The sequence below is a fragment of the Tiliqua scincoides genome, chromosome 3 (assembly GCF_035046505.1).
Source record: "Tiliqua scincoides isolate rTilSci1 chromosome 3, rTilSci1.hap2, whole genome shotgun sequence".
Lineage (NCBI taxonomy): Eukaryota > Metazoa > Chordata > Lepidosauria > Squamata > Scincidae > Tiliqua > Tiliqua scincoides.
Window position 1 is genome coordinate 131127979 of NC_089823.1, and position 68439 is coordinate 131196417.

At 45.2% G+C, this 68439-nt stretch overlaps 4 protein-coding genes and 1 long non-coding RNA gene across 5 annotated transcripts; 2 read left to right on the top strand and 3 right to left on the bottom strand.

The window, feature by feature from the left end:
* Positions 1-21531: 21531 nt before the first annotated feature.
* On the bottom strand, positions 21532-31632 carry TMEM72 (transmembrane protein 72). Its single transcript, XM_066618741.1, has 5 exons — positions 31563-31632; positions 29023-29089; positions 24557-24628; positions 24237-24376; positions 21532-21932 (listed from the first exon to the last, which is right to left on the bottom strand). The coding sequence occupies exons 1-5, from the start codon at positions 31630-31632 to the stop codon at positions 21532-21534; spliced, it is 750 nt and encodes a 249-aa protein (XP_066474838.1).
* Positions 31633-34204: 2572 nt separating this feature from the next.
* Positions 34205-41557, top strand: PAOX (polyamine oxidase). Its single transcript, XM_066620085.1, has 7 exons — positions 34205-34440; positions 35657-36146; positions 37096-37295; positions 38077-38329; positions 39331-39443; positions 40284-40441; positions 41166-41557. The coding sequence occupies exons 1-7, from the start codon at positions 34254-34256 to the stop codon at positions 41310-41312; spliced, it is 1548 nt and encodes a 515-aa protein (XP_066476182.1). The 5' UTR covers positions 34205-34253; the 3' UTR covers positions 41313-41557.
* Positions 41558-43617: 2060 nt separating this feature from the next.
* LOC136645432 (uncharacterized) lies at positions 43618-47074 on the bottom strand. The gene is made up of 2 exons (XR_010794134.1): positions 46583-47074; positions 43618-44821 (listed from the first exon to the last, which is right to left on the bottom strand). It is a non-coding gene; the product is annotated as an uncharacterized lncRNA (long non-coding RNA).
* MTG1 (mitochondrial ribosome associated GTPase 1) lies at positions 46879-56625 on the top strand. The gene is made up of 11 exons (XM_066621669.1): positions 46879-47062; positions 47418-47481; positions 48604-48709; positions 50174-50254; positions 51170-51226; positions 51689-51779; positions 52746-52807; positions 53908-54004; positions 54555-54636; positions 54736-54848; positions 55159-56625. The coding sequence occupies exons 1-11, from the start codon at positions 46957-46959 to the stop codon at positions 55275-55277; spliced, it is 978 nt and encodes a 325-aa protein (XP_066477766.1). The 5' UTR covers positions 46879-46956; the 3' UTR covers positions 55278-56625.
* Positions 56626-59330: 2705 nt separating this feature from the next.
* SPRN (shadow of prion protein) lies at positions 59331-59744 on the bottom strand. Its single transcript, XM_066619060.1, has one exon. The coding sequence runs from the start codon at positions 59736-59738 to the stop codon at positions 59331-59333; it is 408 nt and encodes a 135-aa protein (XP_066475157.1). The 5' UTR covers positions 59739-59744.
* Between the last annotated feature and the right edge of the window lie 8695 nt (positions 59745-68439).

The following is a 68439-nucleotide window of genomic DNA, read 5'->3' on the forward strand; positions in this document are numbered from 1 at the left end:
CGAAGCAGCTACTTTGCATGAACTTTGGGGGGAGGATAATTTTCAGTGGAAAAAAGGCACAGGAGAATGGGTTAAATCCCCCCTGCCTCTATGCTGTATTCCTGATCAAGATCCACCACACTTCTGGTGCTACTTTAAAGGAAAAAACACACAACACAGATGTTGGAATGTTTTCATCCTTCCTGGGGAAACAGATTAGAAATGTATTTATTTAATTTCTTCCATATTTTTATACCACCCTTCCTCCAACATGCTCAGGGTGGTATACATGGTTCCCTCCCTCCTTTTTGTCCTCAGTAAGTTAGGCTGAGAGATAATGACTGGCCCAGGCAACATCATGGCTGAACAGGAATTTGAACTTTGATCTTCCGGGTCTAACACCAGAAACACTACACCACCCTGATGTGATAAATGCATTTATCAAGAATAAAGAAAACTCCACAAAAGTTGCATTTTCCCCATGAATAATAAACTCAAGACATTCAGATGTTAGCAATTCAGAAATAAATGCAATATCGATCCATATCACTTTCAGGGCAATCTACTGTGCACATCTACTCAAAAGCAAGACCCATTGTGTTAAATTGGTTTCAGTTGCAAGAAAGTGTGCATAGAACTGCAGCCTAAAATTCCAACAACACCACCCTGCTGCCTTGGACATGAAATATGAACATGCAAGGGCAATACAATAATGACTTCATTATTAGGATCTTGATGGTTTGCCTCCCTAATTTATATTCGCTCAAGGCTGCATAAGGATAATTGTCTAAACAGAGTGAATTCCTACCATAGCTCTAACCCTCATCAAACATCTGTAGCTTGATAAGTTTACAAAAATTATGCTGGGGTGTGGAGGTGTGGGAGGAATAAGATTGTGTAGGAGCAAAGCATAATGTTCTATAGGGCAATGGACCTATTGCTATCCTTAACCCTTCAGCCATTTGAAAAATGGCAGTAAGAGCAGAAAGGATAATTGAGGGTAGACGACGCATTTGAAATCACATTTTAAAATGTGATGAAAAATATAGCCCCTCCCCTCTCTAATCAAAATGTTTTTTCTTCTCCTGTCTTTCCACTGGTGCTTCCACATCTAAATGAAGAATTAGCTGTGGAAGAAATAATATTTTGGAAAAGAAAAGTGAGTGGGGTGGGGGTTGGGTTACAACACATATTTAAATAAGATTTTTATTATTGGCAATAAGCCAGTCCAACTTGAAATTGACAAGTGTGCTTAATGACAGCAACCGTCAAATCTGTATTTCCCTCCAATTGCCGTTTTAAACTCAGCGCTGCTCTAAAAGGCAGGAATGAGAAACAGATTTTGCAAAACCAAGTTGCAGTCTGACCTGACCTGACAGCCACTAAATAATATTTTATTGGCGTAGCCTGGACTCTGTTCGCTGCTGGCTATCCTTATCAGATTACCCACAGCAGTATCTGGTACCCAGTGATGCTTTGCAGATTGCGGGCATGTGCCCAGCTATTGCTAATGAGCCTCTGTGTTCGGTGCCAGTGTTTGGACTGGCTGTCCAGCTACTGCAACAGGAATGATCTGACACTATCAAAGGCCTGACAATAGCAGTGTTCACTCCCCCACCCCACACCCCACCCCACAATTTTTTTATATTTATTATATTGAAAAGTTTTGGCTTTCTTTGTTACATAACACAACAACACAGTATAGGGATGGCTGGGTAGGACATTTCCCAATCAGAGTACTTGTCCTGAATGATAAGAACTGTCTCCTTCCATGTTCTAAGCTTTGTATAATTGCAGAAAGGAATTATATGCAGAGGCATCACTAGGGTTTTTGTCACCTGGTATGAGAGCTCAGTGTGTCACCCTCATGATGAACCTCCTTCTGTATCAGGGCATACAGAATAAATTACAATATAGTACGCACAGCCTAAGTGTAATGGCATTGCTAGGGTAGGTTTAACTTTATTTAAACCCCATTAACTTTATTTGTTTGTTTTAATATATAACAATTCAGGTCCCCCAACAAATCAGTAACCAACCAAAAAAAAACAAGTGGCCAACATGAGGGCATTCACACAACTGGATAAGAGTCCTAGTATTAGTTCTGATACATGGAAATAAGAGTTGACTTATACCAACACCTCATTGGTTTCCTGCTGTGCCAAAATAACATGTCATTGGCTCTCAGAACAATCAGTCTCATTGGTCAGTTTTGAGTTAAAAAATCCACTTTATGTTACATAAGGTGGTTGTGTTTTCCTTTTCTAGTTATTTGTCCATAATTTTTGATAGAAATAAGATATTTAAACACAGATTGTTTCATTGCATTCTGCATGAAATTCACATCTAATGATATATAGCATGATGGTATTATTCTAAAATACCAAGATTTCACAGTTTTGGGTAGTAGTGGTGTCACTAGTCTGAGTGCGTCACCTGTTGCGGTTCGCATCCCCCCCCCCAGCCTGGGCAGTGACATTACTGCCCAGATACCATTATAAGAGTCCTCTCAATGTGTCTGTTAAAATATACATACTCTGTTCAAAGACCCACCAAGTTGAGTAAGTCCATGATTCATTGTTACGCCACTGGGTTGAATTTCTCCATCACGCCTTTTGTTAAACCAAAATTAATTCAAAAGGATCAAATCCAAAGGGATCTTGTTCCCCTGTGTAAAAAACCAGCTACATAGCGGAAGCCCAAGTTGGTTGGCTGGCAACCTTCAGTCTTGAAAGACTATGGTATAAGCCTACAGCACCCGGTATTCACAGGCGGTCTCCCATCCAAGTACTAACCAGGGCTGACCCTGCTTAGCTTCCGGAGATCAGACGAGATCGGGCATGTGCAGGCTAAAGTTGATCCACTACTCAAAACAGTGGCACATCCACTGACCACCCCCCCAATTTATCCCCCAGCCAGTGCAGTGTGCAGTCATTCCACTATCACCTTATGGTGCAGATGGTTCTTTTTGTGGTTTCTTCTGTTTTTGGATAATGCAATCTGGAAAAGAGACATTTTTAAGCCCAAATTTTTTTTAAAAAAAAAAATCCTGATGCAGCAGCTGTACCAGACCTACCAGCATGTGCTGACATTCTCCTCCGGCAACTTGGGTTCTGTACCTAATTGTAGAAATGATTAAGCCCCCAGAAAAGCTTCAGGTGTTAACAAGTCCCCCCAGCTTTATTGATATGCTGAGTGTTCACAGGGCACTGGTGGCCATCCTGCTGGAGCCATAGGATTAAGCTGCCCATTACAGGGCAATAGGCTTAAAGATTAATCCATTTTCCAAAAGGCCTGAGGTAGGGAGAAGGCAGCAGCAGGAGTTTCCCCTCTGGCGGCAGGGCACCCCCTCCACTCGCCCAACCCAGGGCTCTTTCAAGGCAGACGCTGAAGGAGGGAGGGCAAGGACTTCTTTCCCAGCTCCATTTTCCTGAGTTCGACGAACCCCTTCAGTCACTGATTTGGAGTCAAATTAGATGTGTCTAGAAGCACCTTTCAGAGGTATCCTTACCACTGGAAATAGCCTAAAAACAGGCACAGGGCCCCAATCCTGACTGGGTCCACAGTATGCAAGGAAGGGGAGGTGAGTTCTTTCTCCCTGTGCCATTTTCCTACTGAAGATCTCTTCTCAATCAGCTATTTCAGCCATTCTTCCCAGGGCTTAAAGCAGCTTAGGGGAAGGATTTTTTTGTTAGGAAACATTGCAACACAAGGGTCAAGCCCTGCTCCCTGCCCATAGTGATCCTTATCCTAATTCTATATTTTCTTCCAATTGGGGGTCACCTTGGGACCCAGAAGAATCCATCAACTCCTTATCTAGCTACCTAAACCTCTTTGTTTGCCAACATTGTTGTTGTTGAAGAAAAGTAGCATATAAATATTCTAAATAATAATGATCACCTGCTTATACCTACAGATCAAGCTGCTATTAAATGCACAGGAGCTTTCCTAGTAAAAGAAGTTTGCAAGCCTAATTCCATTCCAGTGGACTGTAATAGGTGTCAATATGTCTGGTGTCTAGGTTTCCTATGAGATGGTTCATCTAGAGCAGTCATTTTCAACCACTGTGCTGTGGCACACTGGTGTGCCGCGAATGGTCCCCAGGTGTGCCACGAGAGTTTGGCAGAGGGTCATTTTTTAATAGGACCGTTGGGGGATATGAGCCCTCCACCAACAGCATGGTGTATCTTGTCAGTTGTCCAAAAACTGATGGTGTGCCTTGAGATAAAAAAAGGTTGAAAATCACTGATCTAGAGCAGTGGCAGTGCCAGCTTCCAGGGGGCCTAGGCCAGAGCCCTACACTGAGTGCCCAGCACTCCTTGCCTTCCCTGTGATGATGTACTGCTGTCACCACCATTGCCATGATTTCTGGAAGTTCAAGGGCCCAGCCAAGTAGTACCTCTGAGGTTCATGGGGTCTTGGCCAGCTCCCAACCTGGCCAACCCCTTGTACCATCCCTGATGTAGGAAGTCTAGAAGGATACACGAGTATCCCACCCTATCACTACCATTACATCTTGCTCCTTTCTGTTTTTATGGCCACACATGCAACGCTATACTATGTTCCCATTTCAGGTGTATAACGATGCCAGCACACTATGTTACATTAAGTGCTGGGCCAGCTTGTGATAGCAGAGCTAAAGAATATCTTGCTAAACAAGGGGCAAAAAAAGATAAAAGAAAAAAAAGAGATTGTAAGTATTGCGAACATGATGTGAGCATTTATTCCCTGCCTTGAAAAGAAGTGCCTTGAAACACAGCCACCACACTTTAGAATCTATGTCTGTCCTTGTTTGCTGAGATAGTAAGTTACAAGATCATTGAAGAAACTTACAAGATCATTAACGTTTATTACAGATTTTGATGAAACATTAAAAAGATCTGATCAAAACAGATTTTGATTACGGATTAAACTTCTGGTTTAAAACTTTTTCCAGTTGAGAACCCAAGTAATACCACAATCGTTATATCTAAATAGCAATATTAATTGCTAATACCACTTCATGCTGTCTTCTGTTACGTTCTAGAAGGGTGTTCGGTCTTCTGAGCACAGTTAGACAACCAATCCAAAGTGCTGCTGAAACCACAAAATGCTCAGAAATCTTTGGTGTGCAACTTCAAAGCAGGGCAAGTCTTTTTGAGTTGGCCCTGCTGTCAAATCACAACTGAAATTCCACTCTGGGGGTCTTGGAGTTCAGGACAAAGTTGAGTCCCTCTCATATAAAACACAGGGGAAAAAGAGTCAAGGAAGGGGGAACAGGCCATATATTTCTTATGAAGAATTCCTGAATGCCTCAAATCATGTCACACGCACACCCCCAATAAGGTCTTCCTGATTTGTGTATGTGTTTTCTTCTTTTTTGGATTCCAAAACTATCTCTTCATGATTTGTTTTTTGTGTAAAAGAAACACAATGGATAGCCATTTGGAGCCTTCTGGATTCCTCTTGCTGTATCCTTGGCCTCTTCTGGCAATTTTTGTCTCTGGCTGACCAGACAGAAGAATGTGACGTGAGTGAAGAAAGTGCTGTAAAAGAGAAATACTGCTTGGTAGTAAATTCTCCGCAACAACAGCAAGAAATTTCAAAACAAGCATTGTGGCAGAAGCCCCAGGTGACACTACATAGCCATGCATATTAATCACTGGCTTGGATTGGGGGAGCTGTGGTGAAAGATGCTTTCGCTTCCTTTAAGACTGTGTAACTAAGCTGCCTCTTAGGTCTACTGAACTTCCACAAGGCTGCAGTATAATATATAGGGCACCAGTTCCTTAACAAACTCTATAATGAAGGCAAATAGGACCTGAATGGTAAGTTCAGCCCTGGATACAGGGCATTGTCTATGGGGAATCTAGAGCCTACTTTTCTTAGGATAGGATGCAGGCGAGACAAAGGACAAGAATCCATCAACTAAAATTGAGTGTTGGGAGAGTTAGGACAAAAGAAAATATTTCTTTACCCAGTGTGTAATTAGACTGTGGAACTCCTTGCCACAGGATGTGATGATGGCATCTGGTCTAGACACCTTTAAAAGGGGATTGGACAGATTTCTGGAGGAAAAGTCCATCACAGGTTATAAGGCATGATGGGTATGTGCACCCTCCTGATTTCAGAAGTAGGCTACCTCAGAATACCAGGCGCAAGGGAGGGCACCAGGATGCAGGTCTCTTCTTGTCTTGTGTGCTCCCTGAGGTATCTGGTGGGCAACTGCAAGATACAAGAAGCTGGACTAGATGGGCCTTTGGACTGATCCAGTGGGTCTCTTTTTCTTACATGCACACTTCACCACCTTCATCGTTGACCTACATGCCTATTTCCATTCTTCCCTCACCCCAAGCACCACATCAGTACAAGTCACCACACTGGGAGACACACTCATTCTGTCAGAGCATGTTCTATCTATCATCCATCAAGCACAAGCAAAATACCCACTGAAAATGCCTAACTCAACTAGAACTACTGTATATGCATTAAAACCTACATATACCCATAGCTAGATTAGCGCATTCGTGCATTTTGTGTATGACTGTATAGCGTAACATTTTTAAACAATGCACAATGCAAGCTGGCCACATGGATACCTGCCCAAGGAGAAAGATTTACCTTTAATGGCCACCCCTTCTCCAGTTGTCAGCCTGAAGTTGATTATGGGCCAAGCACCCAGTTGGAATGAACTTTGCCATTTGCCTCATCAAACCAGGTATTGCCAATACACACCTGGTCCATTCCCATCTCCATAATAACTTCATGGAAGAGGGCATATCTTGTTAATAACTGGGCCATCATCAACCAACATCAAAATTTGTGAGCTGCCTCTGATTGTTCACTGTCTTCACTCCTTCGAATGTCCTTTCTGCACCTGAACACAGCCACCAGCTTGCCTTTAATGTGCTTCATTCTCAAGTCTGACTCTGGTTTGGCATTGATGAGGACACCATGGCACTCTGGGAGACTGCACAGTAAAAGTGCCTCTACATGGCTGTCTTTCATTTCTTCTCCAAGCCCGCCAGCTGTTCCACAATTTGTAACATGGCATTTATGTGTTCATGAATCTCCTGCCCTTTACTAAGTCTCATCCTATAAAGCATACATAGCAAGAACAATTTGCTGTTTAAGGTCTAAGCCTTCATGCACTTTCTTGAGAGCAATTCCACAGTTTCATCCTTTCTTACTTGAATGAGCTGTTGATCTTCCTGTGGCAAAGATATAGTTATTTTTGACTGTCTATTTTTTCTGTCCCATTCTGTAACCCCTGCTAACTGGTTAAGAGGCACTTTTTCAAGTGGGTGCTCCTCTTTTATTTAGCAGCGGGAGAGTAACTGGCCCACCTCACCCCAGCAGTGTCTTTTCTAGTGGCTGTCTGCTGGTGTTGCATCTTTTTAGATTGTGAGCCCTTTTGGGACAGGGAGCCATTAGATATTTGATTTTCTCTGTAAACCGCTTTGTGAACTTTTTGTTGAAAAGCGGTATATAAATACTGTTGTTGCTGTTGTTGTAGGGTTATACGCTGGTCTGTCTCTGTTCAACACATTCCAGAGGTCTTCTCTGGAAAATACCATGTCCACATTAAGATTCCACAGCTGATAATTGTCATTGTTTAGATTTGTGTTGCAAACCTAGACTCTGAACTGCTAGCCATTTTTATTATAGGGGTTGTTGGGCAGGACCTGCTCATGCTGCTTGGTCACAGCTTCTCACAGTTTGACCATAGCTATTTGTTTTGTAGACACAGAAAAAGAAGCTAATGAGAAGTCTAATCAAAGTAGGAGAGAGCAATCTACTATAAGCATTTAAACTAGGAATTAAATAGGTAACAGCACCCCCTACTGGTGGGCATGAACAAATATGCCCATGCCCACTATTATTGCACAGATCTACCTTGTATGCTGTTCCTCTGCCAACATTTTTTATGTAAATGATGCTAATTTTGCTTTATTTTTCATTTATTTTTTCTTATCTACTGAGCCTCTGAAGAAGAAGCCTCTGAAGAGCCTCTGAAGATATTGTTTGTAAATATCTTAAACACATACATTGTGTGTATATATAGCTGCTGCACAGGCAGCTTCCAGTCTGAACTTGGAGCAAAGTTCCCCAGTCTGAAATCTTCAAATTTTCTATAGTTCAGCAGTTTGGGAGAAGAGAATAGCTGGTGTTGGGTGTCGTAAACATGCCGTACAGCACACGTGGAGGGCACCCTATGGCACCCTTTGAGAAGGGAGTGCCAGTCCTGGCCCAGTGCTAGATGGAGGACACGGCAAGAATGCCCAGAAATAAGTTGCATCGCCAGGCAGCAGGGCAGGTTTTCTGGATGGGGGTAGGTGTTCAGGGGCAGGGGAGAGTGAGGTGGGGGAGGAACCAGCCCGGGAGGGGGTGGGACCAGTAGAGTCCTACTCCACCAAATCCCATCGTCCATGTCGGGCTTTTCAGCCTGACATGAAGGTTCTCTTATTTGCCCTGGCAAAATAGCCCAACATGGAGGTTCTCTCATCTGTGCCAGCAAAATAGGCAGCACAGACCTGAGAAGCCCCATTGTGGGGTCTGGGGCTTTCCTAGGGGGGAACGGGATGGAAGACACCTGAGGAGATCTCAAGCAGCCTTAGCAGGCCTACTGAATACAGCAGTTGCTATTTTGGTGCCACTGCACCCAGCAGCCCCACCAAGGAAAGGACTGGGCTGCCCATCTGCTCCCTGCTTTCCCTTCCCTGTCAAATAATGTTCAGTTCCAGCTTTGTTTAAATTGATCTGTGCATGCAACATTGGATCTTATGGGGTATCCAGATATATAGTACCTAATTTGAGTGGCAAGTCTGCTATAGAAGAGCACTCACTGGTTTATTCAGTTGTATAACACCGTATTTTCAAATGTCCAGGGTAAACCCATTCTTCCTGTTGCAACTAAAACCAGCTGTTCATAACATAGACTGACATCCCAAGGTCACTTCCTACACTTTCTTTAGATCAGTTTTTCAACTTAAAAAATTGAGTGTGTGTATGTGTATACGTATATATGTATATTAAAAAAGGTGAGAAAATATTTAGTTGAGTGAACATATGCACTGCACCTTAAAAAATGAAGAACTATGACATTCCTCATGAAGCATAAGGGAAGTCAAGGTAATTGACTGACAGAGCAATCTTGCACCAGCTCAACAATCTTGCTGTAAACATGTTTGTGACTACTTGTGAGTTAGCAATGCCAGCTCAAATGCCTGTGCCAGCCTGCCAGTGCTGCATCTAGGAGCAGCACTGGCCGAAGCAGGTAGGCCGGCCCCAGGAGATGCAGGGGCATAGGGAGGGTGGCAAGGAGGGGGTGTTTCTGGGTGCAGGAGGGTCGAATCAGCAGAGACCTCCTCCACCATAACCTATCCTACTCTCCTGGTGTTACACCCAGCTTCCTGAATTTGCGCCAGCTATTTAGCTGGCGCGAATCCAAGAAGCCCCATAGGGCAGGCTGGGACTTGACATGGGGAAAAATATCCCCTTGCTCTGAGGATACCTCCAGCCGCCTCCTAATCTGTGCTGGATACAGCGCAGGCCATGCAGTCTGGCTGCACCAACACAGATTAGGATTGGGCTGTGACTTGCTATACAGTTCACTGATACGTTTGTCTTTGGCATACAAAATGTAGGAGGAAGCTGGACCCATTTCACTGGGAGTATATCTTTTATGCTGTCACTCTTTTTCTGGTATGTTTGAATACACCATTAACAAAAGTGCACTTTGGGGTAATCCTGATTTTTCCTTAAGAAGTCATACGTCCATCTTGTTATTATAGGGGTTCATATATTTTCATACTAAATTACATCACAACTTACAGAAACCCATTGCTGCTTTTTTGTGTTTTGATCAATGTTTGGTGAAATATAAACGCGTTCTATAAAAGGGTCTTTTATGCAACATATTTTGTGGCACAAATGTACATAAATGTTTGACCCTTTGTGTTAACAATGGACTAATATCGTAAAAGTTCTTTTCATTGCCAGGAAATTTTAAAGGTTGTGTGCTTTTGAAACAAATGTTACTATTTATGCATGCTTTACGTTTTACAGCAATAACTAAACGTTTGTGCACATTTGCCCCGTTAAACCCATTGCATCATAATCCTTAGTTATTCCTAATACTGCCAGGTTAAATATGCATTTAACCATATAACATCTGGGATGACTGAAATGCCAGCATCAATACTGGGCCTAATTCTAAAAGCAATTTCATTCTGTGTGTGTCATCCCACCAGGGAGCTGCATCCAGTATTTTTGCAGTCTGTACCGACTGATGAAAGCATTCAACAAAACCACTGATCGCTGGGATAATGTCCAATCTTATTCATCTCTTTCACTAAATTGCACAGGCAGGAGCAATAAGAGACACATCACTCCGTTCTCCATCTGCTGAAAGCTACCATCTTACAGCCAGCGTCATCAGGTTCTATTTTTTAAAGCAATCTAGTTGCATCTTTTGCATGGGATCTTGGGGTTTTTGTTCTCAGATAAGTAATTAAATTAACATGTGTAGATTTATATCTCTTCCCTGGGGGTTATATTTCCAGGGCTCTGGGCCCCACCACTGGGGGAAATTGTATTCCTTCTTGATCAGCAACGGCATCTGGCTCTGTTCCACAGGTTTCAGCTTTTGTTTCAAGCAGACATTTTTTCTAAAGGGGCTCTGGGCCCTTCCTCCTGGATAATATGTTTGCCTTCTTCATCCCCAACCCAAGAAACAATTCTGAACTCCCCAGACTTTTGCAGGAAATATTCTAGATCTCCGATAAAAAATGAGATGCCTTTTACTCCTTTTGCAGAGGAATCCTTTGTAAAAAGATTGGCTTCCTTTCCCTGAGTAGAGCAAGTCAAAAGGGCAGAGAGGCTGCCGTCATTTATAGTAAATAAATTATTTGAAACTGGAAGCATTTCGCACAGGGAATTCAGGGAGCAGAAAGAAGCAAAGCTCCAGACTGCTGCACTGAAACAAGACAGGTAATGTTAGGGGCTGCGCTAGAAGAGGAGGAATTTGGCGCCAGGCAACTTCCAGGAAGCAAACCATTTCATACATTTTAGCATCAGTGGGGACCATAAGCACCAGCACGTACCAGTGAAACCCTGGGAAATGTACTCACCTGTGCATTATTTATTGTCCATCTGGCATGATGTGTGTGTCTTTTGGGTGCCAGTTTTGCACAATTCCATGTTTCTGTTACAATGATGCCAGTTGCTGAAATAATATTTTTCCCCCAGAGGTGGAAAATACCTTCGGCTTGGGCATCTGGTGGGTCAGGGGCTGTGCTTTGTGGAAGATGAGACCTGATGAACAAAGTGGGGGGGGGGGAGGGGGGCAGAACAAATAGCAAGCCAATCTCATTAAACCAAGCAGAAAATAGCCTGTCTCTTCATCCTGAAGATTTACTCTGGAGACCCAGAAAAAGAGGCTAAAACCTTGAAACTCCAGGCCAGATCCTACAGCTTGGCAGCCCTCGTCAAAAGTCTGTTACAAGCACCTGCTTTGCAATTGCTAGTTTGATCCTTGACGTGTGCCATAAGTGCTTCTCAGCCCCCATTGCACAATAGTCCTGCAAGTTAATTATGTAGAAAAATGACTGCTCTACACGTGCAACGGAACGAGGTGACAGGATTGGGAAGTGGTCACATGGGCTGCCATCTTCCATTTCTTCCAAACTGGGCAACCTAATTTGCAAATTGTACAAATTGTTTGATAATTGTGCAAAGTAAGCACACGCATTGTTCCATTGCCTACCAGTTACATTATCTCTGCTCTTGAGAACTGCCTCAACATTTGGGGACAGATCAGAGTAAGGGCGTTTCACCTACCACTTGTTCAGCTCAGGATTTGGACAACTTGTCAAGATTCAGAACAAGACTGAAAGGCAACTGAGCACTTGAGGGGAGAGAGGGGACAGAGAATGGCATGAACAGAGCAAGCTGAACAAGACCTTCCAATGCTATATTTGACTGGTGCCAACAGGTTGCAAGCAAAACTAGACTACTAATTATAGTGAATGGAATGAATTAACAAGGAGATGCTTCCTAAATAGTAATGCAAACCACCTTATAGTAAGCAGGAGCTCCAGTAACACATGTTGCAAAATCATTGGCACCAAGTTTGCAACACTATGCCTAGATATTGAAAGAGCTGTTTGCTATTGCGGTGGGATGTCAGAAATTTCACCAGTATGTATACTATATGTATGTATATGTACAGTATCTGGTCACAAACTTTGAGAAGGCATACACAAACTCAGTATCACCAAGAGTTTAACATGTGATTGTAAAACTGCAAGAATACAACCTATGAGTCAAAACAAACCTAAGAATGGGGTCCTAGCTGCAGTTCTTCTGTATCACAATTTCAGGGGTGGAGGATCAAGATCCGTGATTTTCAACCTTTTTCATCGCACGGCACAGTGACAAGGTACTAAAATTGTCAGGGCACACCATCAGTTTTTTGACAATTGACAAGGCACACCATGCTGTTGGTGGGGGCTCACATCCCCTAGTGGCCTTACTAATAATGACACTCCCCCAAATTCCCACGGCACACCTGCATACTGTTCGTGGCACACCAGTGTGCCATTGCACAGTGGTTGAAAATGGCTGATCTAGATAGACAAGTGCATGTGGTTCTGTGATACTCACATGCATCCACAAGAATGCTCTAGAAAAAAGGAATGAAGACAGTGATGCCATGGGACAAGAATATCATCAAGGACTTTTTGAATGGCAGAACTAGCCTTTCCATTAAGAAATTATGTCTTGATCAAAGAAGGAACAATTAACAATTTCAAAGGAGATTCACCCAGAGATGCTGAAGAGGATTAATGAACGATGTCATAAGATGGTACTCTGCAGGTCAGTGGCATAGCTAAAGGGGTGCAGGAGGTAGCAGTTGCACCAGGCATCAAACTTTAGGGGGGCAACAAGCTGAGTTTGACACTAGTGACCAAAATTGTGAAAATCTTGGTATGTATGAATAATACCATCATGTTATATATCATTGGAAAGGTAATGTTATGCTGAATGCAATGAAAAAAACTGCAGTGGAATATCTATATTCTATCAAAGGTTATGGCCAATTAACCATAAAATGAAAACACGACTACCTTATGGAACAAAAAGTGGATTTTTTAAACTCAAAACTGACCTATGAAACTGATTGTTCTGAGAGGCAATAACATGTTATTATGTTATTGACATGTTGCAATGACATGTTATCATGATACAGCATGAAACCAATAAGGTATTAATATGACTCAGCTCTCATTTCCATGTATGATAATACAGTTAACCCTGATAACTGGGTAAAAAGGCACTTTTTCAAGTGGTGCCCCTCTTATATTTAGCAAGGGGAGACTAACTATCCCTCTTCACTCCAGAACAGTGTATCTGACCAATAAGGGGCATACTTTTTATTTATTTACTTAATTAAATTTGGTTTTGTCTGGGGGGACGACGACTACAAATCTTTCCCAGGTAGCAGATAGATGCCTTAGCTATGCCACTGACTGAGGGGAGGCAGTAGAGCAAGTGGATAGCGAGCTGTTGCGGGGAGGAGATGGGTTCCTCCCAATTTTTATTTTTTTTAAAAGCCTGGGTGTGATGTCACTTCCTGTTGTGACATCACTTCCAGGGCAACATTTTGAGCTTGGCACTGGGCTACACAATCATTAGCTACACCACTGCTGCAGGTACCAGCTGGATACGCTGTATTGACCCGATTTCAATGCCCAGATTCAAGATATGTGAAACTATGATAGTTGTGTAAAGTTCCAAAGACAGGAACTGCACAGAGCTCATCACAATCCAGAATCTACCCAGCAAGACCTAACGACTGCTAACAACAGATGTAAGTGATGCAGTTACACCCTCCTATTCATTTCTCAAAAAATAGGCCTCCTTATATATCAGAAGAATTCTAAAAGTTGGCAGAAGACTGGAGGTTTTCATATAACCATCCGCTCGTGTTTATTTATAACCATCCACAAAGATTTATTGGGGGGGGGGGAATGTGAAAGAAAAATTCTAACAAAGGAAACTGAATTGGAAAACCACTTTATTTTGGGTCACTAAACTATTGGAACACACCAGTGGGGTTTGGGTCTGTCCTGCTTAGCAGAAAGCCGAAATCTGACATACCAGCAAATGATACACTTTTACTGCAGCAGGTCACAGAGCATGCAAAGATGAAGCAAAGCTGAACAGAAGGAAGGATAAAAACAAGAGCCCTATTATGACAGAAAACTAAAACACCTGAACTCCTTGTAAGGCGCTCCAGTGTGATGATGCATGCAAAGCCCTAATATCTGGTCAGAAGAGACTGGTTGTAATAACAGAGATGGAGAGAGAGTACATCATACAGACAAGAATGGACAGATGTTAGCACAATCACCAACATTTCAGGCCTGCCAGAGGACCAAAGAGAGGGACATGTGTGACTTAAAACCAAATGATGGCTGGACCCGCTCGGACTCCCAGCAGGGCCTGAGCCAAGTGAGAGCAAGAAGATCATCGGCCAGCACAAGGAACATCTCTGTGAGGCCACTCATCCAAGGACATGCCACATTCCAGATAAAGGGGGCTTTTAAACTCAAAGAATGGAAGGACTTTATGTCCTGATGCTAATGCAAACGGACGCACCAGCAGTGACACACTCTCTCATTTTCTGCTTACAGAGTAGATGTCTTGTATTCGGTCACAGTGACTGAACTGTATACCATCCCCTTAAGTACAGCCCAGCCTCTTCCCTCTCCCTTCTTATCCCTTAGACTAGGAGAAACTGGGAGCAGGCTTGCCAGGGAGCTTTATACAGCCTTGTAAATCAAACACTTCCGTAAACAATGCATGTGTGGAGCCTAATTCAATAGTCACAATTCTACAGACAACACACTTAGAAAGATAATCTCCATACAACCACAATACCCTGAGGGAAGATGTGTGCTCAGTGCATAAGAAAAGGGCTCTGTGCACATTCTGTAGTACGTGTGTCTGCACACATAACTGAATGTGTGTTCATTTTAAAAACCTTTACAGGGACTGGACCCCTCAAAGATAAAGATCACCTGCACTGCTGTATGCACATTGAACATAATGTGTGAATAACTCCACATGTGTACAGATCATCAGTCATGCCTGCATTATAAGCAGTTTGTACGCATGGTAAATACATCATGTGAATAAGTTAAAACAGTAGCATAGCAAGAGGGGGTGCAAAGTTTTGCATGCCGCCACATCGCAGCGTGCAAGCGGCCCCTCCCCCTCCCCTTTGGAGTCATTACAGGCTGCTAGAGCAAAAGGGAAGTATCTCCTCCCTTTTGCTCTAGCATAGGGGTGTCCAAACTTTTAGGCAGGAGGGCCACATCTTCTCTCTCACACTGTGTTGGGGGCCAGGGAAAAAAAGTAATTTGCATTTCAAATTTGAATAAATTTACATAAATGAATATATTAGAGATGGAACTTATATGAAGGTCGCCAGTTAGAGGACACCGGCAGCTTCCTGAACGGCTGAGAATGGTGAGACCTTGAAGCAGCTGACAAGCTGAGCTGAGTGATTCCACCTGCTCTTGGTGTGAGCAAGAAGCGTCTTGGCTGCCCTCCATGTGAGAGATGGAGCTGCTTGTCAGCCTGCGTGGGAGAACTGGAGGCCAGGCGTGAGACCAAACCAGGAAGATCCATTCTGAAATGTTGTCGGTTCTTGAAAGAGAGAACCTCTATGGTTGTAAAAATCCCCTTGAGGGATTTAGAAATGCCTGCCTATGTAAACCGCCTTGAATAAATTCAGAGGAGTAATCCGATGACCAGAAAGGCGGTATATAAATACCCAGTTATGATGATGATGAATGAATGAATGAATGAATGAAGGTCTTGCAATAGCTCAAGGCCTATAAAAGGCCTAGTGCAAAGCAAGGCTGGACTTTCCTTCACTGCTGCTGCAGCATCACAGATGTCCCACAGCTCATGCAAGAGATCAAACAATCGCCCTCACGCTCAGAGCAGTTGTGACAGGCCAGTACAGGCTCCAGCAAGTCTCTGGAGGGCCAGAGGCTCATTGGAGACTGAGGGCTCCCCATGGGCCAGATTGGGAGTCCCTGAGGGCCACAAGTGGCCCCCGAACCGGGGTTTGGGCACCCCTGCTCTAGCAGCCTGAAATGGCTATGAGGGGGAGGGCGACCGCTTTCATGCCGCTTGCATGCTGCGATAAGGCGGCATGCAAAACTTAGTGCTTTGCACCCCCTCTAGCTACACTACTGTGTTAAAATAGGAAACAAATGCAGCAATTATACAGAAAGCTTAAAGATAGGAGCAACAACTCCAACTGTTATCCCCACTCCCATGCCATGTCAGGGATGCAATCAGTGGACCCCTCTGTGCAAACAAGAGGATGAAGGGAGAAAACTCCTGAGCTGGTAAAATGAACAGTGCAACTTTCTGCTGCAAGTAGTGGAATCACATTTTTAAAGCTCCCTTATACTAAATGCACATGTGTGTGTGTACATGCATGCACATTCCTGCAAGAAGAAAATTAAGGTAGGCTTAAAACTCCTGTGTGTGTTTTAACCTGAAGGGAATATTATACATGCGGGAAACATTCAAATGAATATCCCCCTATTTTCTGAAGGCAGCCTCCTTAAACTCTCTACCTTTTCATTTGGATGCATGTATCAATCAGGCAGCACCAACATCAGTGATGAGGCAAAGCCCTGCATGAGGGCCCCCATAGCATGCCACCAACCCTCTGAACCCTCTGAGGGCGCACTGGACACTACTATCTGTGCTGAGGGTTCAGGCATCAGCCCAGCCAAGTGGGACCTGTTACAAGTGTAGGCCCTTGGTCAGTCACCAGGCCAACAGGGTCAACCCCATTACCATCTGAGACCAGACCTTCTCTAGTAGCCACACTATACCAGTTGAATTAGATTGTTTCTCTACCTGCAGGATCCACAGCAACACCTCCTCCCGCCCCACAGTGGCTTTTAAAACTCTCCATGCTGCATCGCCACATAGTTTGGTACCAAATGCTCAGTGCTCCTAAGTTCTCTGTCCCCAGTTTCTGCTTGCCAGCTCTCCAATTCGGGAACTAGCATCTCAAGCCTTGACTGCGCTCAATTGGGGCTGTGTATTGCAGCTGCCTTGATGTTCAGCCCGAATGAAGCCTGCAGGCATTTGGAAATGTCACCAGAAGGGCAGGCAGGATGCTGGGGAGACAGCAGCAGGCTCTGTTAGCAGAGTGTACTGAATTGCAAAAGCATTCTTTTGGGGGAATGGTTCAGATTCATTTTCATGCGTGGACTTTCTATCCAGGCTCGCTAATGGGATGCCTGCCTGGTTTGGTAAGGGATGTTTTAGTTGCAGATCGACGTCAGGACAGAGATTTATTAATCTGTCCATGAAAGCAAGGTTCAGGAAAAAGATCAGATGTTCATCAGTGAAATCTGTAATTGTAGGCGCCTACTGCCCTCTACAGTACAGAAATGTTGTTGGGTATTACAACCCCAACAAATAGCAGTGGTTGGCATTTGCTCAAGATAAGAGTAGATGCACTGACACCTGCTTGCAAAACCCTCTTCTTGTTTTCACTTTTGCAATGCTTATACAAGACTCTCAGTACACAATAGGGTCCTGTTCATTGACCAGAAGTGGAACGAAGGCGGAATACAGTGCCTTCCATTCAACAAGTCAATGGCTTAGTTAGATGCTAGATGACCATAAAATAGCAGATTCCTGCAACAGGTTGTAGAGTAATGCCATTTCCCAGGCTCCACTCTCCATTTGTCATGTGTGTGTTCTTTAAAAAGAAAACTATCTGCAATCCAAAGCCCAAGGTTGATATATTAACTTTTCTAAAGAAAACCATTTGACCATCTGACACTAGCTCACTGTATGTGTCTGTTCTGGCTCAAGGAGAAACTCAGGGAGAGTTCTCAGCTTAGCTTAAAAAAAAGTTGAGCCAGCTTCTAGTTATATGTGCTTCTAGCGCTGTCTGAAATCACATGGGCTACAGTCACTTAACATAAGAACATAAGAACAGCCCCACTGGATCAGGCCACAGGCCCATCTAGTCCAGCTTCCTGTATCTCACAGTGGCCCCACCAAATGCCCAGGGAGCACACCAGATAACAAGAGACCTGCATCCTGGTGCCCTCCCTTGCATCTGGCATTCTGACATAGCCCATTTCTAAAATCAGGAGGTTGCGCATACACATCATGGCTTGTACCCGTAATGGATTTTTCCTCCAGAAACTTGTCCAATCCCCTTTTAAAGGCGTCTAGGCTAGACACCAGCACCATATCCTGTGGCAAGGAGTTCCACAGACCGACTACACGCTGAGTAAAGAAATATTTTCTTTTGTCTGTCCTAACCCGCCCAACACTCAATTTTAGTAGATGTCCCCTGGTTCTGGTATTATGTGAGAGTGTAAAGAGCATCTCCCTATCCACTCTGTCCATTCCCTGCATAATTTTGTATGTCTCAATCATGTCCCCCCTCAGGCATCTCTTTTCTAGGCTAAAGAGGCCCAAACACCGTAGCCTTTCCTCATAAGGAAGGTGCCCCAGCCCAGCAATCATCTTAGTCGCTCTCTTTTGCACCTTTTCCATTTCCACTATGTCTTTTTTGAGATGCAGCGACCAGAACTGGACACAATACTCCAGGTGTGGTCTTACCATAGATTTGTACAACGGCATTATAATACTAACCGTTTTGTTCTCAATACCCTTCCTAATGATCCCAAGCATAGACTTGGCCTTCTTCACTGCCGCCGCACATTGGGTCGATACTTTCATCGACCTGTCCACCACCACCCCAAGATCTCTCTCCTGATCTGTCACAGACAGCTCAGAACCCATCAGCCTATATGTGAAGTTTTGATTTTTTGCCCCAATGTGCATGACTTTACACTTACTGACATTGAAGCACATCTGCCATTTTGCTGCCCATTCTGCCAGTCTGGAGAGATCCTTCTGGAGCTCCTCACAATCACTTCTGGTCTTCACCACTCGGAAAAGTTTGGTGTCATCTGCAAACTTAGCCACTTCACTGCTCAACCCTGTCTCCAGGTCATTTATGAAGAGGTTGAAAAGCACCGGTGCCAGGACAGATCCTTGGGGCACACCGCTTTTCACCTCTCTCCATTGTGAAAATTGCCCATTGACACCCACTCTCTGCTTCCTGGCCTCCAACCAGTTCTCAGTCCATGAGAGGACCTGTCCTCTAATTCCCTGACTCTGGAGTTTTTTCAGTAGCCTTTGGTGAGGGACCGTGTCAAACGCCTTCTGAAAGTCCAGATATATAATGTCCACGGGTTCTCCCACATCCATATGCCTGTTGACCTTTTCAAAGAATTCTATAAGGTTCGTGAGGCAAGACTTACCCTTACAGAAGCCATGCTGACTCTCCCTCAGCAAGGCCTGTTCGTCTATGTGTTTTGAGATCCTATCTTTGATGAGGCATTCCACCATCTTACCCGGTATGGATGTTAGGCTGACCGGCCTATAGTTTCCCGGGTCCCCCCTCTTTCCCTTTTTAAAAATAGGCGTGACATTTGCTATCCTCCAATCTTCTGGCACCGTGGCCGTTTTGAGGGACAAGTTGCATACCTTAGTCAAGAGATCTGCAACTTCATTCTTCAATTCCTTAATAACTCTTGGGTGGATGCCATCAGGGCCCGGTGACTTATTGATCTTTAATTTATCAATGAGGTCTGAAACATCTTCTCTTTTAACCTCTATCTGACTTAACTCCTCGGTCAGGAGGGGCCGTTCGGGCCCTGACTTACATTATACAAAGGTGTTGGATTGTGCCAGATCAGCTCAGCTCAGCTAGACTAGGGAGTTTTCATTAACCTAGGCTCAGGACCAGTTTCAGGGAGGTCCTGTAGGCAAGGAAGGACCCTGGCAATGTTAGGAATTATTCTTGCAGCCCATCTGCTATGTGTCACTGTGACACCCCGTGATCACCCCATGTGTTAAGTTTTTCTGTTTCCCAGACATGGTTCAAACTTATCAGCAAAAACTTTAAATTCACTCCAAAAAGTCAGTCTAAACTCGACCAGTTGCTCCAATTCTTTACCCAGCAACAACATACATTATCTTTAATTTCCAATAAACATTTATTGAAGATAGCAAATAATAGCTGGATAGGTAAAAAGAATATGAATCAGTTCTGCAGCAAAACTGGGGGTGCGGAGCTCTGCGACGCTCCTTTGACCTTCCCATCAAACTAGGCAATAGGAAAACACTTCCTCAATGGCCTCAGCTTTTGCACTGTGAGCAGACTTCCTGAAATGGCACTAATTGGTTTAGGACAGTACTAGGGCAGGAATGCCAGTTACCCTTCATTAAATGGATATCTATGTCTACAGATTAATTAGTATATAATCTTTTTTTTTTTAACTGTACATTGGTTTCCTTAACCTCTAGTACATATTTATTCTTCTTTGTGCCATAATTCCTGATGTATGGAATTTTGAAGGAGGTGTTTTATGATCCTCTCACTGCAACTCCAGTGTACTACAGAGGGGTTTAAGAATCATATTCAGTGAGGCTAACTCACCAGCTGAAGATCCAGGAATTTTCACAAGAAACTATAATTTGTAATACAGCAAAAGGCCCTCAGCCCATGAAACACATTTTCCATCCTAACTCCCTTCTGTATTGTGGCCAGCCTTCCTCTACAGCAGGCTAAGCACAGAGGGCAGGGGTCAGAGACATGCTGCAGCCCCACCAAAACAAAAATGATGAGCTTTAGTTTTCCCCTCACTTTCCAAAAAGCCATAAAGGAATACTGAGGAGGAATATTATGCAGCCTCACAGTCCAGTGCATCTGATCTGAGAATTCTTAACAGTGATGAAGAAAGAAGTGGGTGGTCAACTGCTAGCATGTGCTTATATCCACTGCCTCTTGATGAGCCTTTCCATCAAACCCTGGACTCAGAGGAATCCTTATTAGGAGGCTGTAAGCAAGGATCACTCCAGCATGTGCTCCAGTGCCATTTTATAATTCCCAGATGCCCCACCTGGTGCACCATTAGGGAAAATGCATCTGGGAATTGAAAACTGGCACTGGGGAAGGAAGAAGATGACAGTAGACTGTTGGTGCACTGTTCCCCATTACCCCTAGGTAATTCAGTCAAGGGCCCAGAAGTCAGTGGAGAGCAGGCACTGGAAAGAGCAGACAGGTGAGATTCCTCCTTTGTAATGCAGTGGCAGAGATCTCTTACCCTCCCTCTGCCCAACTGGCTTTCCCAGTCGGAAATTTTCAATGGTACCCAGCCAGGGAAGACAAGTGGAACTGGCAGCATTGTGTACAGGCTTGTGCCCAAGGACTCCTAAAAGTTGGCGCTGCCCTATCCATTCTACCCACCTGCAACCAATGGAACTTTTGGGTAGCTGTCACTACCCACTATCTGGAAGATTTGTTCTAAGAGCTACATCCAGGTGTCTTTGGGGTCCAACACTGGGGTCGCAGGGAAGCACATTTCTTGCAGCACAGAATCCTGAAGGCAGCAGGAAGAGCCCATTATTACTCTTGCTGATTCTGTAGTGGGGATGTCACAGCTGGGAAGCTAGGATGGGAGCTGTGTCAGATGTGCTTTCCTCAGCCAGACTCCTTAGCTCCTCGGGGCTTTCTTCAACAGAGAAACCGACATTCACCACCTTCTCCTCCAAGAGCCCTTGTCTCCTCATAGACAGAATGCTTGAAGAGTCCCTAACAGCATCCTGTTTGGTGCCACCTTTGAGAATGCTCCTCAGGTACCCATAGAGGGAGCTGTGTTGCCCTCTCCTTGCTCCCTCAGAAAAGGTGTATGTTTGTGCAACACCATCACCGCCTGCCATGGCTACAGCTGTACTGCAAGTATCCCTGTACTGGTTCTGCATCGCAGTTGCTGTGGTTTCCTTTTGTTGCTTACTGAGCAGGAAATATGCCAAACCAGTGAGCACCAACATTGTGCCTGGAGAGACAGGGAGGAGAGACAAGGAAAGAAACTTGAGCAAGATGCCAAAGGATTGTAGTTCAAATTCAACTGCAGAGTGCACTGGTACCACCCAGTTGGCTTTTCTAGACCAGAACCCTCACTTCAGATTCCCTCCAATATCAATTCCCTCCAATTCCCTCCCTTCAATCCTTTCATTCCTATTAACATCTCTCAGTTTACTGAGGTATGAAGACATTGGGCTGGACCCAAAGAGTCCTTCAATTGGAGGACGAAGGGAACAATTCCTAATTTTCTTGATGTGCTAAAGGAGGCAATGGAGAGAATTGGAGTCCAGTCCTAAAGCTCCTAGCATTCCAGCAGCATAAGGCACTTTATGGCAGTCACAAATATTAAGCGCTGATGAGAGAAGCCAGGCTGCCACAGCAAGTGGTGAGCAGCAATGGTGGCCTGTCAGTGTACCCTTCACTGCCCTCTGTGCCAGCAAGTCACAATGGGGGCTAGAGGGAGGTGGGGAGGGGCAGAATGGGACAGGAAAGGGGAGGAATGGAGGGGAGACAGGGCGGAACAGGGCATAATGGAAGATCAGAAGATAGTCAGGTGAATGATGTGGTGTTGACAGCAATTCCCTTGTTTTGACAGCTGTTTGACAGCTCTGGAAAGGGCAGGGCTGGCTCCACAGCTGTAATCAATTAAGACCAAGGAAGACCTGGATGGACACCTGAGCTTCATTTGACCTTGATGGGACTTTGTATGGACATGGACTAATGAGGCGGCTCATAGCTGAGCTGCATCTTGGATATTGGGACATACAGGAATAAAAGGCAGCTTCAGAAGGAGCAAGGACCCAGACCTATGGGACACAGATGGACCCACAGCCACACAGGAAGAAGGAGACTGCCAGAACTCTGCTGGAGGACACAGAGGAGGGAACTGCCAGGACACTCTGCTGGAGAAGACAGGCAAAGGGACTGCTGAGACTCTGCTGGAGAAGACACAGAGGAGGGACTCTGTTGTAGTGGACTGCTACTGGGGAGGTTGGACTGTGGGCTTGGACTAGAGGCTTCAGACCTATATCCACTAAGTTAAGTGGAGTTTTGCGAAGGGGAAAACCTCTAGACAAGAGGAATTGCAGGGAGTGTCTGTGTTTGGAGCAATAAATTTTGTTAATTGCTCAAACTGATGAGGAGTTCTGTAAGCATTCCTTGCACAATGCAGCTGCTGTTCTTGGAAAAGGAGGTGTCAATCAGCCAAAAAACGGGCATTGGCAGACAAAATATTTTGGATGGGACACTGAAAAGGGTTTGAAGGGGGTAGTATAGGCAGCAGCGGTGCTGCCTATATCCTAATCCCCTTCTAAGACCTCCAGCCACCTTCCTGGGTCCACTCAGATTTGTGTCAGCAATCTTCTGGAGCAGGTCTCATTCCAGTGCTTGAGTGTTACTTCCAGATAAGGGAACAAATGTTCCCTTGCCCAGAGGAGGCCTCTGGGACCGCTCCCCCCCCCCCCTCAGGATGCAGCACATGTTCCAGCAGCGTGGCTGCATTGGCAAGGGAAAGAAAGGATAAGATTGGGCCCTTAAACAGTTAGCTCTATTCACAGCTGCCTAGGAACCTCTCTGAAGATGCTCAAACAGCAGTGCAACTAAAAGAAGGAATGCATGATGAGGATCAATTAAGATACATTGAACATCTACATAAGGCAGTGTAGAGCTTTGACAACATTCACCCTAAGCAGAAGTATTTGCATAATTTCTTCTAAACTACTGTGAAGCTGTAAAGGAAGGAAGTAAAACCTTGTCTAACTAGATCTTATCATTTTCATAATATCCTTCTAAAATGAGTTTGCATCTGCTGAGGTGAAGGATGTTAAGCCATAATGTGCAATTACCAGGCCTTGCTTAACGTAATAGCCACATACAATAAACTTCAGATGTTTGAAAGCTGCAAGACAGATGTTTCAAAGTTACAATATTTAAGAAGCATTTAAATTCTTAAATATATTTACTTGCCATGAACATTAAACTTAAGTTTTAATCCTGTGGGCTCTCTGTTTATATTAGGCAAATAATTACAAAGTTTGAACATTTCTTATTTACCTTTTATATTAACTGTGATGCAAAAAGGAGCTCAGTCAATGTATTTCTGAAAGCCACACTTTATAAGCCAAAGAGCTGCATGTGGCTTGCAAGCCATGGTTTGACCTCTCCTGCTATAAAGGGGGGGGGGGTGGGGAACTAAACATTTGATGACAGAGGTTTCTCTCTCTCTGCCTTCCCAGATTGTCACTAGCTATTCCCATCAACCTTCTCTCCCACTTACCTGGGATAGTGACATGCCACACAAGTACAGGGTGCAGGAAGCAGGCTACTGAGAGCAACACATAAGCCAGGAACTTCTGGAAGGCTCCCCGCCGTCTGGCTTGCTTCCAGCAAGTGTGCATTCTGGATCCCACCTTGGGTCTGCAGTGAAAGGGGCAAGTTCAGAAAGGGGGCAGCTGGAGCAAAATGCCCAGTGCCTCTCTGCCAGCCAGCCTCTCATCGTGAACTTTTAAGAAAGAATTTGTTATTGCATTCAGCCCAAAGTAGCTTTCATAGACTGGTCCATCTGGGCAGAGTTGGGGCAGGGGGAGCAAAACTCACGTGGAGAAGGCAGTCAAGAGCAGGCTGGCAAAGTATGCAGCTTCACACAGAAAAATGGCTGCCCCTGAGAAACTGAAGGAAAAGAACACATGAAGAGACAAGGGATGTGTAGCAATCATAGCTGAAATGGGGCAGGAACATCAGTGAGAAAGGAACAAACATCTATAACATGTCGAACATTCATTCTTTTTGAAAGGCTATGAAAAGAGTTTAACAGAGTAAATGAAATCTGAACATTTGGCTAACTTTGAGCCCAAGCCTATGCATGTCTACTCAGAAGTAAGTCCCATTAGAGTCAATGGGGCTTACTCCCAGGAAAGTGTGGATAGGATTGGGCTGTTTGGCTGCTACCCTGCCTTGTCAGGATACACTGAGGTTTTCCCATGCTCTGACATTCTTTTTCAGTGTTTTGATTACAGCAGTGTAATTACTAGGCAATAGGTGAGCCTCGTATTAATATTAAATTCTGGGTATACAAAGTGGGAAAGACAAAGAGACAGGCCACTTGCTGGACAAAACAATTCTTACTTCTCATGGGATGTATTTATTTTAAAAAGTAATACTATAATATATAGATGTACACAAATGCGTGTGCCATTTCCATATTTTAATAATTAAGTAAACAGACAACAGAGTAATTAATGCTTTAAAACATCAATCCAGCCCTATTTAATACTGTACAGTACTGCTACTGTTGTTACAGTAATATTGGGAAAAGTTGTGATTCTTGCTGGCATTTCTGTCCCACTTTTCCTCCAAGGAATTCAGTGTAGTAAACATGGTTGTCTTCCCTTCTCCTCCCCATTTTATCCCCACACCAACACCTGTGAAGTAGGTTAGGATGAGAGTAACTAGTTCAAGGTCACCCAGTGAGCTTCATAGCTGAGTAGGGATTTGAACTGAAGTTTGGTCCAGAATGCTAACCACAGCACAGGCTCTCAGATTTTCAATATCCTTAATCCTATCATCTCAATAACAAGTGAGATATTGCAACTTCAGATAAGACCCCCTCAATATTTGTGTTCCTATATTTTCATTAATGGTTTTTTTTTCTTTTCTAATATTAAGCAATTAAACATCTTGCTGCTGTAGACAAATGAATAATTAACTCTGGAGGCAATACACATTTTCCTGGAAGTAAGCTCCACTGAACACAATGGAACTTACTTCTGAGTAGGACTGCACTATTAGTTTCCTGTTCCTGTATCATACCTTTTTTTATAATCCTGGAGTTATTTATTTGTGACCAACACACCTGCTATTCCAATTAGTTCATTAATTTAACCAGTAACCCATTTCTAAAATGCCCAACTGTGTCGGTATTATCACCATACATGTATTAGATCTCTTTTAATGTGGTTACACCAGCAAAATGAAGGAACAGTACAATAAATTTTCTTAAATCTCCATGGCATTAAATACTAGCAAGCTAATTATTTGTAATAATTCAAAAATAAATTGTTATAAAGTGATAACTTCATTCTCACAAGCTAGAAGTACTGCTATAAACTCTCTGAAGCATTTCCTACAAAGTCCTTGTTCTGCATCCTATGGCAGTTGGAGAGGGCTCTCTGGGGCAAGGTAACTTTTGTTTCCATGGGACTTCTCAGTCCTGCACCAGTGATTTTGCTGGCATAGGACCAAGGCATGTAATGGTGACAGAAAGGGAGAGGGATAGGATCTGGCCACATATTAATGCTGTAGAACCTGCCCTCTCCCTCCCTTGTTCAACTGTACTGGAATTGCGGAAGATATTACAGAGGAGATAGGGTGTGGTGTCCACAGTGCCCCTTGCTCTAAGTCAGGGGTGCCCAAACCCCGGCCCGGGGGCCACTTGCGGCCCTCAAGGCCTCTCTATGTGGCCCTCAGGGAGCCCCTAGCCTCCAATGAGACTCTGGCCCTCCAGAGATTTGTTGGAGCCCACACTGGACCGATGCAACTGCTCTCAGCATGAGGGCAACTGTTTGGCCTCTCGAGTGAGCTGTGGGATGAGGGCTCCCTCCATTGCTTGTTGTTTCACGTCTGTGATGCAGTAGCAGCAGGAAAGGAAAGGCTAGCCTTGCTTTGTGCAAGGCCTTTTATAGGCCTTGAACTACTGCAAGACCTTCATTCATTCATATAAGTTCATCTTTAATATATTCATTTATGTAAATTTATTCAAATTTGAAATGTAAATTAATTCGGCCCCAGACACGGTGTCAGAGAGATGATGTGGCCCTCCTGCCAAAAACTTTGGACACCCCTGCTCTAAGTGAATGCAGGATTAAGGCCCAGGTGGTAGCTGGAGGTGTGCTGCACAGCTGCAGCCACTAGAGGCTAAAGGAGATCCCTCAGGATATAAGGAGCACCTGAGATAGAAAGGATTGTGGGTTTTGAAGGAGTGCAGGCTGGAGAGGAGACTGATTTGGTTTATGGAGTCTGACTTTGACTGGGATACCCTGACTGACCTACCTGGAACCTGGCCTTAGACTGTAACTTGGCTTATTGGCTCTGGACGCTGATTTGGCAACTCTAATTGATGGGACTGATTTACTTGGCATCTGTGGACTGGAACTGGACTCTGACTTTTGCTTACTGCACTGGTGAGTTTCACCAGGGAAACTAATTAGCCTCAAGCGGGCAGGAGGCCCAGTGGATTGGCAGAACATCAACCCCTGTACTTGCCCCCAATTCCCTGTTCCACTCCCTCCCACCCCCATGCCACCTTACATCTTGCCAGAAGAAAATGGCCTGGCCACTGACCCCCACATGCACAAAGACCAGTGATCATGCTGGTAGCCCCACTGTGCTGGCCAATGGTGCCAAAGTGCATGACAACATTGTGCAACTTCCGACAGGATCCAGGTAGTTCCACCTGGATCCTACCAGCTCCCCCAGCAAAATACACATTCTGCCAGTGGAGAATTTAGTTTGAATTGAGCTTGAAGTCTGTTAATTCTGAGTTAGAAGATGCTCTAACACAGGGGTGTCCAAAGTTTTTGGCTGGAAGCCCACATCATCTCTCTGACGCTGGGCTGGGGGGGATGGATTAATTTACATTTAAAATTTGAATAAATTTGCATCAGTTTACATAAATGAATATATTAAAGAGGAACTTATAGGAATGAATGAAGGGCTTGCAATAGCTCAAGGCCTATAAAAGGCCTTGCACAAAGCAAGGCTGGCCTTTCCTTTGCTGCCTCTGCTGCATCACAGACATGAAACAGCAAGTAGTGGAGGGAGCCTTCATCCCACAGCTCACGCAAGAGGTCAAACAGTTGCCCTCACGCTGACAGCAGTTGTGTCTGGCCAGTGCGGGCTCCAACAAATCTCCAGAGGGCCAGAAGCTCATTGGAGACTGGGGGCTCCCTAAGGGTCGCATTGAAAAGCCTCGAGGGCCGCATGTGGCACCAGGGCTGGGGTTTGAGCACCCCTGCTCTAACAAAGAAAACGTGTTCTATTATTCACTACACTTATAAAAGATTGTTCTGCAATGCCCTTTTGGGTGACCAACTAAAGAATACCTACAGAAGTCTTACAGCACAATCTATGCATGGCTACTCAGAACTCCCATTTATTTCAATTAGGTTTACTCCCAGGTAGGCATGTATAGCAATGTTTCTCACACTGTGGGTTGGGACCCACTATGTGGGTCAGGAGCCAATTTCAGGTGGGTCCCCATTTCAATATTTTATTTTTATATTAGACTTGATGCTACCATGGGATGTAACTGCATTTGGGGAAATGTTACAGACCTGTACTTTGAACAAGCTACTATTTATATTCTTTTAACAATAATAGTCAATGGGACTTACTCCTGAGTAAGTATGGGTAGGATTCCAACCTAGGATTGTTAAAAATTTTCCTGCTTGATGTCACCTTTGATCATGACATCACTTCTGGTGGGTCCTGACAGATTCTCATTCTAAAAAGTGGGTCTGCTGCTAAATGTGTGAAAATCACTGGTGTATAAGATTCTGCAAATCTATGTACACTTACCCAGGAGTAAGACCCAATGAATACAGTAGGACTTTCTTCTGAGTATGTATAGGATTGTGCTGTTGGAGACATTTCATTACAATGAGTAACATTCAAAACAGAAATTTGTCTTCCTTGAATAAATCCAATTTGATCTCTAAAACCATATCCTGGTTTGGTCACCAAGACTGTCTGGATTGACCCTATGACTCCAGAATGTTTCTATGCTCCAGTGTACTATCAAACAGACACACCAAGTGAGGTTTTATGGTTCAAACCACTTCCACCACATTTGACAGTGTCTGTATGACTTCCTGCTGCCACTACTGAGCTGAATGCATAGTGAGTCCTTTGCCAATTAACAATTAACCCATGGTGAACCCTAATTAATCCCGAAACAATCTGGTGGTGCAAAGTCATCCTCAACCCTGTAGGTTCTGCAGGGGTGAAATTCAAGGAAGTGTGTCCCAAGCTATTATTTCCTCCCCAAGTCCAAGAGCAAAACTCACAGCAGGTAGACAGCCAGGCTCTTGAACTGGCCTTGCAGCAGTGTATCTGTGCCCACACCAATGAGTACTGCAACAAGAGACAAAACAAAGCAAATAAGAACAGTGCGCAGAGTGATTCATGTACAATTATCTTGATAATCCCTTTAACAACCCAGTCAGACAGGTCTTTATTATCACCAAATCATGGCAGGGGGAGGAGAAGTTGAGAGAATAGCAGGTTGACTGAGGCCCTGTAGTGTGTATATGGCAGAAGTGATATCTGAAACAAATCTATTTCAACCTCATCAGCTTGTGACATAGAATCTAGGAATGATAGCTACCTTTTCCTGATGGAGGCAACATTGTCCATGCCCCAAATTCCATCAGATTTTTCCCTTGTCATTGTTCAGTGCCTATACTTAGCTTCCCAGCCTATGAAACCAGCCCAGAGAGGAAGGCATACAAATCATGTTAATAAATAGCAGTAACCACAATGCTAATGCCACGTACTTGAAATACCAGAAGGCATAAAGGAGAGAGCTAGGGATTAAGAGTTGTAATAAGCTTGCCATGTACTGGAAGGGCCTGCTTCGGAATGATTAGCCCTTTCAAGAGATGTGGACTGCGGTGCCTGGAACATTCCATCCTGCTCCCCTCAGGATTTAACCCCTAAAGAAAGGCTGGTTTCCGCTGACTCTACTGTGCAACATCTGAACCATGGCATCTGACTTCTACTTTAGGGACTACTCTGAACATTCTTCCAACCACCATTCACTGCCAGTGACACAGGCGCATGTAGTTCAGCTGGTCAGTGGAAGCTGAGCATGTCTTTGTGGGAGACCTGCATATTCAAGTCATCCAGCAAACCAGTGCACCTTCTGTCACACCTAATGTGTTATAGACCAGGAACATTTGATGGGGCATTCTGGCAAATGCCAGTGTAAAGATTGTAATATTAAATGAGAAAAAGAGCTTGGTGTCTGCAAACATGTAGCAGAACCATAGCCAGCAAATCAGAGCTCAATTGTAGCTCTCCACCATGTTTCTCCATTTGTCTACAGAGACATTTCTTCCTTTCATAGCATACACACAGTGTACACGCAACCAGCATGCTTGTCATACAAACAATGACTTACCTCTAAGAATCTTCTCTTCTAGAACATTCTTTATGGCCATATACACAAGCAATTCTTTCAATTACCAGTGCAACTTAGAATCCCCAATCCATCCATTAGGTGGAAAATCTTTTCACCTTCTTCACTTTGAGGGCGTTCTCTATGGAAGGACTGAACCCACAGGTGGTTTCATTCAGTTTTCATTTCTGTGACCCACTCCTGATGACATCACATCCTATGAACACGTTGGAATGAAGCTGTCCAAGAAGTGATCACAGAGTATCCCTGTGCCATATCACTAAAAACTTTCAGTACAATAACCCCCCAATCCTATGCATGTGTACTTAGAAGTAAATCCCACTAAGCTCAGTGAGACTTAGGGCCCAATCCCATTCAACTTTCCACTGATGATTCAGCCATGTCAACAGGGCATGTGCTGCATCCTGCAGTTGGGGGGGGGGGCAGTTTGTTCCCTTACCTCAGGACTGTATTGTGGCTGCATCAGTCCTGGAATGTTGGATAGGATTGGGCCCTTACTCCCAAATAAGTGTGTATAGGATTGCATCTCTACTCAGACATGCAATCCTATGCACGTCTACTCAGAAGCCAGTCCCATTATAGTCAGTGGAGCTTACTCCCAGGAAACTGTGGATAGGATTGCAACCTAAGTAAGTACTTCAAGCAGGGAAATGGGGCTTTGTAAGCACAGAATCCTTATAGTTAAAACTATTTTCTCTATGGAGATGCAATTATGGGAAAAGTTACCTGTTGATTTGCTATTTGTCACGAACCATTTCAAGGCAAAACAATTTCAAACCGAATTCCTCTATGTTGTTTCCAGGGGCACCTTCAGTTGGTGTATTTTTTATGGGGTTGTTATGCTTTGTTCACAAACATTTTATTGGGGGGGGGAGATTGACACCTTGGGTGGACTTCTAACTCAAAAAGCGTTGACCCACCAGTGTACAGCCCCAATAGGATGGGTCTGTAAGAAGGCCAACATCCTGATAATGGGGAAAGCCTAGACTGAAGGGCTGTCTGAACATGACCATTTGGTTCACAGATCTTCACTAAAGATTCCCACCTTTTTATTTTTGCTATTTTTTTATGAATTTATTTTGAGAAGAGAATGATGGGGAGAAGAAAAAAGAGGAGAAAATTATGGATGAGAGAGAGCACGCGCAAGAGAGAGAGAGAGGTAAAGTGTGTCCTAAGATACAATTTGGAATTCAAGGATGCATCCCAAGCCTTAAACTTGAAAGGCAGCTGGTCCTCACTTGCACATATCTTTGTCTGATGAACAAACACTTGCACATATCTTCATTTGTTAAATCCATGTAACCAAAAAATCAAATCTTAAATTTATCCCATGCAGAAACCAAAAAAGACCAAGTGGCACCAATGCGCGAAACACAGAGAGGATTTACATTAAGCAATGGATCTCACCTGCTCCAGTGGAAAGCCCCAGCAGCCGGCAAGCATATTCCAGCACATTCCGAAACACTTTTTTCTTCATGCTTGCAAAGCAAAAAGACTTTCAACCTCCCTTTAAGAATTACTGAATTTGACCTACACTCTGTATGCCTCCACCCATATGGTGGAAATCTCATATTCCAGGATCCATGTCCTAACAAAAAAACTTACTTCAGATGATATGCAAAAGGGGGGAAAAGAAAAACCCAGCCCCCAATAGCATTATTACCACCTTGAACCAGTTGGTACCACTCCTGAGAGGCTTTGGTTGTCCTTCTTGTGCTGCCACTGTACTACATCACTCAGTAGGACAATTAATGATTACAAGGCAGAAACAAGGCATTTTCCACAGTGCCTTCAGGCCCCTTTCTGCCTGCTGCATTTCAGAGCAGGACAAACATATCAAAGGCATGCAAAAGTCTTGTTGCTGTAGAGCCACCATTCCTACAGATTAATTGCTGGGGGTGGGATGTGAATCAGGGACTTAGGACTTTGTGTTGGCTGCTTTTCAGAACTCAGGCTGCCAGCACTGCTGCTCCTGCTGAGGTATTCACAAGGTGTGCAGGGCCTCATACCTGGATTAAAAGGGTAAAATGAAGCCAAGTCCAAAGCAAGCCTCCCATTTTCCTTTTAGAGATAGCAAACACATAGATGATCAGAAATGTCATTCTAATTTTAATATTGTTTTGTTGTTTTACATCATGTAACTATTTCACTTCACAGTTACTTCAATAAGCGTCGTCCTCACTGGATGAAACAATATTTAATATTAAAAGTACAGTACAGTACAGAAAGAAAGTACAGTACAGCAGGTTGCCAAGACAGCTCACTTGGGAGGAGACATGTTTCATACATCCAGACTTCCCAGTCCCAGGAGTTCCACAAGTCTGGTGGGAAGAGTGATACCTCAGGAGAAGAATAAGTCTTTTTTGTTTATTTTATTTTTTCACATTTTTATATCGCCCTTCCTCCAAGGAGCTCAGGGTGGTGGACATGGTTCCTCCCCTCCTTTTGTCCTCACAACAACCTTGTGAGGTAGGCAAGAGAGAGTGACAGGACCAAGGGAACCCATGAAGCTTTGTCAGGAAACTCATAAGCAACTCAGTGTCAGCCCGTTCATGCAGTTACCGGATGCAGGCTGCACCTGCAGCAAATTGCCAGGGGTCTGGGGGGGACGGGACACTACAGATTTGAGGTGCCTTTCACTCTGAGTCTGCTACCACTACTTCCCTCCAACCTACCACCAGTCCACGAGTGAGAAGCAGACAATGCCTCTCCTTGCACACTGCTGTGAAACCCAGGCCCCCACTTCCATTTTTCATGGCAGCGAGCAAGGAGCACTGTAAGGGTTTTTGTTTCTCATAGCACAGCAGTGGTGGAGCTGAGATGTCATCAGGCAGTGTTCTGGGTCTACTAGTCTCACTGTAGGCCTCTGCTGTGGCCTGCATTGCATGGGGAGTCAAGAAGGATTTACGGACCTTATTGAGGAATGGACAGCAGCTACATCACACAGCCCCTGAACTTCAATGCTCTCTCAGTGCTGAGGGCAGAAATACTGTTAGCTACAGACTTCAAAAATATTGCACACAGGAATGGAATAAATTTGCAGCAGTCATATTTTGAAGTATTGTATTCCGCCCTGAACCCCCATTATCTGTGTGGGCGTGGAAACGAAGGACCCTATGGCATGACTGGAGGCAGAGTATGCGTGTGAGTCCTGACAGATGTCAGCAACATGCTCTTCCCTCTTTTGTGATCAGCCTGAGCTGCTTGTGCAATGTGCTTGTGTCTTCAGGAAAGTGATCTTTCATCATAACTGTAGCTGTAATAAGTGAGAACATCTTAACCGTTTTGTAAATGATTGGGCTAATCTCATTTGTAAGTAAAGAGCTGTTAAATACTTTCCTCACAGGCCACGTACATGTTCTTACCACGTAATACAATTTATTGTGATATGATGGAGCTTGGAGTAAAGTCCTATTATACTTGTGTCAGGCCTGGGACACAGGGGAACCCCCTGAGTTGTAGGAGGCAGTGGTGGGGCACCTTGGGGCCTAGCCTCAGCAATGTCAGCCTGGCCCAAGTGGCCAAAAAAAACAAACCCAAAATCTTTTCTTTTTTTTTGTTTCCCATATATATTTTCCCATATATATACACATACATGCATACATACATGCATACATGTATGTATGTATGTATGTTTCCTGTCCCTTTAAAGTCCATGGTCCCACAGTGGATCTCCTGGTTCCTGGGATACAACTTTAACTTATATATATATAACATATATTATACTATATAACTTATACTAAGTTATATAGTATAAGCTATATGGTTGTATATGTATGTATACATACATATATCTATATGTATGTATAGATACAAGTTTAACTTTTATAGATAGATAGATAGATAGATAGATAGATAGATAGATAGATAGATAGATAGATAGATAGATAGATAGAACTTTAACTTTTATATACATATATATAGATCAAGTTAAAGTTGTATCCCAGGGACCAGGAGATGCACTGTGGGACCATGGACTTGTGACTCTAGAGCTTTCCCATCTCTGCGACCCAAAGAGTGTCTTCCCCGGCGCAGGAGAGGAAGGGACAGGCGAGCGAGGCGGGGAGGAGCCGCCGAGGAGTGGGAAGGAGACTGGCGATGGAGCCGGCAGGCGCGAGCGGCAGCCCCGCGCTCCCAGCCCGGCCGCGGGTGCTGATCGTCGGCGCGGGGCTGGCGGGACTGAGCGCGGCGCAGCGCCTCCTGCGCGACTCGCGACACTTCCCCGACGTGCTCCTGCTGGAGGCTACGGGGCGCGCCGGCGGCCGCATCCGCTCGGAAAGGCTCGGTAAGGACTGCCGGGCAGGCACTGAGGGCGGCAGCTCTGCGGGTGCTGCCTTGCTCCCTCCCTGCTGTTCCGGGCTGCAGTCCTAGCCACACTTACCTGGGAGTAAGCCCCATTGCCTATAATGGGCTTCCTTCTGTGTAGACCTGCATAGGATGGGGCTTTTAGTCTCCCTCTCACTCACACATGCAGCACCTCCACCCTTTCCTGGGAGTAAACCCCGTTAACTATAATGGGGATTCCTTCTGAGTAGACCTGCATAGGATTGGGCTTTAAGCGCATACGTACTCCATCTCTCTCTTGCTCTGTCTCTCTTTCACTCACTCACTCGCACACACAGCAAGCCCCTTTGACTATAATGGGACCTCCTTCTGAGAAGATATGCATAGGCTTGGGCTCCCAGAAGGGAAACTTTCAGTCCCTATGCCTCATTCCCACTGGTTGTTGTGGGATCAGCTTGGGGTCCTGGCAGGACTTCAAAACTTAGTTTCTGATATGGAAGGAATCCAATCCCCAGTAATTCCTGGTAAAAACTGATAAACTTGGAAGCACAGGGACCTGTCATGACACCCCATTGCACCAATCCAGCAATGCCTCAGATTTCTTGGCTCAAGTGCTTTCTTCTCCAGCCACTTACTTACTTATTATTTCTGCTTTGCAGTGTACAGTATTATTCTTCATACATAAGTCATTTCATCCCAGACTCTTAAGGGCGCAATCCTAACCCCTTCTGCCAGTGCTTTCCAGCAGTGACTTAAGGGCAATGCTGCTCTGAGGTAAGGGAATAAACATTCCCTTACTTTGAGGAGGCCTCCATGAGTGACACCCAACTGCAGGATGCAGCACACGTCCCATTGGCACCGCTATGCCAGTGCTGGAAAGCACTGACATAAGGGGTTAGGATTGCACCCTAAGAGTGCTTGCAGTGGTTTAGAACAAATATGTAACAACTTAAAGGTGGAATAAAATGTCCAAGATAAATATAAAAGGTATACTGGATTTGCAGGCTTCAACATGCTTACTTAGAAGTAAGTTCCACTTCCATCATCTGTGTCTCCTAGGCCTTCTCATCCAATCACAACATAGCTGACAAAACCTCTGCTTTTCTCACCATCAGTTTGCTTCTCACTGCTATTCAACATGCGTGGGCCCAAGGGATCATTCTTTGGGCCGTAATACTTTGGGAGCATTGGAAGGCCATTTTTTCCCTCCCTTCTAGGAAGTAAGGTGATTGAGATTGGTGCGCACTGGATCCATGGACCCTCCCGGGAGAATCCTGTCTTCCAGATGGCATCGGAATATGGGCTACTGGACGAGGATGCGATGGCTGAGGAAAACCAGCAGGTGGAATTGGGGGGCCACCCTGTGCTACCATCGGTCTGCTACTCCAGTCGGGGCCAAGTGCTGAGTCCCGACCTAGTGGGCTCTATGGGAGTCCTCTTTTCAACTCTCTTAGAGGAAGCACGTGAGTTCCTGCATGTGGCCAAAGTGCCTGTACCCAGCGTAGGCGAGTATCTGAAAGAGGCCATTGCTCAGCGGCTGAAGGAATGGCCAGATGATGATGAGACAAAGCGCCAGAAGCTGGCAATCCTCAATGGGTTCTTCAAGCTGGAGTGCTGTGTGAGTGGGACCCATAGCATGGACCTGGTGGCATTGGGGCCCTTCGGGGAGTACACCATGTTGCCTGGCCTGGACTGCACCTTTCCCAAGTGAGTGATTGCCTCGGCTCTTCAAATGAGACCTTACCCACCATCAGAGGCTTCTTTTGTCCCTTTGGCGCCTGGGTTGCCCTGACAGGCTTCCAGTGGCTTGACTTGGGAGTGGAGAGGGATATGAACCAAGTGAGATATTCTCTACAGATAGGAATTTCTACTAGTCAAATATTTTGGTTTCACCACTTAGTTTCACTAATGCAGGCGTGCCTTGTCTTCTTGCCCATCTGTGTATTCTTTATGGGAGATGCAGGTTCAAATCTCCATTCAACCATGAAGTTTGCTTGGGTATCCTTAGGCTGAAAGATAGTGACCAGTTTAACCTACCTTACCTTGTTGTGAGGATAACATGGTGGCAGTGAACTGTGTGTGTTGCCCTGAGCTCCTTAGTGGGAAAAGTGGAATCAAAAGAAATAATTTGTCCTGTATGGATTTTTCTCCATCACTGGTTTTGCTCTTCCTGTTATAAGTATCCTTTTGAGGCTAGAAGGCAACTTCTTAGAGCCCCTAACTCAAGGGTATCAAACTTGTTTCATACCAAGGGCCGAATAACATTCATGATGCCTGCTGAGGGCCGGAAGTGATGTCATTAGGCAAGAACTGATGTCATTAAACAGGTCATAATAAAAAATAAGCACTTTCTTCTTACTTAGGAACTCATTAGCTGCAAACAACAGAAGAGAAAATACACAAATCTTGATCATATTTCAAGATATGAGAGAGCCCAATTTTCACGTGGGCTGTCCTTTCAGCAGTAACACCACAGCACTGTTCAGCAGATAAGAGCCTGAGGGCCGGATAAAAAGCTTCTGCGGGCCGCATACAGCCCCTGGGCCTTACTTTTGACACCCCTGCCCTAACTGGTAATATTTTGGGAGGGTGGAGAGCAAATGCATGCTGAGGCAGATCTCAGAGGATCTAATTTTTTTTCTCATTCACTTTTTAGTGGCTATGAAGGACTCACAGACTGTATAATGGCATCTCTGCCCAAAGGGACTGTGCAATTTAATAAGCCGGTAAAGACCATTCATTGGGGGGGCTCATACTTGGAAGAGACTCCTACACGTCGGTTGTTTCCAGTGCAGATTGAATGTGAAGATGGAGAGAAGTTCCTAGCTGATCATGTCATCAGCACAGTCCCTCTAGGTGAAACCTCTCTGGCTTTCTGTTTTTCTGCTCTTAGCTTTGTTAGCTGCTGTGTTCTGCCAAGCATTTATTTCTTTACAGCACAGAACTGTCCTTCCTTTTGCCTTTGATTCCTCATCACAGTGCCAGGATTGGTAGTAGTTGGCAAGGCTTGAGTAAGATGTGAGCTGCAGAGTGACTGGAGTTGAGGGAGAGGAGAGTCGGTCAGACTTTGGAGTAGGGAGTGTCCCAAACTTTGAACCAGCGTTTATTCAAATATTTGAATTTGAGAAACCCTTCGAAGCTTACTTTTCCCTTCAGAATTCCCCCTGGCCTTTGCCAACAATCTGTTTTTGAGAGAGGGAGTAGAGAGTCTGCAACTTTCTGATATATTGAAGCAAATTAATATTACATTTGATTATTTTAGCCTGAGTGCTGTCCCTTCCTCTCACCCTCACGTCCTTTCCCACTTGGCTGTTCTAGGCCCTGACCTGAAGAAGAGAGATTGAGCTACGTCAGCTACCACTCGTGGAATTCATGCTTAATATCTCTGAGACAAAGAGATATTGTCTCCCCTACCCACCCCAGTCCTCATCACTGCTTCTCTTCCAGCAGCAGACTTTGGAACATGCCAAGTCCAGGACTCCTGGCATTACCCCTTCAGTCTTGAAATCCCTCCTTCCATGGAACCTGAGAATTTCAGGATATTCTGTAATCCATACATGAAGTGTCTGCCCTTTCTGCCCTATTTCCTCAAATTCTGGCCTTGACCTAATTTGTGTTGCCTTTTTCTTCTCTGTAGGTTTCCTCAAAGAACAAGATACCTTTTTTTGCCCCCCACTTCCACCTCAAAAGATGTCCGCAATAAAGAAGCTGGGCTTTGGGACAAACAATAAAATCTTTTTGGAATTTGAACAACCGTTCTGGGATCCAGACTGTCATTCGGTTCAGATCACGTGGCAGGATGAATCACCTCTGAGTGAGCCGCCTGCTGACTTGCAGGCTACCTGGTTCCAAAAGATTGCTGGTTTCATTGTTCTTCACCCCCCAGAGAGGTATCATTATTTTAACTATCATCTGCTCTTTTATCCCAGCTTTCCTCCAGGGAGCTCAGGGTGGCATATGTGGTTGTCATAATCGTGAACCATAAAACAGTGGATAGCACCATAGCTGTAGGCTTAAAATTACCCTCCTAATCTATACATGTTAAAATGAGAATGTTAATAAGAACATTAGAAACTGGTAGGTGAGTTATAGTTGCTTCAAGGCTTCCCAAAAGCAATGTCAAAACACTAAATTGATGCCTGTTACATACATGATCAATGCCTCAGTCATCACTGAACAACTTATAGTGCACCTTAGGCTTGTGTACTCAGAAGTAAATCCCTCTGAGTTCAATGGAACTTACTCCCAGGTAAGTGTTGGCTAAGCCTGATTGGGTAAGGGCCCAATCCTATCCAATTTTCCAGCACTGTTGCAGCTGTGCCAGTGGGTGTACACTGCATGCAGTGGCGCAGGAGCAGTCAAAGAGGCCTCCTCAAGGTAAGGGAACATTCCTTACCGTGGGGCTGCATTGCAGCTGCATATGCGCTAGAAAGTTGGATAGGATTGAGCCCTTAGGCTGCAATCTGAGAGCACCTCCCTGGAGTAAGCGCCACTGAACTGTCCAGGGCTTACTTCTTAATCGACATGAATGGAATTGCACTCAAAAAGTATTTTAACAGTGGAATGTTTGTCCCAATGAATATATTGAACAGCAGGAATTCAGCTAAACCAAATGAAAGTCAAGCCAAAAAAGAATCTGAAGAGCTATTTTAAAACACGTGTGTCAGAAGCAGAACACCATCCAGGCTGTAGATGACAAAAGATGTGACACAGGCACTTTTTTTGATAAAGGGGCGATGCAGGCAAGTCATATGAATACTTTGCCTCCATCTTTGACAAAGAATGCTTGGCTGGTTCCCATTTGTGACTCATTTAGGTATCCAAGAGATACTGTTCAAGGAAGTCTTGCTCTGCAAATGAAGACTTTCTCCCATTGTCTGTTCATACACAGGTATGGACATATCCTTTGTGGCTTCATTGCTGGGAAGGAATCCGAATTCATGGAAACCCTCACAGATTCTGAGATCCTCACAACCTTGACTCAAGTCTTTCGTAGAATGACAGGTAGGTACCTCTTTGCAGGTGCTGTTTGCACCTGTCTGCAGGTGCTGGGTGCTATATTCAAGCCTTTGTGCAGTACTCTACTAAGAACATTGGCCTAAGTCTCCCAAAATGCCAATCTCCAAAAATGTTCTTCTTATGTACTTGGAAAAGAAAAAACTAATTCAACAAAGCTGTTCAGTATCTTCCCCTTTTCCACCTTCTTAAAAACCAAGGAGTGTGTGGCGGTGGCTTCTACTTTTGAGAATGCTGGCTCCAGAGGAGAAGGTATAGGCATCCAAGGGGAAGCAAAGAAGGGAACAGAAGAACATTGGTTACTATAGTTATTACATAGTATAGTAACTGTATAATATAGTAATTGCTCGCTGTAGTAAAGGAATCAACTTTTTTGGTGTCCTTTACTAAATGGCCCTTCTTTACAATTAAGTATGATGATGTTCAAGTGGTGTTCAATAAAACAAAGTAGCTGATTTCAGCCACAGAATTTTATGGCCCAGTGATAAAGTACAATTCCCTGCTTTATTTTCAGGGACCTCTAATCAGTTCCCAGAATCTTATTTCCTACGAATTGTGTATTTTTTTGCCACTAACACCGACTGCATGCCCATCAGAATTCTTGATTTAAAACTTCAGTCTGAATATCTTGTGAAGCAGAGCTAGCAGTTCACACTAGTTCCTTCCACTGCCCACAACTACTTAAATTTGAATTTAGCGCTTATGTGACCAGTTTCCTGATGAAATTGGCAAAACTCTTTGTACTTTGCTAAAAGTATAGTATGTTCATCTTTTAATATTGGAATTAAGAGACAAAATATTCACTTCTTCTCCATGTGTTTGGGTCAGAAAATCCACAACTTGGTCCTCCGAAGAGCATTCTGAGATCCAAGTGGCACAGTGAACCCTATACCAAAGGCTCCTACAGTTATGTGGCTATTAATAGCTCTGGAGATGATATTGATGCACTTGCTAAGCCCCTTCCTGAGGATGCATCTCATTCCAAGGTAACAGCTCTGAGTTCCTATCTTCATTAGAACGTCTCTCTCAATCCTATTGAATGTTCACAAGTCAGTGTCCTATTGAGCATTAGTTGGTTTCCCCATGTAATGTGTAAACCTTCCAACCCTTTCTGTACCCATACACTTCTATGGTTTACAGCACCATCCTCATGAAGTCTTTCGTCGGTGCAGCAGTTGCTGTGCTGGCCTAGTGTCACAAACATGTCATAAAGCACATTTGTGACAACTCTAGAGTAAGCAGCACCAGCAGGAAGGCCTGTGCCATCCCACCAGTGCTGAATCTGAGCCCCCCCCCCCCCCCGCTGGCAGAGGTAAGTAAAGCATCGAGTGATGCAGGGGCTGGGAGAGGGTAGCAGGAGTGTTCCAAGGGCAGAACAGGGGTGGATGGGCAAGGCCTGGGATTAGCAGAGGAGGTCTCTGCCATATCCTATCCTTCCCAGGTCCTTACATGGGGCTTCTCGGATTTGTGTCAGCTAAATATCTGGCACAGATCCAAGTAGTTCCATTGGGCTGACTAGGGTGTTACTTGGAATAAGGGGAAAAATACCCCAAGGAAACCTCCACCCTGTTCTAATGAGTGCTGGATACAGTAGAGTCCGTGTGGCCCCACTGCACCAGCGCTACTTAGAATTGGACAGCCCACTAGACATTGCCTAACTGGTCTTCACAGAAGCAGGGCTAAGCTAATGCTCTTCATTCTCATTTGCAGCCACCACAGGTTCTCTTTGCAGGAGAAGCCACTCACCGCACGTTCTATTCTACCACACACGGGGCCTTGTTGTCTGGCAGGAGAGAAGCAAATCGTCTCATCCACCTCTACATGCCTGAGTCCCCACATCACACCCCTAAGCTATGACTTAGCAGCTGGGATTAAAGCAGTTCCTTTTCCTGATAACTTTCTCCCAGGTTGTCATAAGAAGTAACACATCAGTATGTCTCTATCATAACTTTTTAAATATCTGATCAAACTGCTGGGAAGCTTCCTCTGTCTCTTGAGTTCATCACAAGTTGCACTGATGCCAAAGGTACTGGAATGTTAGCACTTCAATGCCCTATAACAGCTAGCATTCAGTATAAATAATAAACCTCTTGTTAAGCATGTCCTTGTTTCTATGTTGTCTGGTCCTGAGTCTAGGATACAGTTTCCTGCTTTGCAGACTCCAACACATGCTGTTAGAATTGAATCTTCAAGCACAATTGCTCACTTGAAGGCATTGCCACCTCCCTTATTACTTAGCTAAATGTGAGTGTTGTGCTTGCATTTGCCTAGAAATTTGGTGCGATCATCTAACTTTTATTTTGGTAGAGGATGAGATGGGTAGTTCTATCATATTTTGGAAGTGCTGTGAATTTCCGTACACTAGCAGCTGGGCATTCTCCCACACTGTTAGGGCCCATGCTCCTTTACATTAGCAAAAAACTCCTTTATGTATTCCTCAATAAATTGCTGGGGGGGGGGGAGGAGGGAACTTTATACTGTCAAGAGGGTGCTCAGGTCATAAGAACATAAGAACAGCCCCACTGGATCAGGCCATAGGCCCATCTAGTCCAGCTTCCTGTATGTCACAGCAGCCCACCAAATGCCCCAGGGAGCACACCAGATAACAAGAGACCTCATCCTGGTGCCCTCCCTTGCATCTGGCATTCTGACATAGCTCATTTCTAAAATCAGGAGGTTGCACATGCACATCATGGCTTGTAACCCGTAATGGATTTTTCCTCAAGAAACTTGTCCATTTCCCTTTTAAAGGCGTCCAGGCCAGATGCCATCACCACATCCTGTGGCAAGGAGTTCCACAGACCAACCACATACTGAGTTAAGAAATATTTTCTTTTGTCTGTTTTACCTCTCCCAACACTCAATTTTAGTGGATGTCCCCTGCTTCTGGTGTTATGTGAGAGTGTAAAAGAGCATCTCCCTATCCACTCTGTCCATCCTCTGCATAATCTTGTATGTCTCAATCATGTCCCCCCTGAGGCGCCTCTTTTCTAGGCTAAAGAGGCCCAAATGCCGTAGCCTTTCCTCATAAGGAAGGTGCCCCAGCCCAGTAATCATCTTAGTCGCTCTCTTTTGCACCTTTTCCATTTCCACTATGTCCTTTTTGAGATATGGCGACCAGAACTGGACACAATACTCCAGGTGTGGCCTTACCATAGATTTGTACAATGGCATTATATTAGCTGTTTTGTTCTCAATACCTTTTCTAATGATCCCAAGCATAGAATTGGCCTTCTTCCCTGCCGCCGCACAGTGGGTCGACACTTTCATCAACCTGCCCACCACCACCCTAAGATCTCTCTCCTAATCTGTCACAGACAGCTCAGAACCCATCAGCCTATATGTGAAATTTTGATTTTTCGCCCCAATGTGCATGACTTTACACTTACTGACATTGAAGCGCATCTGCCATTTTGCTGCCCATTCTACCAGTCTGGAGAGATCCTTCTGGAGCTCCTCACAATCACTTCTGGTCTTCACCACTCGGTAAAGTTTGGTGTCTTCTGCAGACTTAGCAACCTCACTGTTCAACCCTGTCTCCAGGTCATTTATGAAGTGGTTGAAAAGCACCGGTCCCAGGACAGATCCTTGGGGCACACAGCTTTTCACTTCTCTCCATTGTGAGAGAATGCATATGAGACAAATTCCCCACTTTGCATGGAGGAAAAATCAGAAGTGCCTTGTGGGAGCTTTTCTCCCTCCGATGCACTGAACCTGAAGTTATTTTATTGGTAGTGGTCCATAGTATAAACTCTCACTGCACAAAATGTAGTATGCAGAGTCCCAGTTTTCCCTTTTATTAGAGATTTGATCATCAGAATATTGATAGGTTATATGAGCAGGCGATCTAGACACTGACCAACAGTGATACCAGGTAGTGGTTACATTTGCCTTTTAACCGCCTCTAGGTCCCCTGCCACTCATAATGGACTGAAGGATCAGCATCTCCATTCACCCTGAGCCCCTGGAGACACACAGACCTTGTCTCCTTGCATATTAACTGCACTTCCCATGCAAGTCCACCACTCACTATGCAGAGTTAGTGTTACCACAACTGCTCTTGTGACACATATGCAGCCCTACGAAGGTATTTGGGTCTTGTGACAGCTGGTCATTATCTATCCACCTCCCAGTCTAGAACTAGAGGAAAAAAGAATCTGAATTCAAATGGAACAAATATGTGGTTTATTTAGATAATTATGTATAATAGGAAATGGAGGGGTAGGAAGGAAGCATGTAAAGCAACATGGTGCCAGTAGGTGAAATTAAGAAAGCTGCTGCTGCTGCTGCTGCTTGTACATCTAAAGGGACTACAGTAGCAATGGAGGAATTACCAAGGGGATATTGCCCCTATAATGGCACACATATGCAGGGCACTGCATGGCAGTCCATGCCAACTTTCATGGCAGTCCATGCCACAGGAAAGGGAAAATGGAACTGATAGGCAACATTGGTATGCTAGGAGCCCACCTACCCTGGCCCAGTTTAGAAGTGTGCTATTTCTGTGTGCAAGTGGGCTGACTTGCATAATAAATGATTTCATGCTACTGAATAGTTGCATAACACGCAGGCAAGCCTGTTAACATGGCTGCTCCCACATCTGTTGTGGCCGTAACACCACAGTTCTTAGAAGCACATGACACAGAATGGGAAGGGCTGGACTACTGCATTGTACAGCTGAGTAACAAGCAGCAGAAAGTGGTGTATAAATCACAGCAATCGCTCAAGAAGGTAGGCAAATTCCCACAGAAAGAAGTGTGTCTGGATTAAAGAGCCAGTCTAGTAGTGAGTATTGAACTAGAATTGCAGGACACAGGTTCAGATCCTCTTTGAGCTACAGAGTTCCCAGGGTAACCTTGGGCCAGTCACCATCTTTCAGTCTATCCTACCTCACTGATAGTTAGAAATATAAAATTGTGGGTAAGGAACAATGTACACCACCCTTGGCACCTTGAAGGAAAGCTATGAATAAAGAAGAAACCAAAAGAAAGTACCAGACCAAACCAAAAACTATCTTCCCCCCAATTCTTTACTTAGAGAGAGTCACAGGAAAACAGCCAGGACCTGCTAGCAAAGCCATTGCATGCTCCTTAAGTGGACACTGCTGTCTTTTTTTCATCAGATGATGAGGCTGTACTAAAGTCCAGCTAGTACCAGTTGGTGCAGGAGATAAGGTAGCGCACATCATCCAATAGCTCCAGAAGCCAGCTTTGGCCCTGGTTCTGAGGTCCCTTCTCTGGCTCTTCGGGGGGTGGTGGCAGCTGCACAGAGCTACAAGTGGTACATTTTGTACATTCTTCAGCAGGCTCCTCTGAGTCCTGAGCCACTATTTCTTCCTTGGCCTCTTCCGATGTCATGGTTCAACCCTGGGGAGGTGGGTGGAACAGATAGATGACCAAGAATTATACACAGCATGGTTACAAATTGAAAGCTACCATTGATAATTTTCCCCTACAGATACAGAAGTTCTGGGCAAAGATGTTCCATGATGAAAGACCTGTACAAGCCCTGTCCTGGGAAATTCAAGCAAAAAAGTAAGGAAAGTTTATCCTAGAGGCGCCTATGACAGTGTTTCTCACACATTTAGCACCAGGACCCACTTTTTAGACTAAGAGTTTGTCAGGACCCACCAGAAGTGATGTCATGACTGGAAGTGACATCATCAAGCAGGAAAATTTTTAACAATCCTAGGCTACAATCCTACCCACACTTGCCCAGGAGTAAGTCCCATTTATTATCATTGTTAAAAAGAATATATATAGTAGCTTATTAAAAGTACATATCTGTAACATTTCCCCAAATGCAGTCATGTACCATGGTAGCATCAAGACTAACATATTAAAAATAAAATATTGAAATGAATGGGGACCCACCTGAAATTGGCTCGCAACCCACCTAGTGGGTCCCGACCCACAGTTTGAGAAACACTGGCCTATGAGGTCTTGAGTTGTGTATTCTATTTCTTGACCCCATTAGGAGGAGGGGAAAGAAAAGGTAATTCTCCTTTCCATGCCAAGTTCCAGCAGAATCCCTTCCACAATGCCACTAGTCCAACATAGAACAAACTGCATTGTTTCTTACATGAGGCTACTTTGTAGTCACACCATTGGTCCACCAGGTATTATTCATTCTGCTTAGGGGCAGGTCTTTAACACCTTAGGCAGGCAGGGGACTTTTCCAGCCTTGCTGCTTGATATACTTTTTCAAGCGTAGGTGTCAGAAACTGAATGGGTAACTTCTGAAAACAAACTGTGTGCTCTACCCAGCCTCCAGTTTGACACATAGTCTTCATCTAACAGCCATTTTCAACCACTGTGCCATGGCACACTGGTGTGCCGCAGGAGTTTGGGGGTGGATCATTTGTTATTAGGGCCACTAGGGGATGCCTTGCCAGTTGTCAAAAAACTGGTGTGCCTTGGCGAATTTCGTGTCTTCTCAGTGTGCCATGAGATGAAAAAGGTTGAAAATGGCTGATCTAACACCTTATAGTTGGTGCAAAAGTCTAAACCTCTGCATGCAAGTCAACAACGCACAAGTCTTCTGCAGTCAGTAGAGTGCTATATTCAAATGGCCAAGTGATGGGGGGGGAGTGATGGGGCTGACCCTTGCTGAAACCAAGACACTTTTTTGGGGCGGGGGGGGTTGATTTTGGGCTGAAACTAGTAACTGGAAAGACAACCCTAAGGGATGATTATGATAAACAATGCTGAAATTTCCATCATTTTGTGGTTGTGAAGCTAAGTGCTGCAGCAGCACTGGAGGAGGAGGCAAATAATTCTTCCCTATGGGTTGGTTTTGCAAGCTGTGGCTTTCCCAGATGGGGAGAAAACAGGAGGGTGCAGGGAAGCAGGTACTTACTGGGGGGGGGGGGAGAGAAGCAATTTAGGACCACAAAAAGTGGGGCTTGCAGGGAGAGGGTCGGTCACCCTTCCCATTTTATAGGCCACTCAGGGCACAATCCTAACCAGGTCTACTTAGAAGTAAGTCCTATTGTGTTCAATGGGACTTACTCCCAGGAAAGTGAAGTTAGGATTGCAGCCTCAATTCCATGTCCCCAACCACAGACCCACACCAGGCGTGGACTGCACAGCGGGGTTGCTGTGAGCCCCCTCAGCCCTGCCACCAACCTGCAGCATCACAGTGAGCCACAGCGCAGGGCTGCCATAAACCACTCCCAGCCACAGTCCTCCACGTGCAGCGGAAGCCCAGGGCTCCAAGGAAGTCCCAGCCAAGCAGGGGCAAGCCAAGGCGGCTCAAGGACGCTCGGATGCTTGCTCAGGCACAAACAAGTCTGCGCATGCGCTCGAGCCCACCCCGAGTCTCGCCTGAAGGTCCCGTTCCGGACAGCTACGTCACAAACACCTGCGCGTCACACAGCCTCGCTCTGTTGCCATAGAGACAGTTGCCACGAAGACGGGTTTCCTTTCCTCCCACCTCCGGAAGTGGCTGCGGCCGTTTGACAGACAGCAGAACTTCGGAGCGCTTCTCCCGGGAAGGGAATATGCGGTTGACGTCTGCCTTGCGGGGCTCGGTCGTGGGCTGGCGGGAGCGCTTCGACTCCACGGGCTGGGATGTGGCCCGCTGGTTCCCCGGGCACATGGCGAAAGGCATGTTGGGAGGGAGGGGGTTGGGAGGGAGCAGTGGTCTGGGCCTTGCGAGGGCCTGTCGAGTAACCGTCAGCCTCAACTTCCGGCGCCTACCGGAAGTAGCCAATGGTCAACTTCCAGTGCCAGTGCCACGGATCTCTATGGGCACAGGATGGTGTCGCTCTAGGCTGTGGCATATCTATGGTGAAGATAAGGGGAAACCCAGTTCTGTTTAAGCCATTGCTGCCCAACGTTGCATATGCGCAACACAGGGATCAAATGTGTGCACCTGTGGGCTGGCAGGAAGGGTTAAGTCACCCTTGAGAGTAAAGACTGCTGTGTGACTGTCCCTGCCTGACCTGACCTTGTTTCGTAGGGCTGAAGGATATGAAGAGCCGCCTGCGTGTGGTGGACTGCCTGCTGGAGGTCCATGATGCTCGCATATCCTTTTGGGAGCCTGGCATCGAAGCCAGTCCAGCCCTTCCGGGTGAGGCTGGGTAGGTGCCTTGCCTCTTGCGCCTTCCAAGTGCCCCTCCTTCCAGCCACCTGTCCCTGCAGTCATTTTCAACCTTTTGCATCTCACGGCACACTGATAAGGTGCCAAAATTGTCAGGGCACACAGCACACCATCACCTGACACTGTGCGTCACGGCGCACAATTTGGACGGTGCACCATGCTGCCGGTAGGAGGCTCACATCCCCCAATGTCCCTACTAACAAATGACTCGCCCCCAAACTCCCACCACGCACCTGTGGACCATTTGCAGCTCACCAATGCACCAGGGCACACTGGTTGAAAATAACTGTGTTACTGATAAATCACTTTTGGGGGAAAGGGTTGAGGGTGCTTTTTCATCAGAGTTCTTCAGGTATCAACCCCTCTCCCCAGGTGCATAGAATTTACAGGTATGAAACAAATGCACATGGGTACAAAATACCAATGTACCAATGCCATCCCTTCCATAACAGTGGTTCCCACACTTTTTAGCACCATGACCTGCTTTTTAAAAAAAACATTCTATTGGAACTCACCTAACTTTACCACCCTTTAAAAAAAAAGAAGTAATTTAGTAAGTAATATAACTAATTTCTAAGTAATAATAACCATGGAAAAAGACCTTCAAGCATTTATCTCCCTATATTTACACATGCTTGCAAAGTGCAGGAACTGAGTTCTTTGCAGGGTGATTAGCAGCTACAGTATCTGATCTTTCCATCATGCTTTGGTGACCCACCAAAAATCAGGTCACAACTCAAAGTTTGGAAACCACTAGTCTAGATCAGTGGTTCTCAAACGTTTTAGAGGTCCCAGAGGCTGCTGCCTGATTTATAAATGCCAAAGCGTTTGGCTATAATGGTGATTGGGCAGCAGTGCTCTCCCCCCCAAGTAGCAACTTGTTTAACCCTTGATGCACATAGCCTAATCTGCCGTGTCAGTTTCGTGAACCACCAAAAGTTGGGTCACAACCCACTGGTCTCCAAATTTTTTCTCCCCATAATACAACCAAATATTTGCCAGGTTAGTGCTGCTATGCTACGCTCTTGACTCCTTAACGCATGCACATCCCACTCTCAGGCCGGACGCCTCTACTGCAGGAAGCCCTGGGTATCCGTCCGCATTTGCTGGTGTTGAACAAAATGGACCTTGCAGACCTAAAGCACAAGCCGGTAAGTCCTAAAGTAGGCGCTCTTCCCATGTTTGATGCTGCCATAACAGAACAGGCCCAGCTATATGATCTCCAGAGAGGCTCAATAAGAAAACGCCAGAAGAACACAATACAGTACACACAGGATTACTTCACGCCCTTAACTATCCAACAAGAGAGAGTTAGAAGACAGTGGAGTTTGCCAGCATCTCAGAACTGGTGCAAAAAGTGCTGGCAGTCAGATCAAAGAGCAAGCTGCTTACCACTGCATGGAAAACATGTTACAAGGCAGCAAATTCCCTATTTGGCAGTGGCACCGGGGATAGGATTGGGCTATCAGTCCCCTGCTGCCTTATTAGTGCTTGCCATTTAGAGGGATGTGGTGAAAGAGGAGTGGTAGCTAGGACTAGATGCCGAACCATCAGTTCCTGCCCCTGTTACACATCATGAAGCACACCAGTAATCCGGCTCCAAAAGTCAAGGACACAATTGCCAGGGAATTGCGTTTTGGAGCATATGGATGCAAGGACGGTGTTGCTGCAAATCCAAGGATCATAGTGCTTTGGAAGTGACTGGCATGCTGGACACCTACATGTCAGGTATCAATCTGATAATTCCCATGCAGCTTGCTGCTAGACAAGGTGTACTAGCTATACATTCTAATAAACAGAACATTTTTTTTACATATTTAGTAATATGTAGCATATTCTTATTATGTAATGTAGCCTGATGGGTAGACATAAATGTGAATACAGCTTAGTGGGCTTCACTTGTGGGGTCATCAGAATTGCTGAGGTTGTTTTCCATGACCTGGAAACCTGAAACATGGTACCAATAGTCCAAGAAATCCTGTTTACTAGGAAAAAAAAATCTTGAACCTTCTTAGGAACATTAGATTTGTATATATCATGTGTTGAATAAGTCTTGTCCTAGTGATGCAACAAAGTGGGGACAGAACAACCATCTAACTGCAGCTGAACTCTGCTTCTTTCAATTTCACTGCTGGGTTGTGTGAAGTGGTGGTGGACCATAACAAAGTCATTTTTCTCTTCAGGGCACTTGAGGCATTCTTACACAGGATGCTTTTATATTCTTTTTTTTTTTAACTGCTTATATTTCTAGAACATTTTGCCCACTGTGATTTGTTTACATCTTACTCAAGCCCAAAGAAGCTCAGAATATGTTTTGATATTTTTGGTTTTTATTTTCTGAGTAGATTATAAGCACAATCTGGTAAACACGTAGGAAAATTTGCTGTGAATTTTACACTGCAGCATTACCCTCCTTTCCGTGATCCCATAACTGTATTTGAAGTACACATGGTTCAAAACTGAGACTGCTTTTTGTGTAAAAAGAATGACTTCTGTTAGCAGATATGTAGTATAAAGCCAGGTATACAGAATGTCCAAGATTATCTGAGTATGAACTGCCCAGATTTTCATCATTTCCTCTGATTTTCATACATTCTTCCTTGACGGTCTTTTAGCGTATTTTGAAACATTTGGAGAAGCAAGGGCTCAGAAATGTCCTCTTCACTGATTGCCTGAAAGATGAAAACATCAAGAAGGTACATTGCAGTTAGAGCAAAGTTGTCTTCTAGCCAGGAAGGTTAGGGGTGAGTGGGCTGGCCATGTCCTAGAAACAAGCTTTTTGCTTGTGTGTATTTGTAGCTGAAATAGTGGGATCTGCTCCACTGCTCTTTGGAGCCTGTGGGATTATCAGTTGAGGGGGGTGAAGGCAGAGCCAGCATTAGGTTGTACCAGGCCCTGAGATACTGACTAGATTTGGGCCCTTTCATGTGTGCAAAGCTTGTGCGTTCCCCATCATGTGTGCTCCTCTCTCTGGCTTCTTCCTACCCCTTCTAATTTCCTTTCTCCATCACCCTCCTCCTGGCTTTTCTTTCTCCTGCCTTGGCTTTATTTCTCCTTCCCCCACAGCTGGTCTTCTATCCTCTTCTCCCCTGTCTCCAGCTTGCTGGGCTGGGTACACAAGCTCCTGTTTCCCCTCTTTCCCAGGTCATGATTGACTGACCAGTTGGGTTTGCTCCCAGAGTCTACTGCCCTTTACTTGCCCTGATAGCTGCAACAGTAGAGTGTTCTTCTTCATCAGTGCACTGGTCCCCTGCTAGGTAATAAGATGTAATCATGCCTTCTCTGTGATTGGGATCCCTCAGAGGCGTCCCCCCCATCAACGCAGGAGTCTCTGAGAAGGCCCGGTTGTGGATGGAGAAGGCAGTGAAAGATAGAAATCATGTGAATGCTCAGGTGAACAAGTTGTACCACTGCTGCCTGCCAGCTGCTGCATTATAGGTCAGCTGGATGTGCTCAGGCTCCTAATCTGGTTGACTCCTGGTGCCCACCCTGGTGGTGGGGTGAGAGAAAGGGAGAAATAATGGGGCAGGAGCACTTTTGCTCTCTTTCACTTAGAACTATGAAGACCCTTCAACAGGTGTTCATTGAAATTACTTTTGTATTTCTTGCAGATTGTTCCCCTTGTCAGCGAACTTATTGGCAACAGTGGGCGCTATGACAGAGCTGAGGTCAGTTGTCTTGTGAAGCTGTGTTTGTTTGGGAATGACAACATTGCTGAGTGGTTCCTTTACAATAAAATAGCGACGTGGCTAATGACCAGGATGTTTCTTCTGCCTATGCTCCATGCCACTCAATGGTAAATGCTATAGAGTATCTCAGAAAACTGCAGAATGGAGAGGAATAGGTGTAGCTTACTTTCACATAGGAGGCTGGTGGTCAAACAAGGTATTTGAGGATGCTGTTTCAAAGAATTCTGGTACATTTGAATGAGATCCCTTGATTATTGATGCTGAAGTTTGGGGTAGATCTTGAACCCCAGAGAAAATTCTGTCCTGTGAGGATACTGTCCTCTTCCACTATATGCATATGAGCCAAAGAAGTGAACCTCAACCGCCTGCTTCTGATCTGTCCTACTCCCAGATGTTTTTACAAGTAGGCAGGCCAGTTCTGATCCCTCTGGTTGGTTACAGAATTTGGAGACTTGCATCATGGTCATTGGTGTGCCGAATGTAGGGAAATCGTCTATCATCAATTCTATGAGGAGACTGCACCTCAAAAAAGGTACTTTCTGTGGCTTGGGTTGTGAACCTAACTAAAGGAATTGTTACATGCTAAAGAGTCTAACAGCCTAACCCCACCGAACTCCTTGCACGGTGATGCAGTGGTGCCAACATGGCATCTGCTGTATTCTGCATGGGAGTTTCAGCATGTTGAGGCATCCTTGGGGTAATGGGATGTTTGTTCCCTTGCCCTGGGGTAAGCCCAAGCTGCCACCATAGGTCAACTCAAATCTGTACCAGAATATTGCTAACACAAGTCCACATTGACTCATGAAGGTGGATCAGGTCAGTGGGGGGGGGGGGGGAGGTTAGGATTTGGCAGGTGCCACTCCTTCTAAACCTGCCCCTTTCCCAGGCCTTACCCCCTTCCATGCCGCCTCATCTCCTCCCAGTTCTGCCTACCCCTGCCCTGTTTCACCTCCTCCTCACCTTCTTCTGACCCCCTGCACAGCCTTACCTGCACTGGCCGGCATCCTGAGTCCTTTGTCGTGCAGACTTAAGCTGTTTGCAGCAGCAGCCAGAAGCAGTTTATGCCACCGGAGCACCAAACCGGCTTGGACTTTCAGCTTCTAATTCCAGAAAACTGTTATCACTCAATAAATATTTAGCAGAAATATTTAGTGGAAATAAAGTCCTGTGCTGAGACACCAGGGCACTTACTACCCCTGACTGCCATTTTCTCCATACATCTGATTATGGAGTAAATGGCAGCCAGGGGCAAAAAGTGGGTGGTTGTGTGATTGTCTTTCTTTTGAATCAGGTCTTTCCAGCTGCTGTTAGAATGGAAAGGTAGCTTGGTTGCATTTAGTGTTACTGAGGAAACCTTTGGTTTACCTGGGCTTCCAGCTCTAGCCTAGAAGGCAAAAGGGTTTGTTCTCTTCCCAGTTAATGATGAGAGAGCCTGTTGATTACTTGCTTGTGTGCTATGTGTAACTGTTCATTTTTTCCCCTCCCTCTCACCACCAAGGCAAAGCCTCCAGGGTTGGTGGAGCACCAGGCATTACTAGAGCTGTCCTTACCAAAATCCAGGTAATGCAGTGGAACATAGTTGGGGGGGCGGGGGCACAACTGAAGACTGCTTTTCTGAATGTGTGAAAATGGCATAGATGAACAATCCTGTCTGTGAGAAATGGCTTAGAATGAGAAAAGGGAAGTGAAGTAGGGGGTGTATAATGTATATAACATCACAAACTTGCAGGCAGAGGAAACCCAATTGCATGGAGACGAGTTTTGCATCTGGTTAAATTTGCATAGCACATTAAGGCTGTTCCTGTGTATATCAGCATATTTGCATGTCTTGAGGATGCTTGAGGCAGCCTGCTGTATTTGATTTTTCTTTAAATCGTTTGTCTTTCTGCCAAATGGCATTCATGCAAGGCAGCTAAACAGAATATCAGAAAATATGAAAACGTCATTAAACAGCAGCAAAATAAAAATGCACACCAGTATACAAAAATAGTATAGATAATTAGCGACAATTAATTAAGGCAGACTTTGCCTGACATCTACAACATAATAAAGAAAATATAAATTGATCTCCCTTGGAAGGGAGAGTTTCATAGTTTAAAAGAAGCATAAAAGAGAACTCAAGGAAGAACTGTAAGGAAGGAGATAAAAAAAAATTCTTACAAGGAAGGAAGGGGAATTCTCAGGAAACTGAGCCCAATCCATGGGTGCTCACGTGGCATTAGAGCTCGCAAATGTACCTTACAGCACGTTTGCTATAGTGCACACCGGCAGTAAGCCGGGATTGGGCTCTATTTCCTGAGAATTCCCCTCTCTTCCTTGTAAGAATTTTTTTTTATCTCCTTCCTTACAGTTCTTCTTCATTTTCTTTTATCCCCTTCCTTACACTGTGTTTATGCATGCTTATAATATACCTCCTGTTTTTGACGGTGAACCACATAACCGATCCACTTGGCTTCTGTGGCTCTTTCCATTATGGCTAACAAGGATTTGAATCAGGTCTTGGCTTTTGTCCCCTGTGGTACACTGATTCTTGATCTATATGAGTGACCTGGGATGACCACTCCCTTATGGAGGTCTCATGGTATCAGAACCCTTTTTCCTGTCATTTGGTGCCATTTTTGGAAATGGTAAAAGCTGAGTCTTATTTCTTTGTGTTTCAGGTGTGCGAGCAACCCCTCATGTTCTTGCTGGATACCCCTGGAGTGCTGTCTCCCCGAATTGAGAGTGTGGAGACAGGCCTGAAGTTAGCTGTATGTGGTGAGAGGACTCTGCAGACTCTTGGGGACCTGGGTGGGTGAGATAGTATCTGTACCTTGCTGATTGAGCAGGGAGTGCCATGAACAAGAAAAGAAACAAGTCGCATGGGATCTATTGCCAGACAGATATGTAGCTGTGTGCTTCACCCATCAGTCCTCAGTTTGGCTTTGTAACTCTACCTTCCCATATCAGTTCTATGCTTTGAGTTCTGCATACCACTGTAGACCCTGACTGTTACTAACAGAATTCTACTGGCGTTAGGGAACAGAGTCAAGCATGTAGCATCTGCTAGCTACCACACCCTTACAGTCCCAGCTTTCTGCACTGTTTGACACCAAATGTACATCTGGCCCAGCCCTGGCACTAGGAGTGGCATATTGACCATATTCTTCTGTTTTCTCATTTGTGTTGAGAGCTGCTTATGGGGGCGTTTGAGCACAAATAGACCCAATCTGTACCCGTACTCTACCAAGTATCTTGTGGGGCAGAAGGGTATTGTGGAATGTTGTACATTGCCTGCTACTACCAGTCTTTCCATTTTTTCACCTAGGAGCAATCCGTGACCACCTGGTAGGTGAGGAGGTCATTGCTGATTATTTGCTTTATACACTGAACCATCAGCAGCAGTTCAGGTGAGACGATTCCGTAGATCAAGATTGGGCTGCATGTGGTACCCCAAATAGGAACCTCTCATAGCAGCTTCTACTATTCCTTTGTTCCCTGTTATGCAGTTATGTAGAACGCTATGGTCTGGCCAGCCCTTGTGATAACGTGGAGACTGTACTCAAGAGCATTGCACTGCACTTAGGCAAAACCCAACGAGTCAAGGTGCTGACTGGCACAGGTGAGTTATCCCTGCATCTCCAGTTAGCAGACCTAGCCCAATGCCACTGTCTGCTGCTGAGGATGCGAATTCAGCCCAGCAATCCTGTGGATTTGTCTGGAAAGTGGGCAGCATTCAATGAGCTGTTGATGTTAGAGATTAAACATACATGAAGTGTGCCAGCTGCTGTAAAGCCAGCGTTTCCTGTATCCACAAGTGACTCTCTTCACTCCTCAAGGCACAGTTCAAGAGCTGGTCTCAGATATTGGTACCCACATAATAGTGGTGGGCGCAGTACTGGGGCTGAAACTTTTCCTTCCTCTCTTGGCAGGAAATGTGACTGTGACAGTACCCAATTACAATGCGGCCGCATGTGAGTTTATCCATTCTTTCCGCAAAGGACTTCTGGGGAAGGTAATGCTTGATGAAGTGCAGTTACTGTCTTCATGATGCTGCTCTGAAGTTTTCTTCTGCATTGTTTTAAGCAGTTCCATTTGGGGCAGGAGCAGCAAGAGTTGAGCTCAGAAACTAGGACCTTGCTTTTTCTTAACAAACCTGGATGACATGCAGCTGCCAAGAATTCCACATGCCGTTTTGTAGATACAGTGCCAAGTCTGGCTGTGGAGCCCTGACTGGAGCAAGCAACAGTACTGACCATTTGTTGTTTTCCACCCTATTTCCTATACACCCACAGCTTTTCTTTTCTGTATTCCAGCAGTCCTTGTTTGTTCAGAGGACAGGCTCACTTTCTCCAGGTGGCCTAGGTAGCTTGGGCAAAGTGGTCAGAGAAACGATTACAGGTTGTTGTGCCTAGGGCATGATGTCACTGAACTCTCTGGAGTACTTTTGTCAACAACTTGCCTAGAACACATGCACAAAGTTCAAAATGAGCCCATTTAGGCTGATTTTGAAGAGCTTATATTTGCATGGTTCAGATGACTGGTTTTTACCTTGTCTTTGCTTTCTACGGAATAACAAAAGATTTGTGTAGCTCTTCTAAGGACTGTGGAGATACATTTACATGACTCAAAGAATTAGACCATGGCTTGGAAATGGTAGCTGGTTGATGATTCACCTTCATTTGGCCCAGATAGTTTGTTTGCTCTTTTGCTCTCCGTCTCTTCCTCCTTGCTGCACTTCTGTTGACCTCTCCTCCTCAGGCAGAGACTGAAGTAAATGTTACACCACTGGGAAATCAATGCTGAGCCTGTTTATTCCCACTGCATGGCAAGGATGCATTTTGTGCTGAAGCAGCCAGAGGCTGCTGTGCTATCACGTGCTGCAGAAGAGCCTTAAGAAGCTGGAAGAATTAGAAAATAACAGTTGGAAGAAAATATTATTTTGGAGGAGGGCAGTATGCAGGGTACTGGCATTCACCTTTGACATGAGCTGCAGCTGTATTATTAGACTTAACATGATTGACCAGGAATTAAAATGCATTTTGCAGGTACTTTCTCATCAGGCTCTGTGATAAGGGATGGGCATGCTGCATCTAGTCAAAAGATAAGCTTTTGACTCTGCCCTGGCACTGGAGACAGTTGATTGACCACTTTCAGCTGTTAATCCAACAGGTTTTAGGACAAATCCCTGATGTCATTATGAAATTGGCCCAAATCCCAGTACTGCTTCGCTATGGGATCACACACTCTTTCAAACAAATGATGCAGATGTTCAGATATACTTGTGTAATTATTATATTCTGATAAGTAAGTTACTGTATCAAATAATTTGAAGTGATGTGCACAGAATGCTCTATAGCTTGCTTTGTTGTTAAAAAAAATATACAATCTCAAGCCTATGTGAACATACTTTTTTTTTTTTATTTCCACCTCACCTTTTCAAACACAAGAGAAACAGTGTTATAAGCCACAGTGTCACAAAACAGGCCTCTCCATTTTCCCAAGTTTGTCCAGGAGAGAAGGACCCATGATCAGAGTACAGAAGACATAATTTTGTAAACATGCCACTCGCATGGAAATACCTCAAATGGAATCCCACTTGAGGCATCCCTTCCTGCCCCTTCCCCTTCCTCAGGCAGAGGAAAACACAAAGACAACATACCTATTAATGTACCTGGAATTGCAGAGTTCTTACTGAATGTAATAAAATCTATTGGAAAGTTTTCACATTTTACACATTACAAAAACTACTGAAAAATATTTTGTCAGGCAAAATATGGTCCAAAGGAGCTGGGTTGATAAACAGCACATCTGAGTACCTAGATATACATGCACATGACTTTCTTTGTGACTTGGGAAATGCAAGGTCAAGAATAGGGAATACGATTCACGTGGCTTGGTATAAGACTGGCTTGGCAGTGAGTGCTGAGCATTGGCAGTTGGAACTTTGATGAAGAGCAGCAGGATTTTGTTGGAAAGCAGAGCAGTGCCAGGCACCAGCTCTGCCTCCTGCCCAGGCACAAGGTGCAAGCTGCCATTTGCACTGCTGCGGCTGGATCCTTAGGATTGGACTGTAAGGCATCAACCCCAAGCAGTCTTCCATGGAAGTAGGTTTCATTTAGAGTAAGCTTAGGATAAGGCTGGAAGATAGTGATTCACTTACATTTAAACAGATGAAGTGCCATAAACTTCATTTTAATCAGCCTCTGAATCATAGTGTCTCACAATGAGTGGTGAAAATAGCTAGTTTTAGTTGAAGCTATTTGAGGTCTCTTACATATTGGAATGTATCTAGCTGCTCATTATCCTGAATCAAACTATTGGTCCATTTGGCCCAGCGGTCTATTGGCAGTGGCTCTCCAGAGTCTTAGGGAAGACCTCTGCATAATATCTGTTACCTGATCTCCTTTCAACTGGAATCTTTCTGCATATAGAACATATGCTCTACCACTGAACGACCATCCCTCCCCTATTTCATGGGTAGCAGCTGCAGCAGTTTATCTTGAACTCATAAAACCAAAGTTTTGTAAATCCACTCTGTATGAAGCTGCCAACTACCAAGCCAGATTGGTCCATCTAGGCCAGTATTGTCAACACTGGCAGCAGCCCTCCAGAATTTCAGACTAGGGTTTTTTCCCAGCCCTACCTGGAGATGCCAGGGATTGAGGCTGCAATTCTAACCACACTTTCCTGAGAGTAAGCCCCATTGAACAAAATTGGACCTACTTCTGAGTAGACCTGGTTAGGATTGTGCCCTGAGCCTGAGATGTTCTGTATGCTAAGCAAGCACTCTATCACTGAGCTGTAGCTTCTCCCTGTTAATAGTGCATGACCAACAAAGAGGCTTCAGTTGTCATGAAAAAGAACAAAGGGAACAGGAAGAACAAGCACATCACACTTCTGGTTCCTCTACCTTCAGGCACAGTAGGTTGTTTACATCTTCCCTGGTGAAAAGATGTATAAACTCCTGATGTTGAGACGGCTTGAACATCTTGAATACGGACATGCTTGATATGGAGAGCCAGGAAGCATATAATACTTGCACTTCCTGTTCGTGGACATTATTGTAGCAACCACTTATAGGCCCAAATTCTAACCAATTTTCTAGCACTGGCATAGCGGTGCCAATGGGGCATGTGCTGCATCCTGCAGTTGGGTGGCACTCACGGAGGCCTTCTCAAAGTAAGAGAATGCTTGTTCCCTTACCTTGGAGCTGCATTGCCCTTATGTCAGTGCTGGAAAGTGGGTTAGGATTGTGCCCTTAGTCTACATGTGGCAGGAGATGACAAATCCCTGAAGTCGGCTGTGAACCATTCAGTAACTGTAGACACACATCTGCTTCCTTGTCCAGCTTCTGTTTCATATTGGCTCAAGCAATTCCTGCTTAAGGAGGCTTTACTGGACACTTACGGTCTCAGCTGCCCTTGATAGTGAGTTCCCATTAACAAGAATGAACGTTGGTCTGAACCCTGGTCTAAAAGAACCTTGGTGTGATTGAAATGAATGGAATGAGCTTGCAACCAAAGCAGCAATTAACACAATGATGGCCTTCCAGCAAAGCAGTGACCGACAGGGCAACTCCTCCCACATCTTCACATGATATATGAGGTGTGAATCCTGGCAGTGACTGGAGGAAGCTGGGAAGCCTTGATTTGAGCACCTCAATACCCAGGCACAATGCAGAATTTGGCTAAACCTGGGTGATGACAGCAGCTGATATGGCTTTCACTTGGTACTGGTCTTCTGAGCCAGCTCCCATCAAGTGTAAACACATGGCCAGGCACACATACAGAAGTTTCCATATACCACTTCTGTGAGACTGAGCACCAGAAGAGGGCCAGGACCTTCATGATCTGATGTCTGGCAACATCCAAGGCAAGAGAAGCAAAGTTCAGACACCCTAACGAAGTTCCTCTTGGCAAGTGGTAATCCAACACTCTCTCGGCAATTCCAGTATTCTTTGGAGAAAGGTTCAGTGTTGACGTTCTAGCTAAGTCTGAGAAAGGGGCAACTCAGTGCATGTAGTCTACAAAATACTGGAGTAAGGATGGTGGAGACACATGGGGAAGGATTGTGTTAAGGCTCCTTGCAGCATCTGGCTCCATTAGAGGGAAAATAAACTGGCCATGCAGAGCAGGCAAGCAGGCAGGTATGCAAAGTGCCAGGGCTGGGCGCCTGATGTCCATGCCCGATAATTGTAACTGCCCTCACCTGTTACATTGCCACACTCGGCATACTCTGGGCCATTCTCCCCAGGCAACCTCAGCCTTCCGGCAGCCGCGGCTGCTGCTGCTCCTGCAGCTGCTCCGGCTGCAGCAGCAGCTGCCACTCTCAGTGATCCCCCGGAGGAGCCATAGCGGGTTGAAGATTTTGATCGCCGCGTCGCGCCCCGTGCACTGCCCCGTGCTGCCCCTCTTGCTCCACCCCGCCCTCCTTTGCAGAAGATGCCCTCAAAGAAAACGGCAGCCAACAGAATGAGAGCCCAGCAGATGGCCGTACTCCATTTCATCATCACGGCAAAATGGACCAAGCCTGCAAGGAAATAGTAACAGGTATGTTGTTAGCAGGGGTGTTTTTCTTGGTGACCAATATAGAACATAAGAATTTCTGCTCAAATCACAATATAAAATGATTTTAAAATTAAAACACAAAAATCACTCTTTTTCATGAAATCATTTTTCCTTATTTTTGAGGAATCGATAAGTAGTTTTCACTAAGGCAGCAAGCCCCTGAAGTGGAAAAGTGAAACTATCTGCTAAAGGGTGTGTGCATGTGCAGCAGCTGGGAGGAGGAGAGATGTGAGTGGGTGAGGAGAAAGCAAATATCTGAGCAGAGGCACTGAGAAGGTAGATCTAAGCCTGCAGTTCCAACCCGTCTTGCTCCTTCTTTGCTTTTCTTCACTGCACTGTAATCTGGAGGTGATCTGTGATCAGCTGAATGCGCTCAGAACTGGACCTCCCCTCTGCCCCAAGCCACTCTCTGTAAATGCCTTTTCTGGGGCTTGTCTGTATGGTGCTGCACTTTTGAGAAGCTTGGAAAACCAAACAAGGCTCAATGAAGCTTTTCTCTGATTTTATTTTTTTTCTGTGTTGTACTGTAACTTGACCTGATCACTTTCTGTGGCTTTTTTGCACATTTTTATGCTATTCTGGTATATTAAGGGGGAATACTGTGATTTTTTTTTTTTAATTCTGCTTTTCTATGCGGTGCTATACTTTTGAGAAGCTTGGAAAACCAATGAATACATATGTATATATGTTTGGTAATGGTCTAAAACAGTGGTTCTCAATCAGGAGTACATGTACCTCCAGAGGTACTTGCCAGGACCTTTGGGGGGGGGGGGTACTTGAAAAAGAATTCAATAATGGTGGAAAAGGCAAATCTGCATTAGAATGCCTTGTGGGGTTGGCAAGACAGGAAGGAAGGCAGCTAGTTGGTTGCGAAAGCCCCAGCAACTGCTAGTTTTTGATCATAAATTTGTGTATTTTCAGATATGGATCAGTAGTTGAAAACACATAAATTTGAAATAACATCAACTGTATTAATTATAAACATTTTGCTAATATGAGGGGTACAATTTATGGAAATGGGCTGCCAGGGGGTATGCAAGTGAAAAAACATTGGGAACAATGTTTAAAACAATGGTTCCCAAACTATGGGTCCTGACCAAATTTTTGGTGGATCACGAAACTGACAATTAGACTAGACTTAGACTAGATGATTAGATTAGACCAGTTTTTCTCAAACTGTGGTTCGGGACCACTAAGTGGGTCGCGAGCCAATTTCAGTTGGGTCCCCATTCATTTCAATATTTTTAATATATTAAAACTTGATGCTATATTAATATATATCAATATATTAAGACTTGATGCTCCCCTGGTATGTGACTGCATTTGGGGAAATGTTATAGACCTGTACTTTTAACGAGCTACTATGTATATTCTTTTAACAATGATAGTAAATGGGACTTAATCTTGGGTAGGATTGCAGCCTAGGATTGTTAAAAAATTTTCTGCTTGACGATGTCACTTCCTGTCATGACATCACTTCTGGTGGGCCTTGACAGATTCTCATTCTAAAAAGAGGGTCCCGGTGCTAAATGTGTGAGAACCACTGGATTAGAGTATGTGCATCAAGGTTAAACAATCTGCTACTTGGGGGGAGCACTATGGACAAATAATGCTTATAGGTACTGAGATCTGAGTGGTTGGTAAAGGTTTTTTTTGGAAAGCACTGACACAAGGGGTTAGGATTGTGCCCTCAGTTGCACATTTTAAGTCAAGGCATTTTCTGCAGTTACATGGCCCTCTCGGATGTATCTATCTCCATGTCTTTACCTGAAAGTTGTTAAGATGGGTGCACTGCCACTGTGCTGAGACCAACAGCCTTACAGTGTGATCTGTAGGGGCAAAAAAGGATAGTTGCAGATCGCATGGCAGGATGCTGCTATGTGTCTCAACAAAACGAAGGGTGGGCCCTTCTGTAGCAGTTCAGAGTCCTTAAGCCTGTGAAAGAAGCTTGAAGGAAGGGAGAAGCAATTGAGATGAGAAGGAGAGCACTGCAGCTCATAATACAGTAAAAGTTGTGATATCTGGCACCTGATGATCTGGAAAGCTGTATTAACCAGCTCAGAGAGCTCACCAGCTGTGACTTCTGGTTTGCAGCCAGTGCTGCTGACAACTAGAGAAGTTGGATAGGTTCCACAATGAAATTGCCAATATTCTGACAGTGTTTGTATTGAAATTGACAGCATATGCAATGAAACTGACAGCTATAGCCATGGAGATGTTCTAAAGTCCCAAAAATTATAGCATCCAGATGCAACTTTTCATGTACTTACTTCACAGGGTTCTTGTAAAGACATCAAGTTGCTACATGAGAAGCACTTTGTGCACTCAGAGCCCAATCTATTCAGGTCTACTCAGAAGTAAGCCCCATTATAGTCACATGTAAGTATGGATAGAATTGGGCCATTAAAAGGTGTTATACAACTATCAAATAGTATTATCAAACCAATCCATTACGGGTTACAAGCCATGATGTGTATGTGCATCCTCCTGATTTTAGAAATGGGAGAATGCCAGATGCAAGGGACCAGGATGCAGGTCTCTTATTGTCTTGTGTGCTCCTGGGGCATTTGGTGGGCTGCTGTGAGATACAGGAAGCTGGACTAGATGGCCTATGGCCTGATCCAGCAGGGCTGTTCTTATGTTCTTAAGTAATTGATTCAAATCACTATCCAATAATGGCACATAAATCAGGCATTGCTTATACTGTTGGACTGTTTTGCCGCTTTTGTCTCCTGTTGGAGCCTAAGCACAAGTGAGAGAGCTTTCTCAGCTCTTCTTGTCAAGACTTGCAGAAAAAAGTTTTTAAAAAGACTAAATGAAAGAATAAAGAACAGAAGTTCTGAAAATATTAAAGCACACAATTATAATTGTTTATATCATCAGGAATCTTGGTGTTATGTACATGCAGATTTAAAGAAATGTAATTGATTTAAGCAATAATTGACTAAAACGGACTAAATGCTAATCCTATCCAACTTTCCAGCACTGATGCAGCCTTAGTGTAGCCCCAAGGTAAGAGAACAAATGATCCCTTACCTTGAGGTGGTCTCTGTAACTGTACCCCCCACACCACAGGATGCAGCGCATGCCCTGTTCAGACAGCTGCATCAGCACTGGAAAGTTGGATGGAATTGGGCCTGGGAAGCCCAATCCTAACATGCCCTGAAACAGGCAGGCTGGCTGGCCTATGCTGCATCCAGAGCAGGGCTAAGCTGAGTTGCAGTGCAACCCGGAGGAAGGGGAATGCATTCCCCTTACCCCGTGTCACGCAGCAGCTGCCCCTATGGGGCTACTTGAATTTGTGCCACCTAAAGAGGGGGCACAGATCCAAGCGGCCTGGTGTAAGTACAGGCCACCCAGGAGGGGGGTTAGTATCAGGTGTAAGTACCAGATCCTGGCTCCACCCCTTCCTGGGCCCAGTCCTCCTACTGGCCGGCCTGCCTGCCCTCCCCACACTGGAATGCCATCTCCCTTCGCCCTCCCCAGACCGCTGCGTCAGCCTGACTCGGCTGGAGCAAACTCATCAGTCTGCTGGCACAACAGTGCTGGATTCGGCCTCCTGACTCCTGAGGTGACACAGAAGTACTTTATGGCACTTTTGCAACACCTCTGGGGAGGTGCAAAGGACTTACAGCCCAATTCTGAGCTGCCTGAGGTGCAGGGCTGCTGCGGTGGCAAAAACAACTGCCTTGTCATCCAGCACGGCCCGGGCAGCCGCTGCCACCTCCTCAGAGGAAGGGGACATTTGTCCCCTTCCCCCGAGCAGAGGACATAGCCCCACAATGGGGCTACTTTATTCTATGGCAGCTCTGGAGCTGCTGCAGAATTGGCTGCAGGGCCCAACATGGAGCTCAGCATCCAGTAGAGCTCACCTCCATCAGTCCCAAGCTTCCTCCCCCCTGCACACCTCCTCCCTGCCCTCTCCGTGTCCTCTCCCTGCCCTGGAATGTCTCCTCCCTGCCTCTTCCTACGCGCCCACCTACTTCTCTACTGCCCGACTGTTTGGGCGACCGCTGAGTGGCAGAGCATCAGCTTTCTACCTGCTCTAAGCCAGTGCCGACTGGCACTGGGCTAGCTCTGGCGCTGGACCAGCACTGAGGGCTCACAAATGTGCTTTGCAGCACATCTGCAACAATGCACACCAGCAGTGTGCCAACATGCAACTGCTTAGTACTGAGCTCTTATACTGGCCCAAGAGTGCATCTGAATTGCATTGTAAGACAGTCAACTGAAATTATTTTATTGAGCAACAGCCTTCGTTTTAAATGTGTTTATTAAACCAGAGTGGCTTTTGAGCAAGATGCCACAAGGTTTTCTCTTGGGATATAACAGGAGATAAGGTTGCATTAAAGCTCAAGTGATGTTATTAAATGATTGATTGTATTCAATATGGAAGAAATAAAATGTTTGTTAAGTAATATACAGGTCCAGCCTTGTTATACACAGATTTTTTATACACGGATTTGACTCAACGCAAATGGCCCCTGCAAATGAGAAGGAAGGTGCTGATCCCTGGAGAAGGGGAAAAAGGCATCCCTTTAAAATCAGTTTTAAAAACTGAACAGTCCTTTAACAACATTCTCCTTAATAAGAGAGAGAGAGAGGGCAGCAGACTAACAATCCATCAATCCTTCTCTCTCCAGGCGACCCCTCCCTTCCCCCTGAGCATGTGAAAGAAAGGTGATCCCTTTGCATTGGTGAAGGGAGCGGCTGAGTGAAGCGCTTGGAGGAGGACTGATTGATGGATTGTCTTCTTAATGACTCTTACCTTACATCACAAACGTTATCAAGGGTGATTTTAAATCACCAGAGCAAAGAAACTTTGCTTTTTAAATTGATTTGCTATAGTGCCTTTTTTGCCATTCACATGAGTGCTTGAAAGGGAACCCACTCAAATAACAGGCTCAACCTGCACTTGTGGCAGCTAGCATGCTGCATGCAAAATTTGGAAATTTTGTTGTATGCCAACTATAGAAAAAAGGTGTAGAAAACCTTAGTGGGTTATGATTAACTACATTATAAATTAAAAACTGGAAGAACAAGTGCTGTTGAATTTTTTGAGACTATAATAAATTATAATTAATAATTTATTGGAATAGTAATTTTGCTCATAAGAATTAATGTGCACAAGTCCTTTTCCTAATTATAAATTAATATGTAAATCAATAAGGAAGTTGTTTCAAATTAATGCTGGCTGAATGTAATTCTCATTGCTCAGTGAGACGGAGTAGTCATACCTAGAATCACACTGTGTGGTTGAAACTTGTGATTTGGATTATGATATTAAGGGTGCAATCCTAACTCCTTATGTCAGTGCTTTCCAGCACTGGCATAGCAGTGCCAATGGGACATGTGCAGCATCCTGCAGTTGGGTGTCACTCACAGAGGCCTCCTCAAACGTTCCTTCCCTTCCCTCAGAGCTGCATTGCCCTTATGTCAGTGCTGGAAAGCACTGACATAAGGGGTTAGGATTGTGCCCTTAGTGTTCTGTTTTTAAATATATGTGGGTTGATCGATTTAGCTTAACTAGGTTTATTCTTATTTTGTATATAATGTTTGGTGAATTTTACATTTTGGATTTGATTCCACACATATTTTATATACATTAGTAAAAATTGGGAGACAGGAAAATGGATGACCACCTGACCAGATGTGACTCTGCCACTCAGCAGGGCAAGCCAGACCAGAAACTGAGCTTCAGGGTCTAGACCAGGGGTGCTCACACTTTTTTGGCTCGAGAGCTACTTTGAAACCCAGCAAGGCCCGGAGATCTACTGGGGGGAAGGAAGCGTCTGACAGACACCCCCTTTAATATATGGAGCCCCTGCTGGAGTCTAGTCAGTTTCGTCAGTTTTGTTGCTGCATGCCTGAAGAGCAGCTAAAGTGTCAGTTTAGTGTCAGCTAAATATGTCAGTTTCGTCTAGTCACTAGACAAAACTGACATATTAACAGTTTGGAGAGACAGGGCTCCGCGATCTACTCATTTTGCCTCGCGATCTACCGGTAGATCGCGATCCACCTATTGAGCACCCCTGGTCTAGACTCTGCTTTTCACTTGAGCAGCCTCCCTCCCTAAGCAAACTGAATTGGGGAAAGGGCTCAAAAGCATTCAGAGGGGCACAGCACTGCTGTTGGGTGACATACCTGCATGTACTATTGCTGAGGCCCTGCAAACATGCCATTGTAGTGCATAGGGCTCCAGCCAGATCAGAAACAATACCTTGCATGCTGCGTTTGGCCTCAACAAGAGCACTTCCTCCCTAGCAATGATGCAGTGCTGTCCACGTCCAAAGCAGTACCCAAGGCACTGCTTCTGACCTGCCAAATATCCTACTATATGGAATAATCAAAAGCAATTCAGATATCTCAGAAACTAAGAAGAGCATGCCCATGGGAAGGGCCTTGCACCAACAGTGTTGGGGCCCCTGAGCAGATGTGAGGGAGCAGGGATCTCACGGAAGCACTACCGTACTTTGCTATTTGCCTCTGGCCAGGAGTCACAGTGCAGTGCAGTGCAGTGCAGTGCAGCTAAGATAAGACAGGTACACACTACTAGCACATGGGATCTTCTGCAGTGTAGTAGCTGATCTACCACTGGGGAAGTTCCTGGTTCAAATCTGACCTTTCCATGAACTCACAAATAGAAGTGGTATAACAGGAGCTCTTTTTCCCCTTGCCAAATAGTGGAAGGATGATCCAGATCTGAAACCATAGTGCGGGATAGAGCTAAAGTCCCCCTCTGCTGTTCCACTTCATCAGCTCTAAATCAATATGTAGTTTGGCCCTAGGTGCCCTTAAGCGACCGTCTCTCAGTCTCAGTCCACCCACCTTCACAGAACGCGGATAATGCATTGCCTCATATGTAGGTCATATAAAGCTCTTTGAACAGTACATTCAAAATCTCACGCTAAGAGAACAATCCTTGAGTAGTTATCTATGAAATGTGCAGATTTGGGTTAGGCAGCAGCAAAACCGCAATAAAAGGGGGGGATGTCTTTGTTAAGTTACTGGCCACTTTCCCCCTGGCACGTTAGAGGTGTGTGACTTAAAACTGGATAAGGAATGGAAGAATGGCTAATTAGTTTTACCCTGGGTTTCAAGGCCTCATTTTTCATAGCTGCGAGAATTTTTCCAATACATTTAAACCCAGGTATCAAAATATCCAGTTATGCTTAGCTATCCCCAGGAAAAAGCGGTGTGAGCCAGGCATGTCTGCCATGGTTTTAAAATAATTGTTCTACCTACACCCAGATTGGATGGCAGAGAATTGTGGGTCACATCATCCCCTCTTGGAAAGAGGGCTTTTTCCACCAAAGGGTGGGGCTCTGGGCCAGTGCTGTGGCCCATCTCATCAAAGCCAAGGGGGTCAAAATCTCCAGCCATGGCCACTGGCATGTTGCAGTCTCCATTCTGTCCCTAGTGGCTGCTGCCCAATGACTGCCGCAAAACCACCAGGCTGAGATCCAATGGTTCTTCCCAATTTATTCCAGGGAGCGTAACTGGGAGATGCTGGGCAAACAGCCTCGCCACGTGAAATGCTGAACCAGAAGATCACCCAAGGCCACCACGGAAAATGTAGCCTCTCCCCTCCAACCCGAAGACCCCGTGGAGGGCGAAGCGAGCCCTGGCATTGAAGATCACGGGGGTGGTGGTGGTGGTGGTGTGCATGTCTCTAGGGGAAGGCAGCCTAGCGAAGAGCCGTGTGCCTTCAGCCCCCTCCCCAGCCAGCGTCCTCATTCAGCTCAGCCCCCCCCCCACCTCTTTGGTGGGCATCCTCCAGAACACTGCAGCCCTCTGAAATAAACACGCGCATCTTTGAGATGCTGCAAGATTCCCGATGGCTTTTTCTGCACACACTCACGCTGCCCCCCCCCATCCGCCGAAGGATCTTTTAAAAAACCCGTTTCCAAGCTGCCACGCTGCCCTCTGCGGCTGCGATCCTATGCACACTTTCCTGCGAGTAAGCCCCATTGAACTCAATGGAACTTACTTCTGAGTAGACATGCATAGGATTGGGCTATAAGGCTGCAATCCTATCCATCCTTTCCTGGAAGTAAGCCCCACTGACTATTGTGGGACTCACCTCTGAGTAGACATGCACAGGATCGGGCTGTCAGTCGTGGCGCACCGGCCGCTTCCTTGCAAAGCAGAATCACTGTGCGAGCCAGTGGCATAGCTAAAGGGGGGGAAGCACGAAGTTTTGCAGGGAGCCTCCCCGCAGCGTGCAAGTGGCCCCCTCCCCTTCAGAGCCATTCTGATCGGAGGGAGCAAAACGGAGGCAAATGCTCCCCCCGCCCGCAGTGGCTCTGAAGGGGGGGGAAGGGGTCGTTTGCACGCCTCGGGGAGGCTCCCTGCAAAACTTCGTGCTTCCCCCCAGCTACGCCACTGAAGTAGGCTTTAGAGAGGGGGATCGAATGCATCTCCTTTGACCGTCTCTGCTCGCCGCGTGCAAACCCTCTGATCGCAGCGGGGGGGGGGGGTCTTTCCCCCGCCCTCGCCCCAGCTAGAAACCTGGGCTGCTCCTGCCTGGAACGCACCTGCAGCGGACGGCACTTCGACGCCTTCCCGGCCGGCGAGCTGCGGAGGAGAGCGGGGAGAGACCCTCGCCTGGCTCGCCTGCTGACGTGGGGAGGGGTCCTCTCG

Coding starts and splice junctions, on each gene's coding strand:
- TMEM72 (XM_066618741.1), bottom strand. CDS start 31,632: ATGAAGAAAAAAGTGTTTCGGAATGTGCTGGAATATGCTTGCCGGCTG. Junction 24,629..29,022: donor AGCCTGGCTGTCTACCTGCT/GTGAGTTTTGCT, acceptor CTTTTCCTTCAG/TTTCTCAGGGGCAGCCATTT. Junction 24,377..24,556: donor CTCTTGACTGCCTTCTCCAC/GTGAGTTTTGCT, acceptor CTTTCACTGCAG/ACCCAAGGTGGGATCCAGAA.
- SPRN (XM_066619060.1), bottom strand. CDS start 59,738: ATGATGAAATGGAGTACGGCCATCTGCTGGGCTCTCATTCTGTTGGCT.
- MTG1 (XM_066621669.1), top strand. CDS start 46,957: ATGCGGTTGACGTCTGCCTTGCGGGGCTCGGTCGTGGGCTGGCGGGAG. Junction 47,063..47,417: donor CCCCGGGCACATGGCGAAAG/GCATGTTGGGAG, acceptor CTTGTTTCGTAG/GGCTGAAGGATATGAAGAGC. Junction 52,808..53,907: donor CTGTCCTTACCAAAATCCAG/GTAATGCAGTGG, acceptor TTTGTGTTTCAG/GTGTGCGAGCAACCCCTCAT.
- PAOX (XM_066620085.1), top strand. CDS start 34,254: ATGGAGCCGGCAGGCGCGAGCGGCAGCCCCGCGCTCCCAGCCCGGCCG. Junction 36,147..37,095: donor CTGGACTGCACCTTTCCCAA/GTGAGTGATTGC, acceptor TTCACTTTTTAG/TGGCTATGAAGGACTCACAG. Junction 40,442..41,165: donor AGGATGCATCTCATTCCAAG/GTAACAGCTCTG, acceptor TCTCATTTGCAG/CCACCACAGGTTCTCTTTGC.